Genomic DNA, 60,948 nt, shown 5'->3' on the forward strand with positions numbered 1-60,948 from the left:
GTGTGTGTGTGTGTGTGTGTGTGTGTGTGTGTGTGTGTGTTTGGGAGAAGGTCTTATTTTATAGTCCTGACTGACTTAGAACTCCTTATATAGACCAGGCTGGCATTGAACTCATAGAAATATGTTTGTCTCTGTCTCCTAAGTACTGTGTCTAAAACCACTATATCCAGATAATGGTTTTTAGCTTTAGAGAAGCTGATTGTGTAAGTGTATCCATTTGTCCAAACTCATCAAACTATATGCTTAAAATCGATACATTATTGTATGTTAAGTGTACCAATAAAATGTAATTTCATAAAATTATGAATGTCATGTTTTTCATCAGATATGACAGTGAGATACATACAGTAAGGATATAAAGTGTCCATGAGATGTATAGATAATTTAAAACGTTAACTGTCAGTTTATAATCTTTATTGAAAGTTGGCTTTCTTATTTTCATCTAGCAAAAATGTTCTCCAAGATTACTTAATATTTTAATGTTTATTATGGTTCTTTAATAACGGGCTATATTGCAGTCTTGTCTGAGTAGAGTTCTCATTGCAACTTTTTAGTATCCCCTTTAAATGTATGGTTTTATGCAAATAACAGTTTCTTTAATGTTTATGAAAAGTTTTAGAAGGAGTATTTAGGAATTGTTTCTTTAACTTAGGAAACGTTTGAGAAGAACTTTGAAAGAGAAACACATAAAGTAAATGAACAGAATGATGCTGACAACGTGAGTGTCATGTCCGTGTCCTCCAACTTTGAGCCGTTTGCAACAGACGACCTCGGTAAGCGAGCTCTCTTCTTCACCTAACACATGATTTAGATGCTCTCTTGGCAGAGTTGATCAAATAAGGAAATAACTAGGATGAACTCTCTATAGCTATGCAAATGCTGACAAAGTCAGACTTTATCTAATTTATTGTGTTCTTGGTAAAAACATAGACTTTCATTCTTTTTTATCTTTTTCTTTTTTTTTTTTTTGGTTTTCCGAGACAGGGTTTCTCTGTGTAGTCCTGGCTGGCTGTCCTAGAACTCACTCTGTAGACCAGGCTGGCCTCATGTGTCATTTCACTTACACAGACACATACATACATATAAATAAAAAGAGGTCTTTGGAAAAAGCTAATTTTCTTTCCTCAGAAATCCGCCTACCTCTGCCTCCCAAGTGCTGGGATTAAAGGCGTGTGCCACCACTGCCCAGCATAACATAGACTTTCAAATATGAATAATAATAGGTTTGTTTTTTTTTAAGTTGAACTTTATTTTACCTTAAGGAGAGAGGTCACCTACTTAGTTATTTATTGAAAATTGTTTCTCTAAATATTTTCTTTTTTTTTCTTTTCTTCTTTTTTTCTTTTTTCTTTAAAATTTTATCTATAGGAGTACACTGTCTCTGTCTTCAGACACACCTCAGAAGAGGGTATTAGATCTCATTACAGATGGTTGTGAGCCACCTTGTGGTTTCTGGGAATTGAACTCAGGACCTCTGGAAGGGCAATTAGTCTTCTTAACCACTGAGCTCTGTCTCCAGACCCTTTGAACATATTTTTCAGTAAAATAAGAAAGTAAATAAAATAAAATAAGAAGTTAAAAGTTAGAGGTAAAAACTCAGATTCTGTAATAATCCCTTTACTTAGGTGGTTGTGCAATATGAGGCAAGCTACTTAAGTGCTGTCCTTTGTAGGGTCATTTAAGGATTAAACAAATAACTATGGTAATGTGTCTGATTAGTACAGTAAGTGAAATACTTTAAAATCTAATTCTGGGCTAGAGAGATGGCTCAGCACTTAAGAGCACTTGCTGCTCTTCCAGATGAACCTGGATTTGGTTTCCAGCACCTACATCAGGTGGTTTACTGCTACCTGTAACTCCAGTTCCCAGGGAACCAACATCCTCTCCTGGCCTCAGTGGGCTACCTATACACATGTGTCATTTCACTTACACAGACACATACATAACATAAATAAAAAGAGGTCTTTGGAAAAAGCTAATTTTCTTTCCTTATGTTTATTATTATATTTTTGAGAGTATACAAAAAGATTTGCTTTTAATATGTTCTAGAAATATTTCTGTTCTAAATTCAGGTAACACTGTGATTCACTTGGATCAAGCATTAGCCAGAATGAGAGAATATGAACGCATGAAGACTGAGACAGAAAGTAACTCAAATATGAGATGCACTTGCAGGGTTATTGAGGATGAAGATGGTGCTGCCGCCACTACCACAGTCAGTAATTCAGAAGGTATATTTTTAGTGTGATTAAAAGTAATAATTAGAGTTGCAAATAAAAACTCTAAAGCTAGCTAGCCATAGCTATAATCCCAGAGCTCAGGAGGATGAAGCAGGAGTCTTAGGAGTTTAAACCTAGTTTTGGCTACATTGCAAATTCAGGGCCAATTTGAACTATATACTGTCCACCCTATGCTTAAAAAAAGTTAAGCCCCTTTTAATGCTAGTGGTTTTGTTATTGCTTTCTTTTAATTTGGTTTAAAACTATTCAATTTTTCCTTTATATTATTTTAACATAAAATTATTATAATATTCTATAAAGTCTTATTTAAATATATATATATATATTTATTTATTTATAATGTCATTGGCTTTTGTTGACATATTATTTTTATCTTAAAAAATAGAAACTCCCATTATTGAGAATCAGAGTTCACCACAACCTGTAAGTGACATATCTGCTGTCACCTGTCCTAGAATTGATACTCGGCAACTGGACCGTCAAATTAAAGCAATTATGAAAGAAGTCATTCCTTTTTTGAAGGTAAACAATACAAAAAAGCATATATAATTTCTAATAATGACCATATAAGACTTACTTATAAATAGTGCCATTAAAATTAACAGGGCAAAGAAAAAAAATGGGAAAGTGGAATATGGCTGAGTGTGGTTGTTAATTCTAGTTTTCAGGAGGCATAGACAGATAGATCTCTGAGTTTGAGGCCAACCTCGTATACACAATGAGTTCTAGGTCAGATGAAGAGGTGAATTTACACCTGAAATTACACCCCACGTTTTCATCTAAAATAAGAATTTTAAAGTTGCAATCATCTAAGGAATTTTAAAACTTGGAAATTAAAACATAGTTTGTATTGCATCCAGATATAGAAAACTATAAAAATGTGTTGCAGTCAAGCTCATTTTAATTTTTCCTGTTACTTTTTTTAAATAGGTTTTTCATACAATATATTTATGTTTTCCCCTCCCTCATCTCCTCCTAGATCCTCCCTACCTCCCCACCCATCCAACTCCATGCCTTCTATCAACCAGAGTATCTAAGTAAAAGACCAGTAAAGTTACAAACAAAGCCTAGGCAAAGCAACATGAGATATATCTGTTAGACAAACTTGACCTATAATATCATGTAACTTGATGATGTGTCTTTGGTAAGAGAAGGGTATTGACATCAGATACTGTTGTTCTTGGGCTTAGTCTGCATCTGTACATCTAGTAGAATGCTTTATTAATAGGGTTCACCTGTGTTGGAGATATATCAGTGGCTAAGAGAACCCACATGTTGTTTCACAAATGTCTACAAGTTCAATGCCATTTCCTGGCCACAGACACTGGGAACAAATGTGGTACACATACACACACTCAGTCCCCCCCTCCCCCCCATACCCTTGGTATCATCTGGTTTGGCTACGTCATTGTTAGTGGGGGGAGGGGAATTTGACCTGGAGAAAGGGTGACAGAACCTGCTTAAATGAATTAAATAGTCGAAAAGGAGAACCTTGAGATTGTTTCAAGTCTATTCTAGACTTGACCTTGAGAAGCCAGCCGGGCTCAGGTTTATTTCATAATTCACACACATACACACACAGTTTTGGTATTTTGAGACAAATTTTGGTGGATAGAGCATCTTGGCCTAGAACTTACAAGAGTCCTCCTGTCTTACACTCAAAGTACTAGAATCACAGGCATGCCACGACAGTTGGGTTTCTCAGGGTTCTTATGGTACAGTTAAGAGGCTTGCCTTAAGTGGTATTTGAAAAGAGAAAGACATTTCATAGTATCTAGAGAGACTTTTAATTGTTGGTTTAGGTGAGTGTTGCTGGTAGAATTACTAGGACACCATACCACAACAACTCTTACAAGAAAAAGCATTTAATTGAGGACATGTTTACAGTTTCAGAAAGATAGTCCATCGTCATCATCATAACAGGGAATGTGATGATAGGTACGGAAGACACGGCGGGCATGGTGCTGGAGTAGTCTGAGAGCTTTGATCCATAAGCAGAGAGATACTGGGCCTGGCATGGGCTTTTGAAACCTCAAAGACCCATCCCTAGTACCAGTCTTCTCCAGCAAGGCCATGCTTCCTAAACCATCTAATCCTATCAAAGAGTTTCAGCCCTGGTGACGAAGCATTCAACTGTAGGAGATGCTGGGCCCAGTTTTACTCAAACCACCACAGATATAATAGGAAACCTATTCGGTAGAAGGTGGATAAGATTTTAAGAGTAATTGAGATGAACTGAACTGCATGCAGGAAGATGGTCAGCATGCATAATTCTTCCTACTACAGAAAGGAAATGACGAAGAGTACGGGGACAGGACATTTGTTTTATTGGTCATTTTCTGGTGTATGGGTTAAAATCACCAAACCTTTTAGTGTGTATACTATGAGAGTGGTTATACTTACAAATGAATCTTTCAAATCTTTATCACAAAAATGAGAAACTAAGCAAGAGAAATGAATTTCAAATTGTGTAGACTAATATTTTTTAAATAGATAAGTTTATATCCTAACCTACTAGGATTTTTCTTAGGAGCACATGGATGAAGTATGTTCTTCTCAACTTCTCACTTCAGTAAGACGTATGGTTTTGACTCTTACTCAACAGAATGATGAGAGCAAAGAGTTTGTGAAGTTCTTTCATAAACAACTAGGAAGTATATTGCAGGTAAGAGTTGATTTTTGTATGAGTTACCTATATTCCATTTGGTTAGGGCTCTTACCATTTTCTGACATTATAGAACTGATTGAGTATTCCATACTGATGCTCAGTTTGGATGGCATTTTAATATTATCTCTTTACTTAGTTAAAAATGATAAGAGGACTTTCTATATTTTCATTTAAAATGGCCATCTCCAGGGACTATCCCAACTTCAATAGAATATTATTGGTTTAAAGGGGCTGGAGCAGTGTCTCAGCTGTTCAGAACACTTGCTGCACTTCCAAAGAACCTGGCTTTGGTTTTCAGCACCCATGTCAGGAGGCTCACAACTATCTGTGACTCTAGCTCCGGGGCTTAGATATTAGGCATTCTGTTCTGATTTTTTTTTTAAGTCATCTGTACACACTTGACATACTCACATAGATAGGTACACATATACATGACTAAATATGTTTACATTTACTGGTTTGCTATTCTACCAATAAGAATAGTTCAAGACTGAAATGCTTAGCATGCTCTGATTTAATTTTAAATAATGTGAGAAATTTTAGACATGAGAAAACAGCCTCTTTAATTAGAGAAACTTCTTAGAGCATAACAGTAATGTTTTTAAACTAAGTGTCTTAATAAAATTTGGATAATTGGCATTTCACTCATCACCTTTTTTAGGGGCCTTTAAGCTCTTCTCTTTTAGATATTCATAAAGTAGGTGAGAGTTATCCGTTACTGTGATCTATGGTCATGCCACCATGGCTCACAATGAACCTTCTGTTTACACCTGTTTTCTCACTTCCTTTATTTCTTTCCCTCTTACACTGTCCAGCCTCTAGTAATCAATATTGTTTATACTATAATGCAGTGACGGGTTATCTTTGGTGGGCTCAAGCTAAGGTGTACCCCTGAGAAAGAATGGTCATGCAACAGATCTGATGTAAAAGGAGGTTAATTGAGGGAGGGGAGAGGAGGAGGACCTGGGGGAAGAGAGAGAGAGGCAGACAGTGGACATGTAGACAAGCAGACAGGGAGCAGAGCCATGGAGGGGTGGGGGTTGGGGTGGGACGGGGTGGGGAGCACATGAAGAACAGAGAGAAGGAACATCAGAAATCGAGACAGGAATACAGTTTTCTCTTAATGTGAAGTTCTCTAAGAAATTTTGTTTTGCTTCCTGTTTCAGAGGTTAAATTGTTTTTTCACCAGTCATGACAGTTGTGCTTATAGCCTGTAGGCAGTAATGTGCCTTGTGCTCCCTTCTTTCCAGCAATGTGAGCAGCATGGGCTCCGAGGCTCCATGCTGGGGGCTGACTGGCCTATTTAATAATGCCATGTTATTTGTCTGGTACGGTTGCACTCTGATATCATGCCCATATGCTTTTAGAGCCTCCATGGGTCGGTCTCTTAGGCTGCTCTGAGGGCCCTTGGGTGCCATCTTCAGTCAATCCAAGAACTCTTGTCTTACACCTTTGGAGACTTGAAAAAACCCAACTCTTCGTTAAGAACAATCACTAATCATCACTCACAGGCCCTACAGAACACTGAATAGTCACTTACAGAACACTAAGCCAGTCAGTTCCTTCTAGAACCATTTAAGCACCATGATCCTATTGCTTGGGCCCAGTTGACCCCACAAGCTGTCTCTTTAACTGGTTAAGTGGAGTACTATCACTTTGCCTGTTGGCTAATTTAGAATCTGAGTGAGGTACTAATTTTCTTCATATTAATCTTCTATTTTGTTAGTATTAAGACTAAAGCACAAATTCAATAATAATCTCAAAGTTGTTCTGACTTTTGTTTAGAATGTTGATATATAATTTATAAGGTTTATAATTTATCAATAATCTTGTACTTTGTAGAATAGGATTTATTAGCATGAAATGGAAAGATTATAAATAAGATATTCTTAAGGAAATATCTGAAGTATTAAAAATACTTAAAATAACTTATAGGTAATGAATTTTTATAAGTTTAGCTAGCTTATTCTAAGAGAAAGACATAACTATTTTAGAATATGATCAAAAGAAATTCATAGCTCATTTTAATCACTATTTGTTCAACCCTTCTAAGAAAATTTGACTACTTTTGTTTCTTTCCTGATTTTTATCACATCAGAGTCAAGTATGTTAAGAGCAAAAGCTAATTTAAATTAAATTTTACCTAGACTTTTTTCTCTCTCCCCTTATCTTTCCTCCTCTCTCTCTATCTTTATTTTCTTTCTTTTGTGAGCTTCTAATTTTAAAGTATTGACTTCTCATTTTTTCTTCTGAGATCTTTTCTGACATTTTGTGCTTCGAGTCTCTTAGCTTGCACACTTCTCTTTGTTTGCAGCGCTGGAACTCACTCTGAAGACCACAGTGGCCTCAAACTTGGATACTCCTGCTTTTGCCTCCTGAATACATTCTCTTTCTCTGGTTGTGTAGATAGTGTTTTTGTGTTGTTTTCTTCTGGGGAGTTGGGGCTAGTTTACATCATAGTTACCTTTTCTCTAAGTAACATAGCTCCTAGTTTTTCAAGAAAGAAAAAGGGAAATCCTTTATATAAAATAACACATTTGTTGATTTGACTATGCTGAATGTCAACTTGAATAAAACTAATGCTTACTTGTAAACTTACTTTGAATAAAATTGTCAATGAGAATGACTGATATAAAGAAGAAACAAACAATAACATTGGCACCATGTAGATGAGGAAGACTGTCCTCACTGAATATTAAATGACTTATTGCTATAGTGCATAAATAGTTCCTATATGTACTCTCTGGGAACTTTTGGGAGATCAGTAGTCTGTTTATATTAAGTAACTACTGTATGTATAAATAACTGTATGTTCTTTTCTTCCCCAGTTGTATACTCTAAGTGGGGTTAGGAATATTCCTGCTTTGTAATAAGAATATTTTATAGTAATACTAATCTGTCTTTATAACACCATGGCTATTGATTTCAAGTTTTACAGTACTTAAAAAAAAAGTTAGGAACAAGGACAACCATGGTAGACATGTTAATATGGATATGGGGAACCCCAGGAGATCTTACCCATACGCAGAGAATACCAAGTGTACAAGTAATATTATTATACAGCTTGAACAGGATCTACTTATGTATTTAGGAATATATACATATATGTGTGTGTGCATACACACACATTAATCTGCACATACATATACATTTATATATGTGTCTTATTTAGAGTTTCTGTTAATACAGCGAAACACCATAATCCAAAAGCAAGTTGTGGGGGAAAAGGGTTTATTTGGCTTACACTTTCATTTATTTGTCAACAGCGATGGTAGGAAGGTATTGAAGGAAGTCAGTACAGATACTCAACCAGGGCAGAATCCTGGAAGAAGGAGCTGGTACAGAAGCCATGGAAGGGTGCTGTTTACTGACTTTAAAAAAAAAAAAAAAGATTTATTTATTTATATGACGAATACACTGTCGCTGTCTTCAGACACACCAGAAGAGGGCATCGGATCCTATTACAGATGATTGTGAGTTATCATGTGGTTGCTGGGAATTGAACTCAGGACCACTGGAAGAGCACAGAATGCTCTTACTTGCTGAGGCATCTCTCCAGCCCCTACTTACTGGCTTTTTTCACATGGCTTCCTCAGCCTGCTTTCTTATAGAACCCAGGAACACCAGCCCAAGGATGGCACCACCCATGATGGGCTGGCCCTCCGCCCCTGCTCACTAATTGATAAAACACTTACAGCTGAATCTCATGGAGGCATTTCCTCAACTGAGGTTCCTTCCTCTCTGGTGTCAGGTTGACACACACCACCACCCAGTACAGTATGTGACAATAATTATTTTAAAAAAAGTGAAAGAGCAAGGAAAAGTATGTTTAGAGGGAAGGAAAGGAAGAGAGAAATATAGTAAAATCTCAAAAAGCAAATAATATATCTATATACATGGAAAATATTAGAAATACTGGTTTTCTCTAGGCAACTGTTTTAACCTTTAAAGTTACCTGTATTGTTTTATACACAGTTGAAGTTTACTATATCTTAAAATTATTTGTTTTCACTTTAAACAGGATTCACTAGCAAAATTTGCAGGCAGAAAACTGAAAGACTGTGGAGAAGATCTTCTTGTGGAGATATCTGAAGTGTTGTTTAATGAATTGGCTTTCTTTAAGCTCATGCAAGATCTGGATAATAATAGCATAGCTGTTAAGCAGAGATGCAAGAAGAAAATTGAAGCGGCTGGAGTAATACAGTCTTATGCAAAAGAGGTCAGTTTCACTTTGCCTTTAAGAATAGCTATCATTAGTGTATAAATACAGCTGTTGGCCATTATTAATAAATAAACTCTCATTTAGCCTTAATAAGAACAGTTATTTTTAGTAAAACCAGTTAGTCAAATTGTATATCAGAGTGTGGTCTACATACCAAACCTCGGATTCACAAAGGCAAGTTAAAAGTACAGACAGGAATTAGTGCTCACTGTGAATTGTGAGTTCATTTTAGTATTGCTTATTAAGAGCTCCAAAGAGGGGAGAACTGGGATCTTGTTCCTGGCCAGCTTCCTACCATAGCTGTTGACAAATGCCATAAAGTTTCCAAGAATATGTTCATAAAGAAGGCATTTCCAGTTAACAAATACATGTATTCATTGGCTAGGGTTTTATGGTTTTGTATTTTTTTTTAACTTATTCACTTTACATCCTGCTCACTGTCCACACTCTCTCTGTCACTCCCCTTTCCCTTCTCCTCTGAGAGGGTGGAGGCCTCCCTAAGTATCCCCCAACCTTGGCACATCAAATCTCTGCGAGGCTAGGTACACCCTCTCCCACTGAGGCCAGACAAGGCAGCTGAACTAGAAATATCCCACTTATACGCAACAGCTTTTGGGATAGTCCCTGTTCCAGTTGTTTGGGACCCACATGAAGACCAAGTTGATGTTTTAGTTTTTTATCTCTAGTTTTTCTGCCTTGTGACTGCATGCAAAGTTAGATCAGTTAGTTTTTCTATAATGTAAAGCTTATTAGGCGGCTTTTTCATAGTAGGCACCCTTTTCCTTACCCTCTGATCTTGAAAAGGGGAAGCAGCCTAAGATCCAGAAAGAAAAAGAGAGAGAAACTCTTCTAAGAATCTAAAATAGCCCATCTTTGCCACATTGCTTCTGATTTTATTCTAGATACAGATGCATTTGAAACATTGCCAAGTACTTAGAGAAGATAAAGCAGTAGAATACCATAGTAAGTTCCTGGAAAGAAGTCTTTCAGTCTGTTTTGGGTAGGCAATCTCATGAAGGTCCTCCCAGGTCCTGAAATAGAAGATGACCCTGAAGACAGGAGTCTATCATGAATAAAACTCATCTTAGTGATTGTAAGGCAGGTTCAAACAGTTGAACAAAGTTGGGTCATAAAAGCAAAAGTATACTAAGGAGAATGGTAATGTGAGCTGATGATGAGTGGGAACAGAGGACTTGCCTGGCGTACATGTAGGTCCTGAACCAAGCTAATGAAAGAAAGTGGTGTAGTAAGAGTGTAGGAAGTGAGGTCAAGGGGGTAGTAAAGACCAAGTTACAGTGCTTGAGAAATCTTAATATGGTCATTTTATTCTAAACATTGTGGAAAAGTCTAAAGTAGTATAACATTATTTCATGTAAAGTTTAAAATAACTTTCTAGATATATTTAGTGGGGACTGTCAGAGTAGAAATGGAATTGGGTAGACCAGTTATAAATCATAATTTTCCAGATTAGAAATTGTAGGGAGCTAGTTGACGTTAAGTCTGGTTCTTCCTCCTATCCTAATGCTCCTAGAAATAAGACTCAGACTAAAAATATATTTAAAAATACTTTGGCCATATTGCTAGGCTCTTCTCTCACTTGAATCCTAACTTAAGATAACCTATTTATTTTAATCTTCATTCTGCTACGTGGCTGTTTACCTGAGCTCAGGTGTCATGAGTCAGTCTTGTCACATCTTCCCGGGTGAACTCCTCTGCCTAACTCTATCTCAGAATCCTCTCTGCCGCCCAGATGTCCCACCTTGTAGTCTACTGTTTCTTATAGGCTATATTTTTTTTAATTGACAAGTGATTTATACATATAATACATAAGATATTCTGTCTCTACAATTTAGAGCAGTGGCTTAGAAGTTCAAAATGCTTATTGCTCTTGCATAAGACCTGGGTTCAGCTCCCAGCATACACATGGCTCATAACTTCCTATAACTCCAGTTCTAGAGAATCTTAAGTCCTTCTCTGGCTTCCTTGGGCACCAGCCAGGAATGTGGTACACATATATACATGTAAATAAGCCTTTCATACAGCTGGGTGTGGTGATGCATGCCATTAATCTCAGCACTTGGAAACAGAGGCATGAGGACCTCTGTGAGTTCAAGGCCAGCCTGGTTTACATAGTAATTTCTAGAACGGACAGGGATACATAGAGAGCCACTATCTCAAAAAACAAACAAATAAATGCTTCATACACATAAATAAAAAATTTTTTAAAAGAAAAGTGTTAAGCTGGGCCAGGGAGATGACTCAGTGGTTAAAGAAAAGACTCGGATTAACATGAGAACCCATGTTCAAATCCCTAGAATCCATGTAAAACACAGGCATGGTTGTGCATTCCTGTAACTTCAGTACTTCTATAGCAGGATAGGAGAATCCCTGGAAGCTTGACAGCCAACTTGTCTAGATATATAGTAGGAAACAACCAAATGAGACCGTCTCAAGGTAGAATACAAGGAGCAGTATGTGAGGTTATCTTCTGATTTTCACAGACACGTACAGTGCACATACATTTTTTTAAAGAAACCCAAACGTTAAGAGACGATGATGAGGGGGTGTGATAAAGTATGTCATTTGTGTAAAACTGAGAAATGATAAATTTTTTAACGGAATGATAAGCTAAAGTCTTTAGTGGGTTAGATGTGGATAATGACAGGCAACAAAGACTGATTTATTTATTGAGATTAGAAAAACTAGAATTACAAACATGTTCTTGCTAAAATCTTCTTAATTGATTTGCTATTATATTAGGCCAAAAGGATTCTTGAAGGAGATCACGGCTCACCTGCTGGAGAAATTGATGATGAAGACAAAGTATGTGCTAATTAGTATCTATCAGTAATGCTTTTCGAACAAAACAAAATTTTAACAGTTTTTATCTTTTCTTACAATTAAAGTATGTAGTTAAATCTCTTTTCTTCTGAAAAAACATGTTTTTTCTTTTAAAACAAACTAGAATATCAAAAGCAATCAGTTCACAGTGACTATTGTTACTATGAAAGCTCTCCCACGTATACCTCTTTAAGTACTCTAGGGAGTTATTATCTGCATTGCTTACAGGACAAGGATGAGACTGAAACTGTTAAGCAGACTCAGACTTCAGATGTATATGATGCTAAAGGTCCCAAAAATGTAAGATCTGATGTTTCTGATCAAGAGGAAGATGAAGAAAGTGAACGGTGTCCAGTGTCTATTAGTAAGTTTAAAGGCTTTGAAACATTTATACATACGAGTTCTATAGGTCACTTAAAGTTTGTAGGGCTCAGTGAGTATTGTGCCAAACTCTGGATTTGCATCCCAGCACCATTTTGACTGAATGATCCGTGTGACCTGATTAAATTACCTTGTCATTCAGCACCACAGCTTCTAGTGTGCACTGATTTGAGTACTTCAGATACAGTGTATAAAGTACCTGTGCCATTCAGTGATGCAACAGACAGTAACCCATCTTACAATTGAGTGGGTAGATGTGGTGATGCACAGCAGTAGGAGACCAAAGTAGTGTGGTAATTTAGTCCAGGAGTTGGTACCAATAACACGGGGAGACTCTTGTCTACACCCCATCCCCAATCCTGAAGATTAAGTTGTGAGTTAACTAAAATTTGTATGTAATCAACTTAGATCTATCTAAAGCTGAAAGTCAGGCTTTAACTAATTATGGAAGTGGAGAAGATGAGAATGAGGATGAAGAAATGGAAGACTTTGAAGAGAGTCCCGTAGACGTCCAGACTTCACTTCAGGCTAACACTGAAACGACAGAAGAAAATGAACATGACAGTCAGGTATTTTATTACAAACCAGTCCTATTTCAGCTTCTGAAAACAAGAGCCTTCTGAAAGCTGTTAAAGTGTATACATACTTTTTTCCCATTGTTACTTTCAGGAATAAAAAAATATTTATTTAAAAATTAGTATATGTATTTAGATTTGAGACATGTCAGGCATATGGCATTTGTCTTTAATACCAGCACTCTGGAATCAAAAGTGTGCAGATCTCTCATGAGTTCAAGGCCAAGCAGAGCTATATAAGGAGACCATGTCTCAAAATAAAAATAAAAAAATAAAAAATCTGAAGCATTGGTTTTATTTTATATCTAATACTCTTTAAGGCATTTTATTTTCTTTGTAACAAGTTTTAAAACTATAGGATAACTTTAGAAGATCTGAATTTTTAGTTAAAGTTTCATATTTTTCTCCTAGTCACGAATTAGAATAGGACTTTTCCTGCCTTTACTTTAGCCCAAGAGGCTATACCTGATACAGTTTCTCCTGCTGTAGGTATCTGTCTACTGAACCTTGAGTGTTTAAGATTTATAGAGATACCCTCTATATGTGAGATTACACACTCATAGACATGTTTTGAAACAAATGGCTTAGTTTCCTTGGAGTTTCTCTATAAGACATTTTTTGTAGACAGCTTGTTTTCTGATAGAAAGTCCTAGTTGTTGGTCTGTGTTGGTACTTTCCTTGGAGTGGTTTCTTCAAAAAAGGCTCTCCATTCTCCATGTTGGATAATAGAAGTTTTGTTGCTGGTGTTCTTAAGTTAAATGGATAGAGTAGGTATTCCATCATTTTGTAGACTTACACTAAACCCTTATTTTCAATGTGATTTTTTTTTACCATGTCCTTATTTATGCATTTTTTTTTTAAATTCTACCTCCCTCTACTTCTACCTTTTATGTGAAGCTAATCCAGTCTCTAAAATGTAATCTTCCATGAAAAACTAAAAGTTGATCCTTCCTTAAAAGACTAGAGCTACTATCAGCACCACTCCTTGTGATCATCAAACAATACCGCACCATCATAGTCCTCCCTAGTATCTGGTACTTCTCTTGGGGGGTGAATCTCAGGTTCTGTTTCTCCCTCTGCTATAAGCACGTGTCTTTGTTCATCTTCCTCTCCTTTCTCACTTCTGTGTCTTTCACTTAAAGGTTACAAATATATCCTTTAATATTAAGAGAGGATTCCGAGAAAAATAGTAAAAACTTGTAGGATCTGTTTTAGTCTAGTCATTTAAATTATTTTGTGCTTATTTAAGTAGCATATGGTTTTAGTTACCCATCTTTTAATTGTTAACTAAAGCCTCCTTGAAATACTTTAGATACTGTTACATTTCCTGTTTTATAGCCCTGGGGTTGGATAAAAACCACACGGTATTATTTTATTCTATAGGGAACTTATATTTTAAGGTCTTGCTATTAAAGCATATTTCTCTTTTAGGTTCTGCAACATGATCTTGAAAAAACACCAGAAAGTACAAATGTACCATCAGACCAAGAAGCAACTAGTAAGAGTAAGAAATCTAAAGAACCCTAACTTTGATTCTTTAAAATATCTTTTTTGTCCTTAAACTAAAAAAGTCGTTTTTCTTTTCTTTTTTTTGGGGGGGGGGGGGTTTTGGTTTTTTTTTTTGTTTGTTTGTTTGTTTGTTTGTTTTGAGACAGGGTTTCTCTGTGTAGCCCTGGCTGTCCTGGAACTCACTCTGTAGACCAGGCTGGCCTCAAACTAAGAAATCCACCTGCCTCTGCCTCCCAAGTGCTGGGATTAAAGCCGTGCGCCACCACCGCCCGGCAGTCATTTGTCATTTGTAGCTAATGTAAGTACATGCAAAGGCATTTTGGACTTGGTGTCTATCTTTGTTCTCCTGGTAAATATTTTGCAAAAGAAAAAAATGTAAGATAACAGTGATTGATTGGTTAATTTTTGTTGTTTAATTTAGTATGGTGTTTTGAAACAGGACCTCATGTAGCCCAAGCTGGCCTTGAACTCCATTTTAGAGAGTTTGAAGATAACCTCAGTTGTCCTGCCTCTATCCTCCTGAGTCATCGAATTGCAAGTACATGTACCCATATTGCGCCTCTAACTAGCAATTAGTTTCCATTTTTTGTATTTGTTTGTGTGTGTATTTATTTTGAGGCAGGTCTCTATATAAATCAGACTATCCTCCAACTTGAGAGATCTATCTGCTTGTTTCTGTTTCCTGCATTCTGGGGTTAAAGACATGGGACCCTTGCCTGGTACAATTATTTTCATGTTTGTGTATTCATCTTTTTTAATGTATATGTACCTAAGTATATGTGCATGTATCACATGGATGTAGTGCCCTCAGAGACCAAAAGAGGGCTCTGGGCACTAGATCATCTGGAACAGTGGTGAACTGCCTGTGTGGCTGCTGGGACCTGAACTCCAGTCTTTGTGAGAGCAGCAAGTACTTTTAATTGATAAGCTATCTGCTCAGTACCCCTAACCCTCTTTATGGATGTGTGACAAATATTACCATACAGAAAATTTATCCAGAGTTTTATTGTTTAGATACAAATGAGAAGGATGTGTTTCGTTTCAGTTTGTTTTAAAATGATATTCATTCTAGGGCTTTAGCCTTAAAACAGTTTGCCTTGAAAATTTTCAATTAAAATGTTCTAGGTAAATCTGTTCAGTTAACTTGGGAATCAAGAGTAAGGAAAGGGGATATGGATCTTTTCTTTTGGATCTTAAATGTCATGATTACTCTCATTCATATATTTGGTCCTTCGTGCTACAGACTAAATTGGAACAAATGCTTCATTCCTCTAATGCTAAGACTTTCTTTTAATGGCAGATGATCAAGACAGCTCTCCTGTGAAACCTTGTTATCTCAATATCTTGGAAAATGAACAACATTTAAATAGTGCTATCCATAAGGACTCAGTCACTACTACTGATTCATCTAAACAGCCTGGCCCTGTGCCGTTACCCTTGACTGCAAATGAAACCTTAGTGCCTAGAGTCAAAGAAGTTAAATCTGCTCAGGAAACTCCAGAGAGCTCTCTGGCTGGAAGTCCTGATACCGAATCTCCAGTGTTAGTGAATGACTATGTATGTAATGTTTATGTTTCCACATATTCTTGCTTTTGCATGTCTGTATATTTCATTTTCAAGAGTAACACATTGAATATATAAATCAAACTCCACTTTGTGCTTAGGTTCAGAACATTTATTCTTTAAACTTACTTTGATAGTAAAGAGATGATAATAAGTTAAATGGCCATTTCAAAATCTGAAAGATTTTTATAGTTTTAAAAACCAAAAAATTAGTTTTGGGTGACAGCTTTAAGAGAGTTCATGCTCATATCTGAAATGCTAACGATACATGATAAGTCAGTTACTCTCTTACATTATCCTTTTTTTTTAACTGCTTAGCCATTTAGAGCATTTTAAAATTCTTTGTTATACCCACAGGTTTAAATTTGGAGTATGAAAGAAACCTGTTTGACAGAGTCATTATTTTTATATAGCAAATTGTATAACAATGTACTAAGGAATTACACTTATAATAAAAAGTTCTTTAGTTTTACTCTGAGCCTTGATTTCATTTAAATGTTATAGCAAACAGGTTACTTTGCAGATGTGTGGGTCGTATATTTTTAATATAAAATTTCCTAGCAGAAGTGAAAAGTTTTAGCATATTTTAACCCCAGTGGGTACAGTGTACTCTTCTTTTCTTTTTGTTGTCGTTTGGTTCCTTGAGTTTGTTATATGGATTGAGCCAATCTGGAACTTGATAGGTAGACAGACTAGCCTGGAACTTTAGGTGTTCCTCCTGCCTCTGTGACTTCAGTTCTTTTTTAAAAATTAAAATCAGTTTTGTTCTTAAAGATGTTTTCATAGTTACAGTTTACAGATTGGCCAGAAAGGTAGTGTTTCACAAACATCAGTAGAAACTTAGGCTTTTAAACTGCTTTGTTTTTGTGCTGTATACACTTAAGTATTCAAAGCTCTGAAAATTGCTTGATTTAATCTTTAAAACATTTTTGCAATATTTATTTTATGTGTTTGTGTCTTGAGAATATGCATGTGCACAATGTGTGTTCAAGAGTCCATAGAAGTCAGAAGTGGGCACTGGATTCCCCTGGAATTGGAGTTGCAGATGGCTCTGAGCCACCATGTTGAGAATTGAATCTGAGTCCTTTAGAAGAGCAGCCAGTGAGGTTAAGCACTGAGTCATTTCTCTAGCCCCTTTCAAAAATATTTATTATATTTAAGAATTAGTTGAGAGTGTGCATGAGCAAGCATGTGCTGGATCATGTGTGAAGGTCAGAGTCCTGCAGTTGATGTGGATGTTCTCTCATCCACAGTGTGGGTCTGGGGAGCCAGCTGAGCCATCTCATGGGCCCCCCACCAAACTTACTCTTGTTTGTTTGTCTTTGAGAGATATGATCTCTGTATTCCAACTAGCCTGCAGCAAACTGACCTGAAACCCAGACCTCTGCTTGCCTTGGGCTCCTGAGTGCTAGGATTAAAGTCATGTGCTCCTCCACCCAGCTTGATTTATTCTATCATTTGATGAGTATAAAATTGCCATAGGAGATTTTCTATTGATAATACCCCAAAACTAGATTACAAGGTTTTTTGAGTTTGAATTTTTAGGCAGAGATCTATGCTGAAATTGTTTTCACAAAACACTGAAATGATTAGTGCTATGTTCTCTCTGAAGATTAATGACTGTATGAGATATCTGGGACCTGGACAGATGGCTCAGTGTTTAAGTGTTCCAAATGATCTGGGTTCCATTCCCAGCACCTACATTGCAGCCCACAACTGTCTGTAACTCTAGTTCCAGAGGATCTGACATCCTCAGACAGACATGTGCACATAAGAATTTTTTAAAAATTAAAAAAGATGTTGTCAAAGGGAAGTATGCACCTGAATAGGAGTGTGAGTGGTGATGATGGTGGAGGAGGAAGGAGAACAACCTCAGGTTCCTACTTAGGTTGCTGATACATTAAGACCTTTAAAAATTTCAAGGGATAATTAGGGAGAAAAGAGAATTCATGTTGAAGAAAAAAAATTGAGATGTGAATTACTGTATTCACAAGTAGTGTCTCTATAAGAACCTTAACAAACATGTAAGTTAAAAAGCTTATTAATATTATGTTCTGAGTATAATTCTGATGCATCCTATGAACATAAATTGTAAGGGTTAGTGAAAGACCTTTTGTCTAGCATATGCAAGATCCTGGGTACAATCCCCAGTACTACAAAAAAATAAAAAAATAAAAAAAAGAGGAAGAAGGAGGAAAGAAATAATTGTTGGTTAATTATTTAGCTTCCAGCATTTTAACTACTATTAATTATTCATTCAGCCTTTGTAAACTGATTTTTCAATGGAGAAAAAAAGCTCAACAGTATGTTCATAGTACATATGTACCCTGTTTTGTGAACTATACATTTTATATAAGAATCCACTTTATTTCTTGGTATGAGTGATTTAGATTTACAGAAGTAGGTGTTGCCTTTTTTTTTTTCATTATCTCTAACTTATTTCATAGGAAGCAGAATCTGGTAACATAAGTCAAAAGTCTGATGAAGAAGACTTTGTGAAAGTTGAGGATTTGCCGCTCAAACTGACAGTTTATTCAGAGGTATTGAGCTCTTTTCAACTAAGCTTGCCTTTATAACAAATATTGAGGTGGAAGATTATATTTTTAATTTTTGTTCTAAAGGAAGAGCTGAGGAAGAAAATGATAGAAGAAGAACAGAAAAACCATTTATCTGGTGAAATATGTGAAATGCAGACTGAAGAATTAGCTGGAAATTCTCAGATACTCAAAGAACCTGGTAAAAGTTACCAATTTTAATTTTGTATTGAAAAATCATGATCCTACCAGTTTAGTTTGTTTTTGAAAATATACTGTTACTTCCTAGAAAATCTTAGCCTACTATTGGAAAAAGAGATGTTCTGTTAATTAATTCAGGTGTTTGATTTTTTTCAAATTATGTAAGATTGTGTTTTTTATTTTTAAAATCTTTCATTTAATAAAGTACTAGTTGCAATGCTAACACTAATGCTTTATGATTTTTTTAATGCTTAAAATTCATGTTATGTCTTTTATCTCCCTTGTAAAATGTGTGCATTGAGATCCATTTTCCCCTCCTGTCATTGTTCACATTATTTGGGGGGGTTTTTGTCTTTATTGTTTTAAATATCCTTTAACCCTTTGATGTATAAAGTAAAACCCCCAATTTTTACATTATGAATTTTTATGTGATAAAAATTTTTATGTGATATGTTTATTCAGATAAACACATTGCTTTTTTAATTGTAATAATTATACCTTGTTTCCCAAATATATATATATATACATACATATACATATATATACATATATATACATATATATACACACATACATATGTACATGCATATATGCATATATACATACACACACACTCATATACACACAGACATATATATGTATATATGCTCAGAGTATTCCTTGTATCAAAATCAAAGGATTTTCTTTTTGTTGTTCTCTGTCAGTAGTTAAAAATCATATAAGATTTTTTCCCTTGTTTTTCTGGAAATGGGATGCTGATTAGAAGAACATTTAGATAGACCAGCACTTTACCTTTCAGCTCAGTCTGTCCATTTGAATCCATGGCATCCAGAGCAGTGGCAGCCTGTTCTGTTGGGCTGCAGTGCAGCTCTCTTTTGGTACAGCCTCCTGTACTTAAGTCATTCATGGAAATTGTTGGCATTTCTTCTGTTTTCTTCCAGCCACTTTTCTTTTGTCTGCATTTTATCACTTTTATAGTTACTTTCTTTTTCTTCTAATGGAGAAACAAATCACTGTGTGTTTTGTCAGGGGATTTGAACTAAATTCACATTTTTTTTTTACTGTCATCTTGTATGTAATATAAGAACTTTTATGAAAAAAATTTTAAGAGTAAATATTAGTAAGTAGTATTTTAATTCACTAATTTATAAAACATTGATCATTATTCTTCTTTTCAGAAACAGTGGGAGCCCAGAGTATATGAAATGTCTTCAGAGACTCATCTCTCTTACATAGTCAGCACATTAAAAAAAAAAGACACTAAATAAACATTTGTTTTGATCTGTATAAAATGTAAATTAGTTTGACACTGCATTTTTGATGGGTGTGCTAATTTCTGCCCATGGCAGTTAAAAACATTTAGAATCTGAATCCTGCACAGATTCAAACCTTGACACACTGTGGGATTTTTCTTTTGCTTTTATTATTATTTTTTCTTATGATCTTGCCCCCACCCCTCATTGTGACATTTGGTGTGTTAACTTTAAAATGTAGTTTTAAATAAAGTTTGAAACTTATCTGTAAAGTATGCTTTTGGAAAATTTTTGTTGAATTTTATGCAGCAAATTGTTGTTTTATGTAACAACACTATTCAGAAACAGCAGTGGTCAAGAATTTGAGAAATTCTTACTTCTTCTGATTCTTACTTATTCTAAAGCTCTGCCCTAGACCAGTCTTCCAAATAATGTCAGTGCTGCTGCTGTTGGGTCTGATGTTCTTATAGTTCCTGCTTCTGTGTAAGAATAAAGCAGATTATAAAGGTAACCAGGGATCTGAGTGGTCTTAGAACATGTTAACAACTCAGACTGTGTACAGAGTTTCGACACTGTTAGTAACTAGAACTTAACAAAATTATCTATTAGATTAATATTTTTCAGAATTGAAAATCCTGTTTTATGTTGCCTCATTCTAAATATTTAAAAAAAAAAGCTTTATATGTATTTCTGTACAGGCAAGTATCATTCTAATTAATTTAAAATTAAAAAAACAAGTTAGGATAAACAGAGCTAAATTTATGTAACAAACATTAAGATTTTTAATGCTTATAGACAAACATGCCTTTTGAGATGATAATTTAAAACCAAAGCCTAATAGTTGTTTTTGTGTGTTTTGAGAGAGAAGCAAGTTTAAGTGTTCCATGAGTTGTCCATCATTAAGTAAACCAACTTTTAAAGAGTGCTTTGCCTTCTGATTCTCTGTATACTTACCATCTCTCGTAATATTGCAGAGCCAGTCAACGATGAATATGTCAATCTTGGAGACTTTTACTTGAAAAAGTAGTAGTGTGAAGGACTAATTGTTCATTCCAAGTATTTGCTTAAATTTTTAAGTAGTTGTCTGTAATACTCTATAAGAACTTATTTGATATTCCTTTAAAATTCTCACTTGCAGCTGGGCAGTAGTGACACTTGCCTTTAATCCCAGCACTCCAGAGGCAGAAGCTGGTTGAGCTCTGAGTTTGAGGCCAGCCTGGTCTAGAGATTGAATTCAGCCAATGTTGCATAAAGAAATCAAGTCTCGCAAACCAAAATAAATACTAAGATTATCACTTACTTGATAGCTTAATATAAATGTCCAGTCAGTAAATAACAAATGATGAATTTTTTCTGAGGACTTTTATTGTATTGTTACTTAATTTAAATTAGAACCAGATTTCTCAAACTTCATTAAAATTTATTTGCAAAACTTCTAATCCAGAATTTACCCAGTTGGATAGACTTCAGGGACATTAGACCAGTAATTTATATTATATGTACAAACATGTTGTGTCTTTTCTAGGCTCAAAACAAGAGACTTCATTTTAATCCTCAAGCCAGGCCTTACATACTGCAGCGCGCTCCCCCTCCCTTTCCTGCTCTCTCTGCATGTATCCAGTGGATGGGCTGTATTTAATGTTAGCTACTACCATAGCACCTGTGAGCTCTGTCAAACAAGTTTATCTGACTTATGTTCTACCTGCTGTCTATATCTAGCTCGTTGTTTTCATGTTTTAGTGAGTAATTTAGTTTTAATATACCCAGAGATTGGGAACAAGCAATGTGTGTAACATGTTTGTTCTAGTAAGTATTGTTCAGAAGGAAGTTAAAGTATTTCTGTTTGTATTAATTTTAAGTTAAAACTTTGGTTAGTGATAGAGGGAGAAAAAAAAAATCCCAATAAATAAGATACAACTCTATGTAGATGGAGATAATGCTACCATAATAAACTACCCAGACTGTGGAGGAGGTACTCTGTATTTTGTAACATTCACTTTGGGTAAATGCTTTTTCACTGTTAATAAATATATATCCTACATAAACTCTGAATTGCATTTTTATTTAAATTGACAAGTTCATAGTAGTTTAGAATTTATTCCAAAATTGTGACTTAACATTTTTTAATGTTAAGAAATCAGGACATGAAGAATAACGATACACTGACTATCGAAGGTGTGAATGGAGAGTATTTTTCTTGTGAAGAGCACACACTTCATTATTTCTTAGTTGCATTGCTTTTTAAAAATAAGTATCTTTGATATATACATAAAAGGGATTTTGAGATTGAATCTACCTTCCGTGGTTTGAAAATATCTAAGAGAATATGATGCAGTAAAGTCTGTGTGAATGTGAGAGTAAGCACACTTTTTCAGATTTGTTCTACAAGAGAAGTGTTATTGTAAACTCACCTACCACTGACTGCTAATTACTAACTTCTAGCACAAGGCAGAGTAAAACCACCTTATGTAAGCTCTCCAGAGCAACTGGAACTCCGTTCTACCTCCCTACCTTTGACTTTAACAACTTTGACCCTAAGGTCAGAAGACTCTTATCCTCAGTGTTTTCCTGTCACTGAAGAAACTGGATTGAGTAGGGTACTGCAGAGAGTGGACTGATCAAAAGGGGGCTCAGGAAATAGCCTGTAGTGTTGTTAAAGTAGTAAACCAAAATATCTGCTTGTTTTTAAACGAACATGTACATTCAGTTATTATTTATATATTTGTATATATACATTAAATTGTTAATTTTGTGGAGGGATGCATGTGTACTATGGTGGAACACTGGAGAGGTCAGAGGACAACTTGCAGGAGTCTGTTCTCTACTTGTGGGCCCCAGGGACTGAACTCAGGTCAGGTCCCAAGCAGCTTTACCACAGAGCCATCTCACAGCCCAGTGATTATATTTATAGTTCTCTGTCTTATTTGACATTTCCCAGATTGTTAGTTTCTAGGTTTTTTAAACAGTGGGATAGGACAAAATTGTAATACATGTTTTGTATCAACTTCCTAGTAACATTGTATGGTTTTGCAGCAAGGATTTAATAGGACGTCTGTCATTTGTCAGGCCCTTTAAGTCCATGTTTGTAGGCCAAGCATGGAGGGTGTTTGTTTGTTTGTTTAGTTGGTTGGTTGGGTTTGTGTGTGTGTGTGTGCGTGTGTGTGTGTGTGTGTGTGTGTGAAAACTGCTATGAAATTAGTGAAGAAGCAGGCTGATGAAGGAGAAATTGTGCGATGTCTGGGTAGAGGATTTCAAATCTCTCAGTACTAAGTATACTGTGGAAATTACTTTTTAAATGGGAGCAAGGTTAGAACACATGTAGCAGTTAGGAGTGCCTACTGCTCTTGAATAGGATGGGGCTCAGTTCCCAGCACCCACACTGAAAGCTCACAACTTGTAGCTCTGGTTCCGGCTCCAGGACATTGGATGCTCTCTTCTAGTCTCTGTATCTGCGTGCACCTGGCACACATAAATTCTGGTATACACACACATATCTAGAAGCAAATCTAAAAGGTTAAGACAGAAGAAAGTCACTAGAAAAAGTGAATGGAGTTTTACTAATAATAACCCACAAGCTGTGCCCTTCATGATTTCAGAATAACATTGATTTGCATTTTAAAAGCAGCTGGTTATGGGGGTTGAGTTCTGTCCACTGGCTTTACCACTCTGATCATGACTGGTAACAATGACTGAAAAGAGTAGGCTTAACTGCTAAAGAGGATGAAAGGGTTTGGGCATGTGTCTCAGGAGGAGAGTTCTACCATGAGCAAAGTCCCATGATCATCATCAGCTCTGCAAAAGGAGAGGAGAAGGAAGAGGAAGAGAGTATGAATCCCACATAAATAAAGCTAATTAAAGTTGAAGGAAAAGGGGAAGTTTTTCAAATCAGTCAGGTTGATGTCTGGATACCATGGCCACTTAAGAAAGACCAATATGAAGAATGGAAATAATAGTCCAGGTTTACTCATTTAGCAAAATGAATTTTATTGGATTTATCCCATCTATCTGAGATAGTCTTGACACTACTAAATAACCCACTAATGTGACTCCCAATATATATATTCCAGAAGACCAAAACCTTAAGACCACTGTAATAAAAGGGGTACTAAAAGGTTTTTTAAGAATATAAATCCTTTTGTTTGAGTTTCAAGTTTTTCAAAACTGTTTCTCTGTGTAGCCCTGGATGCCCTGGAACTAGGTCTGTAGACCAGGTTGGCCTCAAACCCAGAGATCCACCTGCTTCTGCCTCCTGAGTTCTGGGATTAAAGGCTCATTGTGCAGCACCACTTTAAATACGTGACAAGATTTTTATTGGGTTCACTCATGTACCTGCATAACACTGTAACAGTCTTGAGCCATGTCAGGTATTGGCTTCTGTTGAACTGTCTGCAAAGTTTAGAAACACTTTAAATCTAGATTCCTAAACCTAAAGGAACTCAGAAAAATCATTGTTGAACATTTATTTTCCAACAGCAAATATGAAACCACAAGACAGTTATTAAGTCAGCCCATTGGTGAAGCAGTCAGAATTCTAACATTTTCCTGTTTGCATGCTCTGCGATGCATGCAAAAATAAGATGTTTATAAAACATGCTGAGGTAAACTGGAGGGGACATAGTAAAAAATTCATTACATTTCCTTTAAATTATGAAATGAATATGAGAAGTATGAAAGGAAATTACATAATGAATATTCAATTTCCAGTCTATCAGCATACTTTATGTCTGAAATTACAACAAGAATTATTACAATTCTTGACCTGAGTCTTATTGACATCTTCAGTTTTCTTTTGTTTTTGAGACTAGGTCGCAATATTCCTCAGGCTGGCCTCAAACTAGCAATGTAGCTGAGAATGCCCTTGAACTCCTGACCTCAAATACTAGGATCATAGATGTGCTATCAAACCTGACATTAATTTTTTTAGGCACTGTGAATAAATTTAGAAGCATAACCAGGTGGTAATTAAAATTATAGTGTGTGTATATACCATGAAGTCAGAGGACAACTTCATGGAATTGTTCTCTTCCTCTACCATATAGGTACCACAGATTGAACTAAAGTTATCAGGCCCTAAGTCACTTAACCATCTAGTGGTATTGGATAGTCATTTTCTTTTAAAAATACCTTCATCTTGTGATGCCAGAGGTCAAATCCTAGGTATGCCTCACACATACTAGCCAAATGCTTTACTGAGTTACACTCCCAACCTATGTGATAAAATATAAGGCAATATTTTACAATCATTCAAGAAATTTTCAAAAGCTAAAAATACATTTGAAAATCAATGGCTTTTCTTTCACTGGTAAATAAAAAACATTTAAATTCTTGTCAATTACTGATAGTTATGCCCTGCTGCAGATGGATTTTTGGAACAGTCTGAACCACCAAATTGGATGCTTCCATGTCAGCTGCAAGGGTTCTAATTGTGGCCTGGGCCAAATCTACCAGGATCTAACGCCTCTGCACCTCTCGTTTCTCAAAAGTGCTGTATGCACAGCGCCATGGTACCTGGAACCTAAACTCTCTTAAATGATCCATAGGGTTCTTGTAGTGGTGACATTTGCAGAAAGCCAGGTCTCAGACACCTGCTTGGTCTTACTCAATCTTTCTAGGGAAGCAACAGCTTCAGGTGTCACTGCTACCAGTAAGATCCATAACCATTACAGCAGGTTGAGGTCCTCAGAAAAAAAGGAGGTAGAGCTGAAAGCTAGATATATTTATGTAGATTTCCACTATATAAAAACCTAGTTGGCTCAGACCCATTTGATCAACAGGGCAAGTGATTTACATCAGTTTACTTAATAATTTCTATGGCAATGTACATCATTCACTTTGACATACTTTCAGATAAGCCTCTGAGGAGGCAGCTGTCCCAAGGGCTTACCTAAATCCTAGCCCAGCAGCTCCAAAGGGCTCAGTGATCAGTATATCAAGGAACATCTGTAGCACAGGTGCAACATGGTTCACAAGAACCATGAAGAGTCTTAAGATCTGACACTGCTTGCAAGCTAATCTTATCTGGCCTGCCACACAGCCTGATGGCTGGCGGCACTCCTGGTCAGAGTTTAGGGCCTCTGGTCATACCAAGAGGCATAGGCTGTTTGCATCTATTCCACTTGCCTTCCAAGTCCCCTAAGAAGGCAATGGATAGGCTACGTGGATGCTGTACTCCACATGCTCTGTACCACAGCTACGGCATTTCAAGCTGAGGACACATACATGAAGAGCTACTGTCTACTAGTCAGTTGGTCTGACTTTTACCCTGGAGAGAGATAAACGTTATTGTTCAAAGCAAATCTTTGTATGGTCTGATTACAGTTTCCACATGGTATGTAGAATTCCCATGGAAAATTGCCCAAGCAAATCAGTCTGCTCTGTGGCGGCAGCTGGCTAGGGAACCTGGTTTTCTCAATCCAAGAGGGAGGACATCTCCCAGAGGCTGCCAGGTTGCTATGTTGATGGCTCAGGGTCAGCCACACCTCACAGTATTAGGTACTCTAGGATTTGCTTGTCACATCCTACATCCACAATTTTAAGATGGTGAATGGAAATAAATTTACACTGATAAGGACTCACATACTCTGTTACTACAGTAACAAGTGCCTGGCCTTTGCAATTCAATGACTTAAGGAATATGAACTTGGTGTTTTAATGCAGTGCTGTGTCAGTCACAGAAAGACTAACATTCTTGAATTCAGAATCACCAAAACTAAGCACATCTGAGTTTATAGAAGTGAAAATCATGTGCCCTCTTAACATATTATCAACAGTTTCTAATCTCAAAAGGTTTCTGATCCCTACAGAAGCCAAAGTGTTTGTGAAGAGCCAGCAGATGGCAAAGCCCAAGTAATGGCACACTCAGCCTGGTGGCTTGGGCCACAGGAGCTCAAGCAGAAGCCTCCTATGGAAGGCCTGCTTGTTGTGCTACTTGTAGTTGTGAAATCCGGTGTCATGATAAAAGCTCAAGAGTTGGACACCTCTGGCTTGAATCCCAGCTCTGATCCCTCCTGTTAACGTAACTGAGCAACTCAACCTTACTTTTCTCCTTGTCAAGTAGGCCTTCAAGCATAACGGGTTTGTTCAGAAAACAAGCTGTTGCATGCAGTGCTGCTTCTGTTACAAAGCCTGGTACTCAGATCTGGGTGTGTTGTACCTGTTACCAAGATGAGCTATCCTAGAGCTCTATTTTATTTCCAGGGAAATACTATTTGTATATATTTTTCTCTGCATATGTGTATGTATGTGTACTACATGAGTGCCTGGTTCTGGTGAAAGCCAGAAGAGGGTGTCGGATCTCCTAAAGTTGGAGTTACAGACAGTTGTAAGCCACTTTTAGGTACTGGGGATTGAACCCAGGGACTGATGAGTACCTGATTAAGTGTGGGACTCCATTTCAAATCATACTCCTAAACCCAGTTTGATGGCTCATACCTGAGGATCAGCACTCTGGAGACTGAGGCAGGAAGATCACAAGTTTGAGCCAGCCAAGGTTTCAAAACAAAACCAAAACATTAGTAAGTAACTTATTTTCTATGTTTTGGGTCCAATCTGAGTCTTAATCTCCTTGACCATTAACCAGCTGTCAACATTTTGGCTACCATCTTTTCTGGTCATCACATTGTAGTCTAGTTGTATGTAGTCTACACCCGTATCATTACGCATGCGTATCAAAGCACTGTATATATAAGCTTGGACTATGTATACTGTCTACAAACTGTTTCACCTATAAACAATGCTACCTAAAGTTTTAATGTCAGTCCAAGTTATTGACTTACTGCTAAGTAGCAATCAGAATGTCAGATGCTATCAAGGCCTATTACATATCATCAAATGGATCAGTTCTACCTCATTTCATTCTTGTGAGAGGGTCAAAATTGGAAGTTTTTTTTTAAATTAGTTGAATCTTATTCTATTTTTATTATTTTGGTTTTTGAAGACTATCTCATGTATCCCAGGCTGGCCTTGAACTTCTGATTCTTCTGCTGACACCTCTCAAATTCAGGTTTTAGTCATGTACCACCTTGCCTACCTTAGTATCTTGCATTAATTCAAAACCTCTCATGAATTCCTGTTCCTTCTCTAAAACAATATTGGTGATGCTGGCCCTGCAGAAGCACCTGTGGGCAGTCTCCAGGGGAAAAGCTGCCTTTGTATACTTGCAAACTGGGTCGACACTACTGGGTTAAGAGGTAAGTATTAGTCATGGCAGATTGTGACTATTTAAGTCATATGTTTAGTAACCTACTTACATAACCCTTGTTGTTTAATCTAGATATTATGTTCAGCTTGTATCTCTTGATAATAACCCCCACCCTCAAACCAACATAAGCACACACCCAGTCAGCATGCATGACTGTTGACATGGCTCACGGTGACTGTTTATTGAACATCACAACACAGCTGAGACTGTCCAAAACTAGTTGGATAGTCTTTCACAAAATACATTTCACTGTCAATTGTGAAGGTTAGAAAAATGAACAAGCTCTGGTCGCATTTTTCATAAATACATTGATTTCTGAAAAATATTGTTAATACTATATTGTATGAAAATCTAAAAAAATATGATTAGAAGGAAAAAATTACATTGATTATACATATAAGAATTTAAAATCATGAGTTTGTGCTAAGTTCTTGAACTCAAGTGTTTGAAGCTAGAAACTTCCTGGAGTTACTGGCAGGCAGAATAATCAGGAAAAAGAGATCACTTATTTTTTTTTTAAATACTGTTTGTATAATAATTATTTTATAATCCTCCAAAATACTGTTTCCAGAGTCAGAGGTCTATTGATTGCCATTAAAATAAGTATCAAATATCCATCTGAGGAACTCTAGCCAAGCACGGTGACATTGCACTGCTGTCACTAACAGCAAAGGTGAATGACATGTTGGTTCTAAGAGAGAACCAGGAAAAAAGAAAACTACTGGTATACAGAAAAACATAAATATGTAGATAAAAAAGAAAAGGTGAATGACTTTGACATTACACACAGGGCACTGGATTAGACATCAGAGAACCTGGACGGGTTCCATAGAGGTCTTGGTTACCCCTTTCCAGTGTCTAAGTGAAATGAACTGGCAGTTTCTACATGGCATCCCTTACAGAGTTTACCTGTGAGTCAAAGTGATGGTGATGATGATCAGAACAAACAAAAAACAAAACAGTCTGTAAACAACAGAAACATGTGAGGACAGTCCTGACTAAAGACAAGAGGCCTTGAGCCTTAGCCTGTGGAAGGAGAGCAGGCACGCCACAGAACACATCTTCAGGTCTCAGGATGTCCTATAGGCTGGCTGATGTGTGCTCACCAGCCTATACAAGGGTCTGGGCAATCTCGAAGGTGACTTTCAAATTGATCTTTGGTAACATCCATCAAGGTTGTGAATACAGTCAGCTGAAAAAAAAAGTTATTTTCATTTTAAAGATATTTTCAAGTCTAAGATTTTCTTGTACATATTAGCAGTTGTGCCCCCTCAAAGAATCTGCTTTAGAATGATATTTAATAGCAATCAGTGAACACTTTAAGATCCATTTAACTCTCTCCAATGTGTAACTGGCAGTCATGTAAAGCCCAAGGGTACACTGTGGAGCAGAACAAGCTTTGGCTATGCTTATCCTCAACCCAGTTCCATTGCAGTAAACAACCCTGTAGGCACACGGTATAAAGCACACACCCAGGCCTCCTGGTCAAGCAGACCTTCCAGTGCACCCCCTGTGACGCCATATGGAAATACTGTGCAAAGCGTGGCAGCCTGACTGAGGTAATGAGGAGAGCAGTCCCTGGCTGGCTGGGAATGCTAAAGGGACTCTGTTGTAGAAGGCAGGGGTAATACAGCCTGTTTATTTTAGGGAGACTCAGGCAAGAACAAAGAAAATGGGCTAGTCAAGGGCAATGTATCCAGCAATGGTCTCTGCACAAAGAATGACTAGAAGCAGTTGGGCTGATTAGATTTCTTGGTTATAGTTCAGGGAAAGATAAAAGAACATAAAGTTATAGAGACGCCCCACCCTGATAAGACATAGGGCTGGCTCTACCTGAAAATGAACCTCACACTCTGTCTAGTCAAGCTTTAGGTGTTAGTTAACAATACAGTGTATAATTTCTGACACACAGAGAAGTCAAACTAGACTCAGTCCAATACCATGCAAGCAAAGCTGAGCCGACACTGGCAGGACTGCCGAGTGAGCAGTGTCCTAACTGCATTCCTAAGGTCGTGGTTTCAGGTACTCGAAATCGTTATTAAAAATCCGGACCTTAAAGCTGAGAGGGATGGTGCCTGTCTGCAATCCCAGCACTCAGGAGGCTAAGGCAGAAGGACTCCACGTCTGAGGCCAGCCTGGGCTACAAAGTGAGTTCAAGGCTTGACTTTGGGATTCAGGGACTCTGTCTCAAAACATGAGTCGATGAATAAACAAATAATAAACCTGAAGTTGGACATAACTAACATGCTCAAAATGATCCAAGGTAAGAGAGAAACACAAAAACATACATGTAAATTCTTTTCTGAAAGCTGTACATGTGTTTGGGTGTGTATATAAATACCTTGTTGAGGACAGGTTTTGTTGATAGGATATCATAGATGGTAGCAAATGAGAGATTCTAAGATAAAAAAACAATTGTGTTCAGTGGGTTAAACACAGACCTTCGGTAGCATTTACACATACAAATGGGTCATTAAAAACTAAAACATCTTTCAGTCTTTCAAAGCCATCTCCCTTGGAGTCACTGCTGGAAACAAAGGCTACAGTTCTAATGTATCATTTTGTTCTCTCTCCTCTGGCTTTGAAATTTATTTAACTTTAAAGAATGGTACCTGACACTAGTGTAAGGAAGGACAATTGCAGCAAAAATCCATTCCTTAAGTTCTCTAGCAAAAGCTCCATAAGGTATCAAGAGATAGTGATAGGTTTCCAGAGTCCTCAAGATCAAATAAAAACACCAAAACCAAGATAATCCTTAATGGGACAGTGTCTTTCTATATATGACAATGCAAATGTACCTTCTGTGTCGTACGATTTAGACACTTCTTTGCTGGTGTTCTGCGGTCATCAAGAAACAAGGTGTTTTTCCACCGGTCATAATTGGTTTGTACCACATACCATCTGCCATGCTTAGGATCAAGTCTAGATACAAAAAGAGAGATTCCCTCTTAGGCTTCACATTTGCCTAGGCTCTTGTTTTTACTTATTTTGCTGTACCAAATATACTTACTCATAGACATCCAAAGCCTCTTTTCTGTCTCGTGTAATCACACAGCCCTCTCCGGACCGGTTGCCTCCCAGGATAAAATATGCTGGGGCCATTATCTTGTTCTTGGTCAGTGTGTTCTTGGCTTCTTCATAACTATATAGAAACGTTTTTAAAAGTAAGCATTTTTATTTGATTTTGGGTGTTGTGTTTTAGTTGTAGGAACTAAAGGGAAACAGGTATTTGAGGCTTCTTATGGAGTTATTTAGCTAAATGTGGACAGAGAGAGAGAGAGAGAGAGAGAGAGAGAGAGAGAGAGAGAGAGAGCAATAGTTAAAAGTTTTCTGAATGTGCAAACTTTCAAAATGTGACCAAAAATTAGTTGTAAATCACATCAATGTGAACTAAATCTGAAGCATTTCTGGGAGTGCTCTCCTGAGTTGCGTGAGTAGCCTCCCTGCTGCCTCTGAATGTGTACTGTGTCCTGCCCTGGACCACACCTCAGCTCACACCCAGGACAGCAGTTGGAATAAGATGCGCTGTTATGAATTACTGTACCTCTTAGGTTATCTGCTCATATGTAAACAATGGCTTAATTATGAAAACCCTTTTAATAACTTTCGACTGTTATTCTTCAATTGGAAGTATAAAACTAGTTTATCCTTCGGTTGAATTTCCTTAGAGATTTTAAAAATACTACAGTGTGTATGTGTATGTGTGTGTGCCTGCATGTGTGTGTGTGTGTGTGTGTGCACATGTGTAACAGCCATGGAAGAAGGCCTAAGGCTCATGGACCTGGAGTTACAGGAGGCTGTAAGCTGCCACATGGGAGGTGGGAACCAGAGCTGGGACCTCTACAAGAACAAGTTCTCTTAACCACTCAGCCATTGCTCCAGCCTCTAGCTTTAAAACTTACTATTTGAGTTGCTGATGAGTTTAATAAAATGTAAAATGAAATTTGGCTAGGGATTATGACAGAACTTCCAAAATGGCATTCTGAACAATGACAATCAATTCTGATGAAGATGCTCTACATCCTGTGGTAACAAATATACAGTCAGGATTTAATTCTTCTTATAAAATAAAAGATCTATTTATGTCATTAGTATGCACATTTGCTTTTGTCTTTAATGAATGGTAAAATACTATGTATAACAGAGAACTGTTTTAAAGTACACTTATTTACAGTAAGTATTTGATATTATATTACAGTAAGTGTGAGATTTATACATATTTTACATACTTATATACTTGGATACAAATAAAGCATTTTTAGATAAAAGGGAGCATCATGGGAAACGCTGAGGAAGAGACAGGCAGTGAACAGTGCTTCTAGGAGGACCAATGAGCTGTATGTGGGAATTTTAGGAGAACCCCTAATCTGAAGGAGATGTCAGGAGTCAGGCTCTAGCTTTCTACCCATGCATTTTATTCAACAACAAAAGAAAGGGAACTATAATTACAGAGCTGGAGAGGGGCTGGGGCAGTAGCTCAGGTGGCAGAATACTTGTCTAGCATGCACAGAACTCTGGGCTCCCTCTATAGTATCACATAAACTAGGCTATGGTGGTGTGTCTGTTAATCCTAGCACTCAGAAAACAGAGGCCTAACGATCAGGAGTTCAAAGTCATCATCGGCTGTATAGTGAGTTTGAGACCAGGTCAGAATAAATTAAATCCTGCCTCAAGAAAACAACAAAAGTGTACACACACACACACACACACATACACACACACACTACAAGACTGGAGAACAGTTTTTGAAACACAGAGAGCAGTAACTTTGAAAATAGGACTATTAAGAACTGGAGTGGATAATCAAGGAAGACAACCAACTTCTATTCCCTGGAAAAGCTAAGAATGCTCATTTAGTCTAAGGATTGTGGACTTAATATGTGCTAAAGACAATCTGGTATTATAAACACATCAACAGACCACAACTTCTAGCTTATTATGTACTACAATTTATATATTACTTTTTCCATGACAAGAAACAATGTATTGCCATCTATATAAAGATTTTACTGAATAGCATTTCCTATGCACATGGTATAAATTTTTTGGAATATATTTTTTAGATATCTTCCTTAGTGTTGATATCTCTAGTACTTCTAAGTAATCCAATTCATTGCTTTGGTAAGAGAGCACAGAGCACACAGAAATCAGGAATAATTTCATGTAAATGTCAAAGACTCACCTAAGAAATGCAAAACAGTACCTCAATGGATGTGAAACTGGGGCTTGGCAAATATTTTTATATTTTAATAAGTTATATAACAGAGATAATTGATAATAAGGCAAGAAATCACTTCACCTTGTACTGTTTTCCAGAACTGATCTAGTGATAAACCCTACCCATTGGGCATTTTTCTTTCCGAACATCCATTCTAGGACACCTGGAAGAGAGGAAATGCAGGCAGTGTCACAGGCCTGAGGAGGTTGGATTACTGCCCTCCCTTACAAAGACTGAGATTCCCATTTGCATTTCCAGACCTTCCACTCACCTAGATAACCACCATTTATACTGAAACGTTCATTAAGTGTAAGACTAAACAGTCCCTGAGAAAAAGACAAAACAATGCAGTCAGAAACGTCAGCGGGCTCTGAAAGGCCCCATCTCTGTAGTATACAACGATCTGAACTGTCTACTGGGGAATGTGATATGAGTTAGGAAGTTAATGGCTACACATTTCATAAAAGCAATGAAATGCAAAATGTCGTGAACTGATTGTGACTGGTCTAAGTGAACATAGACCCAAGCCTGACACCCACTTTCACTTTGAGACCTTGAGAGCCAGTCACATGCTTTTTATCTTCAAATGAGCGCAGACACAAGATCCTTTCTATTTTTCTGTGTCGTGGAGTCTTATAGTTACAAAAGGGACAAGGACAAGGGAATCATGTAGGGCTTCAAACTCTGCTGACACAAGTCTCAGTGTGCAGCCCCAGCTGGTCTGGACATAACTATGTAGACCAGAATGGCCTTGAACTCACTGACATCTCCCTCCAAAGTTTTAGGATTGACGAAGCGTGCCATCATGCCTACCTGCATATTCTTTTATGTCCTCATTTTTTTTTTTTGACTCCCAGAGAGTGAAACCAGGACACAAAACTGTTTATAAAGTTACATATTTCTTACTGGTTTGATTCCTGTCAACATGCCCACATATCCAGCAAAACTTGTAGCCTTGAAAACAGTCTTATTGTTTCTTTGGAAGTCCAAATTCACTGTTAAGGGCTTTAACTGTTCTGTGACAACCCAAGTGTTATTATTTATATTCCACCTAAAAAAGAAAAATGTTGCTGACATTAAAGACAAAGACGAAGGTGAAAGTCCAGCATTACATAGATGCTGTATGTTTGTTACTGAGTCTTGGTACGGAATCTAAGATGGCTTCAAACTTGTAATCCTCCTGCCTCAACCTTCCAAGGGCTGGAATTGCAGGCCTGAGACACTATGTCTAGTTTCCAGGTGCTCTTTCTCCCTGGTCACTTAGGATAGACCTTAACAAGCCCCTGATGAGTGTGCTGTGGTTAGGATTTGAAATGCTACAGGCCCAGTCCTCGGAGCACTGATGCTCAGAGGTAAGGCTCTGGAGTGATTAGAGTAAACCCACTGATGGGTTAATAAGCTGAAGGATGATTAGGAGACAACGCCAACTTAGGGTGGGAAGCAGGGTCCTTTATGTATACCCTTGGAGGCTACACTGTCTTTACTGCATCTCTCATGATGAGGTAAGCAGACTCCTCTGATACCTGCTCCAACCAACATGCTCTAAGGCCTTATTAGCCTTAGAAATAGAAGAGCCAGTTGACCATGGACTGAAACCTATGAATCATAAGCCAGAATAAACTTTTCTTCATCCAAATCAGGGTTGTTCCTTCCTTTTTCCAGGGGGTAAAACTTGATGCTCAGAAAAGCTGATTAACCCTGGTCACATAAATAGTCAGACCAAGATTCAAATGAAGACCTCTAATTAAAAAGCCATCATTTTTTCATTAAGGTCAAGATGACAGACTTCTCTAAAGCAATAACTGAAAATAAGCATCTGTGCCCTTCAAGCATGGTCCGAATTTCTGTTCACTAAGTGCAACTTCTGAGATACACCTCCTAAGGGACTGAGAAGTGTACCCTGTGTGTCTACCTTTCTAACACTAAAGAATCCAGTCATCTTCTGCACGTGAGGGGCACTTACTTTTCATCAAGGTAATACTACAGTCTATGCTTCTTATGAAAGTATGCCAAATTGCTTGCTTACCCAAGAAATATTCCAAAATCCATGTTTCTTCCATGTAGTAAATGACCTATTAAAAAGAAAGCCACACAGACATGCATCCACAGTTAAGATAAAATACAACGGATTCTTAATACAGATGGATACAGGTAAATATGAATATTTACATTCACAACTGTTTTACCAAGCAATGTATAATAATTAAGAAGCCAGGCAGCCAGAAAAAGCCTTAACAAGTTCAAACTGGTATTACTATCACACGTTGGATATCACAGTGTCTAATAACTGAGGTTAGAGGATTCTAGATAAGATATGGAAACAAATCAATGGTTATTCCCTGGGCAACTACACAGCTATTCTACCAGGACATAACCTCAAAATATGACTTACCCAGGTCCTTGACTGCTACTTATAGATGGACATCTCAAGTATTAGGTATAAGTTAATAGTCAGGGTGAACGAAGTCACCTTGTGCCATGTGTCTTGGTGGCCAGCCAGAAGGAAAATATAGGAAAGTGAACCTCTCATACACAGTGCTTGTTGGCAGGGAAATTATGAGACACTGTTTGTTCTGGGTCTCCAGAAAAACATCTGTCACTGCCTGCGGTGGCTTGAATAAGAATGGCCTCCACAGCCCCAAGTATTTGGATGCTTAGTCATCAGGGAGTGGCACTATTTGAGAAGTATTAGGTGTGGCCTTGTTGGAGGAAGTGTGTCACTGGGGATGGGCTATGAGTTTTCAAAGCGCCCACACCAGGGCCAGGTTCTTGTTCATTTTCTCTCTCTTTCTCTCTCTCTCTGTATCTGAAGCTCTCAGCTATTTCTCCAGCACCATGTTTTCCTGCCTGCTGAGCCTGCTGCCAAGCACGATGATGATACTGGACTAAGCTTCTCAAAGTGGAAACAAGTCCCAATTAAATATTTATTTTATAAGAGCTACCTTGGTCATGGCCTCTTCACAGCAATAGAATAGTGACCAAGACACTGCCTCTGCACAGGTAACAAAGGACCCTTGTGAGGACTTCTATTTACTATACAGGTGGGGACAAATGTACTATGGAGAAAACATGAATGTTTCTGTGGGGCTGGAGGGGTGGCTCAGTGGCTCAGAGCACTGTGCCGCTCTTGGTGACAGCACAGGTTTAGTTCCCAGCACCCACATGGCCGTTTATAAGTGTCTGCAACTGCGGTTGTGAGGGCTTCAATGACCTCTGCAGCCTTCGGGAGTTTGCATGTGGTACACATACAACACATTTAAGCAAACACTCATACACTTAAAATGATCTTTGTAAGAAGAATGTTTCGAGTCTAGAACACTTCTTCCACATCTTCCACACGTCTATTTAAAGTTTAATAAGCACTCTTAGTAGTCTTAAAATAAGGCTAATTTTCAATGCACTTTTAAGAATTTACCAGGATATACTAAATGATATACAACAGACACACAAATGAAATAGCAGGCTTAGTTAGCACATGTTATAACTTATTCTAAAAAATATATATTGTATGATGCATTCTACAGATTACCTTTCTCATCTTCAGTTATGATTGATGTACACATGGTAAAAAATTCATAGAAAATGTTGAATGAAATAATCTCTCCTGTGGGGACAAAAACAGGGAAGTGTTTTGCTAATGTCAACAACCATGACATTAAAGGAAAATGCCACTCCCCTTTTAATCTAAAGGTGTGCAGCATGCTTTTCTCTGTCTTGTTAAATGCTAGCATTCTGTGCTTAGCATGCATTTTTACCTCAGCCTAGTTTATTTTCTGTTTACTTATGCTTTGATGAATCTCAGTCTTATCCTGAACTATTAATCTATTTTTCTCTAGAGTTATTTATATTTAGTAATTGTGATAGCTCTGTATATAATAAGACTTTGTTCTCATGTAGATGACAAGTATGTATTTCCAGTATGTTATCTTTTAAAATTGGTTTTCAGTTAGGTTCTGCTGTTGTTTTTTATTTTGTTTTGTTTTTTTGAGACAGGGTTTCTCTGTGTAGCCCTGGCTGCCCTGGAACTAACTTATTCTATAAACCAGGCTAGTTCAAACTCAGAGATCTGCTTCCTCTGCCTCCCAAGTACTGGAACTAAAAGTGTGCACCACCACTACCCAGTAGTTGCAATATTTTGTGTTTATTTAAATGTGCATTTATTCATGTGTGCACATACATGTGTTTGTGTGTGTAAGTTTGCCACTTTGCACGTGTGGTGATGAGAAGGAAAATGTGTGTCCCAGCCAGGAATGTAGAACTCAGTTGTAAGGCTGATGAACACACCCTGTGCTTGGTGATCCATCTTGCTGCCCCTTAAAATACATTGTTTAGTGCAGCAAAACAAACAAACAAAAGCACTAGCCAACTCTGCTGCAAAAAAAACCAGAAAATTTCCATCAGATCTCCTGTGAAAAGCACTGCCGGTTACATAAAATGCTGACTTGATCATTTTGGTTGGTTTTAGATTAGTGAGCAAAACCTTTTCCAATAAATGATACAAACTGAAAAACTGAAAGTCAAAACTGTGAAGAGCTGAGCGAGGTTATGCATGCCTAGAATCCCGCTACCCTTCACGCAGGAGCAGGACCCCAAAACGGAGACCAGCCCCGTTACATAGCAGTGACTTATCAATTAGAAATATATGAAGAAAGCTTGACTAGTGTTTTACCCTTCCCCAAAATTGAAGCATACAGAAAAAGTCAAACTGAAAAAAAAAAATCAGTAACTCATCAGGAAGATGTAGTGTTAATGTGAGAAAATTTAATTTCTCATGCAATGCTGTCAATAATTCTGTTCATTTTAAGAAATTGCCCTGAAGAATTTACAAAGCTGAGTACATTGCTAGCTACCCTGTGACTCAAAAGTGCAGTTCAAGAGAAATTAATGTATGTATCTATTAAAGAAATATGTGCAAGAGTGCAAGAATGCATGCATACACACACACACACACACACACATCAATAACGGCCCGATTGTTAATAAGCAAAGTCTGCAAACCAACCATATAGTCAAGAACCTGGAATGATAGAGAGACCTGGTTAAGAGAGTACTGCAATTCAAATGCTCAGTTTTATTTTTAACATGGGGAAGGCACAAGAGGGTTACTCATGGAGGCACAGTTGTCTGTGAATGGGAAGATGAAGCATTTTGGAGGACTGGAATTTCCTTCACCTTCTATGAGTAGGACACACATGCATGGAGCATGTGTAAACCTTCAATGACCTGTTTATATTTAGTGTTTGTGCATTTCATTATATGTAGTGCATTCGCATCCAACTTCAACACAATTATGTCACAGAGTTTTATTAAATGTTTTAAGCATTGCAAAGTGAACTTTACCTAGAGGAATCCCAGTAACATCTGCAATTCCCCTCATTTCCTCTCCAAAAGGGCCAGGAAGGCTGCCAATCAGACCAGGCTAAAAAGAAAGAAACCAAGGGACACTGTCGATGACTAGAACTCTTTTATGCAGTACGTTATCTTTAAATCATTTACGTCATGTATTCCTAAAAGATTCTATAGAATGCTTGGTGTTGGGACTCCTACAAAACCTGTGATTCTTAGATTTTATTTTCCTCCTGATCTTTGTCCCAGTCCCCAAAGAGAAGGGGACTGGAGTCATTCTACCTGCATGACTTAAGGGGACCCTCTATCAACACAATGAGCAAAGTTTCACTTCTTCAATCTTTAGCTACTGGCAACACTCAGCAACGACTAGTACTGTACCGTTTCACAGAACTGTCTGTCACTGCTAGTGGCTAGCCCAAAGTTGCACATTTCTATTTAATGAGCACACAGCCCATGAGCAAATTCAGTGATGGGCACTGTATCTTTTTCTCAGCCTCAGCTAAGCACAAATGCTGAGAGCACAGTTTATATTCTCCCGCTAAGACAACGTGGTTAAAAAGTCCTCTTCTTACTTTATTTGCTTACATATTTTGTGAATGGGTTATATGCACACACACACACGTCATAAGGTGTGTGGGAGGTTAGAGGACAACCTGCAAGTGCTGCTTTGCTCCTTCCACTATGAAGGTTCTGCTGATGGACCTCAGATCATCTGGCTTGGCACTGAGCTATCTTGGCGCTCCAATACGCTGTTTCACCATCTGCACAAAGTGACCTCACTAAGTGCATTGTCTGTTTCCCTGTGAACTGAAGGCAGTGGGAGTGAAGTGTTTCAGCCAATTTATCAACTACAACTTAGTGACAAATGTTAAGCATGATACTTTACAGACAGTGAGATGCCATAGTCCTCACAGACACCATATGAAATAAATATCATTAGTAAATAGTATCCTTCCAAATGAGAAAACTAAGGTTTCATAGGTACATGGCTGATGCATCCTTAAAATGCAGTGATTTCAAGGCATCAAACCCTGCACCTCAGATTTTAAACCACGGCATCATAAACTGCCCTGCTATGTCCTGACATTTAGAGTAGAGGAGGGTTTTGGACTGGACATGTGAGGACTCACTTCCCTTTACTTCCTACCAACTTGTATTCTGGGTGACTCTGCACGTTTAATGCATTTGATAACTTTGGTAAAGAGGTGAGAATGTAAGCATGACCCAAAAGGCTTGCTGGTTAGGAGGAGGATCTGCTTTGCTTATCCAGTCTTAGAAAAAAAGGTTTTCTACTAGGGCACCACCTATATTTAAAGGTATCAAGAACTGTAGTCTTCCTGCAGGACTGGGGGGTCAGAGAAGGAAATGATTTAGTGATTGCCTAGCTACAAGAAACATTCAACACAATTGAGTTTCAAGGGTCACAGGTACCAATGGACTCCATAGAATACAGAGTTAGTCTTTAGAGAAGTCTCTGAGTTTCCTGAATTATTTGTAACGAGTTAATTTAAGGCCTAAACCTTTTCTTTCTCATGCTGGGATCAAATCTGGGGCTTCCAAGATATTTATGATGGTGCTCTACCATTGAGCTATATTCTTAAGGGAAAGGAAACTAGGTTTTCAGTAGTGAAACTGTATACCAAACTAGAAGAGCTCAGAATGCCACGCTCCTGATGAAATCTGTGTATTTGCCCATGGCTGTGAGGACCTAGTGTAGACCCAGGTAGGCCCTGTGGTTGCTGCTTCAATGTTTTTCCACCCAGGCACAATTTTTTTTTAACTCTCCATGTCCATGTGTTTATATATGTATCCTTAAAATTAACTGAAGGAAACGTCTCTTACCAACTTCTGATCCACGATCTGCATTATTTTTCCACTTGGCACAAATGCATTCACTAAGTTCGTTAGGGAATTCATTAAAATCCTCAACTGAAAAATAAATAAAACACTAAGAATACATAAAGTACTGAGATTTAAGATCCATATTGCCACCATAAGTACAATGTAGATCTGACTTACTCAAAATATGTAACAAAACAGCACAGTCTGAAAGTATTTCAATGAGTTTTTGAACACTATTTTGTCTTTAAAGTAACATTGCTTCTCAATTATTCAGATGAAGGAAGATAGTACAAAGGGAAGGAAAGACAAATTCTATGCCCCAAACTTACAAAAAGGGAAATGACATATTTTTTTCTATCAATTACTATACATAGTGGAAGAGAATCAAATATATACCTTTAACTTTCAGTAGTAAAATTTAAAGAAGATAATTTTTATTTTGTATGAGTATCATGTATATGTACCATGTGCATCAAAGTCCACTGAACTAGGGTTACAGGTGATTGTGAGCCACCCTATGGTGCTGTGAACTGATGCTGGGTGCCCTCAAGTGGTCTCAAGTGACAACCCATCTTTCTATCTCCCTTTGTAGCATTTTTGAGACAGGGTCTCACTATAGCTGAGGCTGCTTTGGGACTCATTATGTAGATCAGGCTGGACCCTAACCTCCAAACACTTGGCCTGCCACAGTCTTCCCAAGTGCTTGGATTATGGGTGTGGCCTTCCATATGTGACTTAAAAAGCAGAATTGTTTTTAAAAAGCAGAATTATATTTCATAAAGTCAGAATAAGAAGAGTTAACACATAACATACCACTGGTGCCTTTTGAGCCAATAATTCATGCCATCTTTTGTAGGGTGGTAAATCAAGATTTATGGTGTACCACGGAACTGGTCCTCTATAGCTGCAATGAGAGGGAGTGCACCATCTTGAAATGAAGAAGTGACTTTTAGGAGGAGGGTTATAGAGCTGAAAGGAGAGATTAGCTACATAGTCGTAGCAACAGTATAGAAGTTGGTTACTCAAAGCAAAATCTGCAAAAAAATTAGAGTTTGCACTCGTGCTCCAGCCCTCTTTTGCACATCCAATTTGAAACAAGACTCAGAAATCACAGAATAGAATTCTACATTCTGAGCCTGCCATAGGAATCCCAGTACTCAAGATGCTGGTCTACACTGTGAGACCCTGGCTCCAACCCCGCCCCCGCCACAAAAACCAAACCAAACAAATGAACAAACAAGAAAACAATGTACCTACTAGGTCTGGAAGGTTAATATGACTTGCTGATATGTGAGTCGACTGTGGCTCAGGGGCTACAACTTAAAATATTGATGACAGAAAATACATACTTTTGTTTTTATCCTAAATATCTGTAACAATTTAGTTTAGGCCCTGAACAGGAGAGCATCTAGACACTAGGACACTTCAGCACTTGGTTTTCTAGTCTGGAGTGCTTTGTCAGTCAGTCTAACACCACTGCCAAATTTTATGGCTTCAGTGAGGACCCCTTGTAAGCCCAGAGTGGTAACAATACAAGCTTCCCATGATGGCCTCTGATTCTCCAAGGCAAATTCATCTTTCCCAATACTCCTGTGCACTCTTGGCTGTCTATTCTGTCATGAACATTCTCAATTTCCTACGCACACACTCAGTAATCTCTGCTATGGGGGTGAAGCAATGTCTACCCATTATTAATGGGGTGGCCACACTTCTGGTGTACAAACTCTACAGCTGCTTCTGTTGCTACAGCAACTTCATTTTTTGGGCCCATTTTGGGAGCTGAGTTTGAGACAAGGCCTCATGTAGCCCAAGTTGGCCTTCATCTTTATGTAGGTCAAGGATAGCCTTGAATTCAGGACCCTCAAATCCTTCCGGCTCTGACCAAGTGCTGGGACCACAGGCATGTGCCACCACACCAGGTCCTTCTCTCATACATTTAAACAAACTGAAATAGGTTTCAGGGGTGTGGCATTCGGTGATTTATCAAATTAAAAACTAAATCGAAAAACATCTATCGCTTGAACCATTTATTACTTTGAGAAAAGTATAGGGTACATACTGGTGTGTGCTGCAGCATTACCTGGCTCTTAACAGATCATCTAAGCTTATATTTATAGCCAGGGATGGGTTATTTCCTGACAGCCATTTTTGGGACACTCTGGATAATTTACTACTGTGATATGTGGTTCTTTAAATAATGTTGCCGAGCTTGGGATCCAGGTGCATGTGTAAGGCTTTATGAAACTGTAAGCCAGCACCCATCTCTGTTATGACTTAGACGCAGAGAGAAATGCACTCAAGTTTGGAAAATACATTTAAACAATCAATCAATTTCATTGTTCTTTTCAAGCTCCTCAGTTCCTTAGAAGCTGATACCTACATGAAGACTATATAGTCTTTGTGGTGAGAGGGGGATCTTGTCGTCATAACAATTCTTCTTGCTCCTCCTCCTTTTTAAAAACTAATCATATTCCTCGTGTAAAATTGTATCCCATAGTTTAGTAATCTGGTACCGCACTTATGGACTGATGGAATTACAGCTTTCCTTCCTCCAAGCTGGGCATTTGGATTGCCACATTAGTTGCAGTAATGAAGTGCTAAGCTCTTGCAGCGATGCGTGTTGGTTACTAGTGCTTTACCTATGAATCCCCACCAGACCCTCCCTTCTCAGTATCTAAGAGAACCCGTGCATCCTGGGCATCTTCCATAAACTCCTGAGTCGGTTTCAGCTGAGTATCGGACAGGTGGAAGCATTTGACAGAGGAAACAGAGAGGTAAGAAGATCATTATCAGAGAGGATCAAACTTTTGTGGGACTAAAAAGACAGGAAACCCTGATAATAAAACCTCCCCTAATCAGAGTTTTTTGAGAACTGGTTAATTTGATTTAAAAAGTTGTTCTAATAATTAAAACTTAATTTAATCTTATATTTTCTCTCACGTAAAATATCTTTTCTAAAAGATTCTTTTATTTAAGAACTGTACCTCCGTCAGGCAGTGGTGGCGCACGCCTTCAATCCCAGAACTTGGGAGGCAGAGGCAGGAGGATTTCTAAGTTCGAGGCCAGCCTGGTCTACAGAGTGAGTTCCAGGATAGCCAGGGCTATACAAAGAAACCCTGTCTCGAGGGAAAAGAAGAAAGAAAAAAAAAAGAATGACATTCATGTACCTTTAATTACTGAGTGCCTTCACAGTCCTATGAGGTCATCCTTTTCAACCAAATCCATGGTTCTTGGTGGCATGCAGCAGCAAATGCGAGGGAGGAAAGAGGCAAGGGACACCTGTTCATCTGGCCTGACCAGTCACATCAATGCAGATGTCCAGGAACTGACAGCAACATCTCCCTGCAGCCACTGGCATCCCATCAAGCATTTCTTCTGCTGCTCATTAGCTGCTTTGCACCTGTTCTCTATTTGTGCACATGCGCATTGTGTCACTTGGACTAGTTTACAAGCCACCTGGAAAGCCAGGAGGGTTCCCATATCATTAGGATTGCAATGGCTGGACTTAGCATATGCCACCACGTCTCAAATTGACATGATAGTTCAGCACTGCTTATGGTAAAGTAGCAAAACCTCTTATGGAAATCTCGATTGCTCACGAATGCTAAGGACTTTCTACATATTTCCTGTAATCTTCTCTACCCGCATAAGGTAGACACCTCTGCCTCCCAAGTGCTGGATCAAAGGTGTGCGCCACCACTGCCCATGAATGTCATTCTTATCTCCCAGGTGTCAAGAGTTGTTGCTGTACAGTTCAGAAGAGAAACAGTTAGGAATAAGGCAGAGGACTTCAGTGTGGAAGAAGGAGATAGTGAAACAGGAAGAAATGACAGTAGAAATAGCAAGCAAAGAGAAAAAACACAGAGCATCTAGGTATGGACATGCGCGTGCGCGCGCGCATGCACACACACACACACACACAGTAACAAACTCTATTATGCTTAGTCAAGGAAGGTTTACAGTTCATAATGAAATATAGTCACATATATACATATATATGTGTGTGTGTGTGTGTGTGTGTGTATATATATAACATTTAAAAGACAATAGGGAAAAATGCCTTTAGTACAGAAAGTACTTATTAAATGTTCAGTGAATTGGGCAGTAAGACCAGCCAGGAGTCACAATCAGGAAATCAGGAAGGCAATGAAGGCCAAGATGACATTCGTAGTGGTGGAGAAGAAGCTCTTCTCCTGAAGTTGGACTCCTCAATCTTCACACAAGGGGAGTGACTAGAGGTAAGTCGGGTAATCACAGTTCCTCTTAACCAACAGCTACTGACACTCCATCAGTGGGAATTGGCAGAGGGTAATTTTCTACTTTACTACAAACAATATCACAGCGTCATCTGAAACTTAGTATTCCCTATGCCCAGACCATTGCAGTGACCATAAGCCTAAGCCTGCACGGCTCCAAGGTGGTTTGCAATCTAATGCAAAGGATGGAACACACACATGAACAAACAACACAACAGACGCAAGCAATCAGTGAGCATCAGGAACGCTTACAGGGATGGAGTGCTTACAGGGATGGACACTTGGTGACACTCCAGTCTCCCAAGGGTACTGGCAGAGGTTACATGTATTCCTAATACACGTATTAAGAAAAAGGCTGGTTAGCCGGGCGATGGTGGCGCACGCCTTTAATCCCAGCACTTGGGAGGCAGAGGCAGGCGGATTTCTGAGTTCAAGGCCAGCCTGGTCTACAGAGTGAGTTCCAGGACAGCCAGGGCTATACAGAGAAACCCTGTCTTGAAAAAACCAAAAAAAAAAAAAACAAAAAAAAAAAAAAAAGAAAAAGGCTGGTTGGAACTTGTAACATTACAAAACTCGAAAGTCTCAGCTGCACTCAGTGTCTTCCGCCCCAGCAGTGTACTTGCAGAAAGAGGGAAGGCCCAGGGCCAAAGACAGCGGTTCCCTGCACCTTTCCTTCCTTCTTCCTGCATGCTGTTCCCTCTGGGCCTCTTGCCTAGAATCGCATATTTCTGAGGCTTACTCCATCACTAAGATTTGGAAAGATGAAAATGTGAACTAAAAATGTTAGACTAAAATAAAACGTAGCTTCAGTCTTGCCTTAGGGTTTTTGATCTTCTTTTGCCTGAAAACTTTATCAAGTCAAGGTTTATTTCATACTCAGGTCCTTTATATTCTCCAATGCAGTCTGAAGGCTTATATCCAGGCTTCACATAGTATCATAGCTCAGTGGGTGTGATACAAGCTGTTTGTCATAGAGCAAAAAATACTCCTTAGGAGACAGAGTAGTTTGGTGATGAGCAGGAATTCTTTGCTTTCCTATTAGTTTCACAGGCAAGAAATAGACATTTTAATCAGATTACCTTCATATCTGCCTTAGTCATATACATAAGACACTCACATAAGGAAACCAAACTTGTCTCCAGGTGGAAGATATGGCTTAGGTTTCTTTTACTACTACTATTATTTCTAGAAGACTATTATAAAGAACACAGGATGTGCACAGGACAATGGCTTGATCATCTGGGTTCACTCACGTTGGTCCAGAAGGAGGATAAGTTGATTTTCTGCAGTCTTCTGTCCACTAAAAAGCAAAGAAAAATAAACATTTCAGAAAATTATAAATGCTTTCCAGTTGAAGAAACCTTTTTTAAAAGTATTACTTATTAAGACAAAACCATCCTTTTAAAACCATTTCACTATTTTTGCTTGAGACAGAGTCTCCCTCCCTATATAGTTCAGGTTGGCTTCAAATTTATTATTATGTATCTCACCCACGCTGAACTCAAAAAATCATAATCCTCCTGCCTGTGTTTATTGAGCACTGAAATTACAGGCATATGTGACAACTGGAATTCAATACCTTTTAAAAAGATTTGTTTACTTTTATTTCATATGTTTTAGCGTTTTGTCTGAATGCGTATGTGTACCTCATGCATGCCTGGTACCTGAGGAGACTAGAAGAGGGCATGGGTATCCCTAAGACCTGGAGCTACAGATGGTTATGAGCCACCATATGGGTGCTGGGAACTGAGCCCAGATCCTCTGTGAGAGAAATACGTACTCTGAGCTCTGTGCCATCTCTCCAGCATCGCATTCAATACCACTTAAGAAAAGTCTCACCTCTCAAATCCCCAAACCATTACTGTTTCAATTCAGTTTACACAAAGGCAAGGTGTTATTTTTTCCCAACTATATTGAGTAAAGAAATGAGAAAGGAGATGGAAAATATTTCTATGTGATAGCACAGCATATCACCCAAAGTCAATGGCTTGATAGGAGGTAGCCTTGCCTTAATCTCTGAGGCAACTCTCTTGCGACTTGACCTGAGACTGGCATCTCAAACCAGATTTGCAAGGCATGGTGCATAAGGCATTTAATAATCTGGCCATAACCTACCATCCTAGTCCTGTTGCAGACACTCCTAATAGCATGGGTATAAGCAAACACTTCCTAATCCTCCCATGCTTCCATCCCATACATATGCTGTGCCCTCTGCCCAGAACTCCCACACTCTGACCTGGTGAACGTCTAAAACCCAATCCAGATCCTTGCTTCCCTCTCCTTCCTCACTGCTCTTTTATGTGAGCACAGTCCTCTCCTCCTATACAGCTCCATATTTACACACATCTTCATTAGAATATCACGTTGTATTATAATTAATTGCCTTTGCCTTCTCAGTGCCACACTGTGTTCCCTGATAGGACAGCAGTCCCCACACTGAGGTCACTGCTGGGGACAATGAATGAATGACGCTGCATCAGGGATAACTGTTCATAGTTAGTGGCAAAATTGAATTTTCTCCTAACACAAAATCATTCAAAAAAGTTCAAGCCAATTTATGACTCTTGTTACTTCTTTCATGTAGCAAGCATGTTTATCTCCTGGCCTCTAGTGCCCTGAGACTGGGAAACTAATGTAAAAAGCCCAGATCTGCAGTAAGAGGAGGTAGAGAGGTGGAGGGAACCACAGGTGGAGTTTAGACTATCTATCTGCTGAACACTGTGTAGCAATGGAAATCTCATGTTGACTTTTGTCAACATGGCAAGTATTTAGAGTCATTTCACTCTTGCCAAAATGGATACGTTTCTTGTCTAAGTATGTTTCCAATGAATTCCTTAAGATACAGTATTAAGAAGTCTGTAGCTAAAAGTCCTTTTTGTTAAATAATACCGATTGTAAAAGTTCTTGCTCAAAAATGTTTCAGCTAGGACCTCAAAAGAAAATGTACAAAACTTTTGTGTGACCCAGATGTCTCTATTCTGTTATACTGAAGAGTCGGGACCTCTGCTTCTGCTTCTAGCAAAAGTTCATAGTCTACAAGGCTGACAATGAAAACTGCAAATAACAACCAATACAGAACAATTTGTTTGAAACAGGAGCCTACTGTGTAGCCTAGATAGCCTGTAACTCACAATGTAGTATACGCTGGCCTCAAACTCATGGACATTCCTTTGTCACTGCCTCTTAAAGGCTGGGATTAAAGGCATGCACCACCACACCAGTGATACACTGCATTTTCTTTTAGGTTTTATAAATTTCCCTAAGAAAATGTTTTTGCTCAGGTTTTTAAAAATTGCTTTTTATGTTTATTTATTGTTAATGTGCATGTTGGGGACATGTAAAATGGCACTGAGAAATAAATGATGCAAATATTAACATAGTGATCACTCCAAAAGGAATTCAGTAGATTTCAGGAAGAATCGATGAAAGATATTGAACTTCAAAAATATAGTGGGGATACAGGGATGACAATGGCAAGGGTTCTTCTAGCCAACAAAGAAAGGAAAGAAGGAGGAGGAGAAGGAAGGAAGGAAGGAAGGGAGGGAGGGAGGGAGGGAGGGAGGGAGGAAGGGAGGAAGGGAGGGAGGGAGGAAGGAAGGAAGGGAGGAAGGAAGGGAGGGAGGAAGGAAGGGAGGGAGGAAGGAAGGAAGGAAGGAAGGGAGGAAGGAAGGGAGGGAGGAAGGAAGGAAGGAAGGAAGGAAGGAAGGAAGGGAGGAAGGAAGGAAGGGAGGAAGCAAGCAAGCAATGATTAACTCCAGGGGACAAGCTTACAAAGGTAAGGCACAAATTATGAGTAAAACTCAGGTGTTGCTGGGGTCATCGAACAGTGGTGCCTGCTTACGTAGCATGCACCAGGCTCTGCATGCAACACCAATGATGCCACAAACTAACAAAGTCACATGATTTTGGACAACTGGTAGAGAACTTCAGAACTGTAGATAAAGAAATGAAATCAGAGTATATGGGGCAATGGCCGATATCAACAAGTAAAGCAGTTTACCATTTCCATTTTTATTGCTTTAAAATGAGAAATAAAGTTTGGGTGGGGATATTATAATTACAATAATCCTGTCAAAATTTACTAAATAAGAGTGAAAACAAAAACAACAATAACAATGAAAGATCTGAAAAAGGAAATAGAAGAACACAGAAGAGACAAGATGTCTGGGTGCCACCCAAGGAAACAGCAACAAAACAAAATATACAGCATCTGAAATAGAAAAGAGGCAATGCAATGCTGTATATGAAAATCCAAAAGAATCTACTGAAAACTTACTAGAAATATTAAGTATAAGACTACAGGACACTAGAGCAATATACCAAATTAACAATCATGTATCTATTTAAAGAAAAGCTAAATTAAAAGAAGACACTCCCACTTACAATAGCATCAGAACAATAGCTACTGAGAAAGTACACACGTACAATCTCATTACTCCTCAGGCTGAGGCAGGAGGCTGATAAGCTCAAGTCTCAAACACAAAAGCAAAATAAAAAGAATATTTAGAAATAAACTTAACCAAGGAAATTCAAAACTTAATATGCCTAAAACTATAGAATATTGTCCAACAAGATTAAAGGCAACATAAGTAAATAAAAGGTGTCATGGTAGTGGGGCGGGAGATTTGATTCTGTTAAAATGACCAGATTCCTAAAATTAAGCCACAGGTTTCAGCATAAAGAATGGTTAAAATCATCTTGGAAAAGAGCAAAGTTAGAGGACGCAGTTTTAAAATTTTTTTTATGAGAAATGGGGCTATGGGAGAGAGGACAGGGTCTAGAGTAGCTGAACAGGAGATGGAAGAGAAAGGAGAAAGGCAGGTATCATGTCTCACTGAACCACACACGCACACACACACACTCACATACACACACAAACATACACTCATACACACACATACTCACACATACACACACACTCACACACATACACATAAACACACACACTCACTCATACATACACTCACACATACACACACATTCACTTAGACACACTTACAAACATATACATACACACACACACATACACACAGGACATGAAAGCAGAAGGGGACTCTTTGAGAGGTGAAAAGGATCAGTGGAAAGGGGGAGGGGAAAGGGGAAGGAGAGGGGGAGGGGAAAGGGAACTGGGACAAGCAAAAGTGCTGGGGTACAAACAGGAGCAGAAGGCATGCTACACATGTATGAAAATTTCATCAAGAAATCTACTATTTTGTGTGATTGGTAAGATATTAATTTAAATGAAGGTAAAATGTGACTACAGTAATAAGTGTAGTAAGTTATGTATGATGATTCTCTGCTTAAATGAGACATGTAAACCGTACGGCAATCATAGTAACAGTAAGTCTTGAACAAACTGGCAAACAGTGGGTGCTACCATGGATATAGATACATAAAGACAATGGAATAGATCCAAGAGTTCAAAAACAAGTCTACGTTTACAAAGTTGCATATTGTATAGCTGACAGTATACACCTACAGTATAATTTTAAAAACTTATAACTTGGTAATAAAAAAGGCAGCTCAACTTTAAATGTGGGTAGAAGATCCAAATAGGCCCTTTTTTTGTTTTTCAGGAGATATGCAAATGGCCATAAGCAAAGGAGAGATGCCCCCAGCCTCACCCCCTACTGTGATGACACACAGAATAGCTGTGTGTTGTTATTACTCATGCTGCCAGCACAAGGGATCACTCAGATGGAACAATCATGCTGCCAGCAAGATACAAAACAGCACCTGCTTTTCAAAACCATCTGGCATCCTCAACAGGTAAACAGTGACATCTAACCCAGCCATCCTGATCCTACGTATATCCCAAGATATAGGATGACATAAACCCCCACAAAAAAACGTGATATTTTCAGGAGTGTTACTCATGCAACAGAAAGTGGGAGAGCCCAAATATCCACCAACTGCAGAATGCATAAACAAAAGGAGGTATGTTTTGTGATGGAATCTTACTTGGCAAGAAGAAGTGACAAACTGATAGAAGCTACAAGAAGGAAGAACCATATAACAGCTACATCAAGCAGAAGATGCCAGTCACAGAGAGCCATACAGATAGTGCCCTCTGAAATAGGCAGACCAGGTTAAGTCTATAGAGAGAGGTTCTGTTAGTGGTTGCTTAAGGATAGGAGCAGGAAAGTAATACGCTCAACTAGATAGCAGTGATGACGGTACAATTCTGTGACAATTGTGTGTGTGTAATACACACATGTACATCTGTGCATATGTGTGTGTGCGCATACACACACACACACACACACGTCCACTGTGAAGGCCAGAGGAGGACACTATATGTCCTATTGTATCACACTCTTTGAGAAAAGGTCCTTTGCAAACCTGGAATGCTGTGTTTTGGCTGAGCTGGCTTGGCCCAGCAATCCTCCTATCTCCGCCTGAGTGGTGGGATTCTTCGTGCACATGGTCACACCTGTCTTTTCACATGGGATCTGGGGATCTGCGTTCTAGTCTTCATGATTTTACAGTGAGTGTTCCTACCCACCAAGCTATTTCCCCAGCCCCATCTTCACTTTCAAAGACTGAGAACTCAGTATGCTGGTTATCTTACCCAATTAGCATTCCCATGGATTTCTGGAGTCTTGAACTCTTGTCCTTAACCACTGCTTAACTCAGTGACATTACCTCAGTCCTCCCAATTGTATACTTTTAATGGTGAGCTGTGTTTCAGGAGGGCTATCTCCACAGAGCAATTAGGAAGACAATGACAGTGGGAAGGGTGTTTAAAGTAAGCTCTTTATCCATCACTGCAGTGAGATAGGCAACACCTGAACCTATTAATTCAGACATTTATAGCATACTACGTCGTCAATATCAAGATAGATAGATAGATAGATAGATAGATAGATAGATAGATAGATAGATAGATGGATGGATAGATGGATAGATAACATTAACTTTTAGTGCCCCATGTATCACAGCCACAATCAATTAAAGAAGCTCAGCTGTAAACAACCACTGTGCTAGGAGATACTGGTGATGAGTGAACTGGTTCTTGAGCATGTAATCATCTATTTCAGTAAGAGCAGAAACAACTGCAGGTAGCTGATGTTGGAGAGGGCACTGGAGAAGGAATGGACTAGGAGCCTGTCCATATGACTCCATTTTCTTTACTTGTGTATACCTAATATATATTTCCAAATATTAATTATTTTGCTTGTATGATTTTACTTCACAATACATGGGGAACTTTCAGAGAATGAGCCTCTGGCATTTTTAAATTTTGAAATTACCATTACCTGAAACGATTTTAAAGCAGTAAGAGCTCCTACAAGCAAGGCAAGATGGTGCACACAGGCACTTCAGCATTTGGGAGGTGTAGGCAGGAAGACCAGAGTTTAAGGTCATCCTCAGAACATGCCAGCTGGCTATGAGCCCCTGTTTGAAGACACAGAAAGAAGGAAGAGGAGCTAGGGGAGACAACTCAGTGAGTGGAAGGACCATCTGGGAACACAGCTGTGAGAACCTGAGGAAGAATTGCCAGAACCCTCATGCGAAGCAGAGCACACAGCACAAGAGGCTGCAAGCCCAGCACTTCTACAGGGAGATGGGAGACAGAAGCAGGAAAATCCCTGGAAGCGTCTGAGGTGCTAGCAGGGATATGCAGTGGAAAGATATCAGAGTAATACGGTCTCAAGATGTAAGGACCAACAACCAAGCTTGTCCTCTGACTTCTGTATGAGTGGTGGCGTACATGTGACACACAAATGCACAGGGGAGGGGGGGGGATGAAAAACCAATGAAAGAGAAAAAAGGAATTTGTTACTACAGTGAAGGATATGTGCTCCAAATTCACTAGTTCTTGTTTAATAAGACTGAGGTTGGTAACTATAAAAGTAGATACTACATTCAAGAAAGTTTTCGACCACAAATCTGGATTTTCAAAACATCATTTAGTGGAGGCTGGAGGGATGGCTCAGAGGTGGAGAGCACCACCTGTTCTTCCAGAGAACCCAGCTTCCCAGCACCCGAATGGCAGCTCACCACCATCTGTAACTCGAGATCCAGGGGATCTGACATACTCTTCTGGCTTCTGTGAGCACTACACACGTGGCACACAAACACATATGCAGACAAACCACCTACCCACATAAAATATCCAAAAATAAAAGCAAGTCAATTAGTAAGGAGAATAATTACTAGCTTTACCAGTGCAATTCTTACTTCTATTAACATGAACAACATAAATTTCTTCTAACTATCCAAACTTGGTTAGGATTACAGTAGGATCTGAGAACTGAGTAACTTGGAAGCATGCACAATGCTTCCCTGAACCCATGTTAGGTGAATCACAACCACCCGTAGCTGAGCCTCCAGTGTATCTAAGACCCTCTTCTAGGCTCTGAGGGCATCCTCACTTATATGGCGTATACACATAAATAAAAATAAATATTAAAAAATATGACTTGCTATACAAACATCCCGGTTCTTTCCTTTTGCTCAGTGTCAAGTTACTGGGAATTGTATGGAAACGTTCAGAATGCTGGGCTGCACTCCATTAGTGATGTACAGAATCAGAGTCCAGGGTTTCACCCACTCACAGATTCCTGTGAGACAACCATAAAAGCTGTGCTTTAGGGACTGGGGAGCCAGCTTAGCGAAAGTGCTTGCGGCTCAAGCTTGAGAGCTGGGTTTGAATCTCCAGCTCACACCAAGAGAACCAGGCATGGTGACACACATCTGTTACCTCAAAGGCAACAGTTCATAGGAAGAGAATATACCTGAGGGCTTCCTGGCCAACACAGCTAAATGGCTCAGGGAAGAGATTGTCTCAAGTATGGTGAAAACAATAGGTGAGGCAGAACATTAACTTTTGGACTCCATATACGAGTGCACACATTGCTTCAGTTTGATCCCTAACACATTAATCTACACAGAGTTCAGATCTTTTCTCAGTAGCCAGACTCAATTAAGTAAATGATATAAAAACTTAATGACGTCTATCGCTTCCTCATTATATTTGCATGGCATAGGATCCAAAGCTAAAATAAAATCAAACCACACACACAACCTCTTACTGAACACCTGTGAGAGAAACTGAAAGTGCTCTGTCGGGCGTTTAGAAAATAAGATGACCTGTCCAAGTGGTAAGAACTGAAAAGCAACCTGGCCATCTTACATGTGGGAGTCACAGCTGAGACTACAGTAATGTGGGCTGCTGGAATCACCATGAAAATAACATACAATCTGACGCCCCAGACAGAGAGCCAAAGATTTATGACTTGAAGAGAAGCTAGAGTATGGCCATAAGAATAAAACGTGAACACAATTTAAAAACCACACAAAAAAACACACACACACACACAAAAGTGAAGGGACCAGCCACAGACCTTGGCCACAGACCTTGGTATCTCAGTCCCTCACAAGGCCCCACCTGGAAGTCATTGAAACCGAAGGCTAGTTCTGGGACTAGGATAAAAAGAGAGGTGCTTCCTCAGCCTCAAGGCAGGCTTCAAGGGCACAGGACTCTTAAGACTTGTGCACAGCACTGACATAGAACTGTAATCATTTCATTCACTGTTTAAGGTCTCTGACTATTCCCAAATTTACTAGGGATGGTTTTAATAACAGACAAGCTTATCAAAGCAGGAAATATTAAATAGATGATTGGCAAGTAGAGTATAGGTAGTCTGTCATTATATTATGCTACCTTGTCACAGGGAGAAAAAAATGAAATTTAGATTCCCAAGCCAGGTGGTGGGTGGCTCATGGCTTTAATACTAGCACCTGGGAGGCAGAGGCAGGTGGATCTCTGAGTTCAAGGCCAACCTTGTCTATAAAGCGAGTTCCTTTTGTTGTTGTTGTTTTGGGTTTGTTTTGTTTTGTTTTGGGGGGTTGTTTTTTTTTTAATTGGATATTTTATTTACATTTCAGATGTTATTGCCTTACTCCATTTCTCCCCACCCAGAAACCCCCATCCCATCCCCCCTCCTCCTGCTTCTATGAGGATGTGACCTAACCCACTTACCCACTCCCACCTACCCACCCTTGAATTCCCCCACACTGGGGTGTCCAGCCTTCACAGGACCAAGGATCTCCTCTCCCACATATGCTCGACAAGGCCATCCTCCCTTACATATACAGCTGGAGCCACAGGTCCCTCCCTATGTGCTCCCAGGCTGGTGGTTTAGACCCATAAAGCGAGTTCTAAGATAGCCAGGGCTATGCAGAGAGACCTTATTTTGGGGGTGATGGGGTGGTGGTGTGGGGATAGAGCTTAATGTATCACTTCTCCCCATCCCCACCTTTTTATGTTGCTATCTAAGGCAAAGAAAAACAATGTTTCAATGTTTTTTAAATTGAGGAAAAAAGAAACGAAAAATGTCCATCAAGAGTCCAGCTGGGCCGGGCGGTGGGGCGGTGGTGGCACAAGCCTTTAATCCCAGCACTTGGGAGGCAGAGGCAGGCGGATTTCTGAGTTCGAGGCCAGCCTGGTCTACAGAGTGAGTTCCAGGACAGCCAGGACTACACAGAGAAACCCTGTCTCGAAAAAAGAAAAAAAAAAAAAAAAAAAAAAAGAGTCCAGCTGGCTCTTGCCTCAGCAAGAGCTTTTGTGCAATTTCTTGCTTCAGCTTAGAAATGGCTTTTCAAGATTTCTTATTTGACAGTAACTTAAATCTAATTAACTTAAATCTAATTAATTAATTAACTTAAATCTAATCGAAATTATCAGTCTTTATTTCCTTCATACTCATTAGGAAACGTTTAGTTACTGAATATAACACACATGTAAAAAAAAAAAAAAAAACATAGCAGGGCTGGAGAGATGGCTCAGTAGTTAATAGTTAAGAACATACTGTTCTTGCAGAGGACCTCCGTTTGATCCCCAGTATCCACAAACAGGCAGCTCTCAGACGCCTGTGACTCCAGTTCTAGGTGATCTGATACCCCTCTGACCTTCTCCTCACACACACATTTAATAATTAAGATTTTTTTAAATGGGTTAAAAAAATACAAATAACATACCAAGTGAAAATTATTTCATGAAGGAATCAGTGAATGTTACTCACTCTTTTTTTTTTTTCTTTTGGTTTTTTGAGACAGGGTTTCTCTGTGTAGTCCTGGCTGTCCTGGAATTCACTCTGTAGACCAGGCTGGCCTCGAACTCTCAAACTCAGAAATCCGCCTGCCTCTGCCTCCCAAGTGCTGGGATTAAAGGTGTGCGCCACCACCGCCCAGCAATGTTACCCCTTCTTAAACAGTAGCAAACGTTGCCCTTTAAATAGTTGAATCCTACAAAAGTAGTGAGAATCTCAGTGAAATGTATGATTCTAATAATTTACACAAAATTTTAAATCCGACGTAGTGTGTGCCTGTAAGCCGAGTACCAGGAAGGCTGTAGAAGAAGGATCTCAAGTTGGAGGCCAGACAGGGCCACATGATGGACACTTACTGAAGATGAGGACATGTTTCTTACAAACACAATCCAGATGAAGATAAGGTTGCTCTCACGTCTTCTGGGCTTTAACTGGATGCACCCTAGTAAGCTATTGATATTTAAATAAATAGGTGAATCAACCACCCAAGAGGGCAGCAGCCTAGTTTATCTTGTTGGCTGACTCAATGCCAGTATTTGGGAAGGACTCTGGCACAGCACTTAGTTAAAAGGACAGATTATGCCTGAGTATTCTTTCCTTTGTAGTTCAGCAACATGGACAAAATCATCTAGGGCTTATGTGATTAAAGGAAGCTTTGTGAAAGTCACTGCTAATGCCAACAATTTCACCACACACATCTGTAGCTGACAATACATCAGCTCACTTGAGCAATTCATTACTCAGTCATATGTTCACAGTCACACTTGTTCTGGGCCTGCTCGGGTCTATCACTGAGAGCGGTCATTTCTCTCGCTGCAGGTCCTTTCCTTCCAATCACCCCTCATCCTGCTGCATTGCCTTTTCTGTCCCTGTACCACCGACGATAAGACAGTAGCTTCCGGTCACCAGCAGAGTGGACACTCCACTCTCAATGGTATATAAAACAAGTATCTGTCTCCTTCCCTTCCTTGCCTGTCCTGCCGCAGGAACTTGTCCATTTGGGCTGCGGCATTAACTTTGCTGGGCTCTTTCCTTGGCACATACATGGGAAATTCACTTAGCTTTCGGCTCCTTCTTATCTCCTCACTGATACTTTTCATAGAAGAGCTTGTCCGCTCCAATGGCTTCAAAGATTCTCATACGTCTAGACTCCCAATAGCCTGGCTCATTCTCTGGACTTTTCTCTACTAGTTGTCTACACAGCATACCTTAATGGACTCTTCATAGATGTAATACTGAAGAGTAACTTAAGATAACCTTCAATTACCTGTACTGAAAAAGGCCTCCAACATAAAACTAAAAAACCCAGTCAATGGTTTAAACCAAATAACTCATTTGTCTTTTGTTGTTTGTTTTTGTTTTTGTTTTTTCAAGACAGGGTTTCTCTGTGTAGTCCTGGCTGTCCTGGAACTCACTCTGTAGACCAGGCTGGCCTCAAACTCAGAAATCCACCTGCCTCTCATTTGTCATTTAAAACTTGTCCTTATCCACACTTATCAAAGGTCACTGTTGAAATAAGTTTGGTTACCACAAAGCTACACATAGTTTAGTTTATGATAGTAAATATAATATACATATAATAGTTCAAGCTAAAAAAATAAATAACCAACCAACCAAACAAACAAACAAACAAGTCAATAACCTCCCCACCCACCCACCCACCCAAATAACTGCCTTCCATTCTGTCAGAGGATAAAGTCACCAGGCTTCCAGGCAGCTCTTAAAGGGCATTTGGAAAACTTGATCCAATATCTTCAAGATCACTTGAAGAAATTTTAACACTGCCTCCACACAAAAAGGGTCTCAACTTTTATTTTGTAAGTGAATATTTTTAAAACAAAATAAATCCCCTCCATGTAACACCTGACTTTGTCATTTTAATGAGAGAAAAGTTCGATGACTATAAAATGGCAATAAAACAAAAATATAAGGAAAGTTACTATTTTTATTTTACTCTTATTTTTTCTCATTTCACTTAAGACCTATGCAAACATTTTTTCCAATCAGATATCAGTAGAGTGACTAGATTCTGATATCCATTGTTCTGAGTAAAAATTATTAAATCAATTGAACGGTTATTAATTTTTCATATTTTGAAAACAATGAAATATTTTGCTTGGGCTAGTGATATAACTCAGTGTTAAGCCTTTGCCCAGTATGTTTAAGGTCCTGTAGCACTGAAAACAACAACAAATAAAGAAACACCAAGATATCTTTGTTTAAAAACAAAGTATTGAGAAATAAAAGCAAACAAGCAAATCAACTCTCACTACATGAAACTGCTCTGAGTTCACAGCTGCACATTAACGCCTATAGGACCTATAGGACCTATAGGACCAGGGATTTGTGTTCTGCTTTTGGACACAAACAGGAATTAAGTTCCTCAGAGACATTAAAATGAGACAAAGCAAGCTTGTATCATGATTTTGTCTACACAATGAAAAAGAGTACTGTGTAACTCAACACACAAGACACCCATCTCCGGCTATGTCAAAGAGCCACTTGTTATCCAGTAATTGCTCCTGCTTCTAAAATTACTCTCCAACAAATCCTGGATTAAGTTCAAATTCCGCAACGAGTCTTTTGTTTTGAATTTGATATTTACCCCATGGTTGAAAAGATGTATATCAGTCTCTCACATCAAACACTAGACCTAATCCACTCCACCATTTTGTATCCTTTTGTAATCTTTGGACAAAAGGCATAGACTATCAAAATATGAAATTCTTCAACAATTCTTACAATCCCAACTTAGTTTGGTAAATCAATTCTCTAGCTACACTAGAGCAAACGCTTTATTTTTCCTTATAATCTTTCAATCTTTTGTACATACTATGTGGGGTTTGGTCACTGAAATGACTCTGTACACTATTCTGCATTCTACTCTGTTTTGGTGTGTTGTGTTTTGAGACAGGGTTTCTCTGTGTATCCATTGCTGTCCTGGAACATCCGCCTACCTCAACCTCCCAAGTGATGGGGTTGAAGGCATGTGCCACCACTGCGCTGCTGTGCATTCTACTTTTATCTACTAACTATTCTAGTGGCTGGATAATATACTGCCTTTAAAAAAAAATCAAAAAGCATTTTTCCTTCTAGGAATAAAATAATTAAAGGAACTCCTACTGCTCGCATTCGCAATGTCTTGCCTCTTTTCGACAGGCTCAGGTAAGGTGCATCCAGGTTCCTAGTTATCAAATCTGGCAACAAAACAGCCTTCAAAGCCGGGCGGTGGTGGCGCACGCCTTTAATCCCAGCACTTGGGAGGCAGAGGCAGGTGGATTTCTGAGTTCGAGGCCAGCCTGGTCTACAGAGTGAGTTCCAGGACAGCCAGGGCTACACAGAGAAACCCTGTCTCGAAAAACCAAAAAAAAAAAAAAAAAAAAACAGCCTTCAACGCTATAGTCTTTACAGAATCGATCTATGAAATGTCGCTGTCAGGCTGTGGCCAAGAGGCTGAACTTAGAAATGTTTCTGTGAACAACGATGTGACCTCTGGCTACATTTTTCACTCCAGGGTTACTTCCTCTTCTACTAAATACAAGAGTCATGTTAGTCCCTCACTGTCTCTTGTGGATAAAGTCTGTGGCCTTGTGACTTAGTCGCGCAGCACTAAGACAGACATTCCATGCCTGGGCGTGAAGGTCACAGCCAGCGCAGCCTTCTTACGGGGGCGGGGTAGGGGAGGTTCACATCATCTGGGCTAACACTGCATGTGACCCATAACTTCCTGCGATTTCTTCAGGAGAAAGCACTAGGTAACCAGGCAGAATATGCCACAGCCACCATGTCAGCTTTTTCTCTGGAGAGTTCCGCCTACAGTAGCTAGTAGTTCAAATATTAACACCAAGACTGGAGAATGAGTGAATCCAACCCAGTCGTTCATGAAAGCTAGAACTTTTCTAAAATGTGTATCCGGTCCATACAGCACCAAAGCGACTTCGCCCGGGGTTCCCAAGGCGCGTTTGCACCTATACTCCGCGGAACCGAACCAGAGTCCCCCGGAAGATGTAGCCCGCAAGCAGGTGTCCCTTGCCCGCCCCGCCACAGCTGCGCCCACCTCCCCCTGAGCCCGCGCCTGCACCTGCACCCCCATCTGTGCCTCGGCTGGAGCTCACCCACCGGTGGCACTTGCTGTGCCTGGGCGCAGGTGACAGCCGCGGCCAGGACCCAGATGAGGAGACTTTGGCCCAACATCTTCCCAGCTGCAAGCGCCGCTCTGAGGGACTCCAGTAGCAGCAGCAGCTGCAGCAGAGACCATCTCCACCCGGAGCAGGCCGCGCCCCGACGCGTGACCAGCGACCCCGGGCCACACCATGCACGGCAGGGGACACCCCAGAGATGGAGTCCCTAGAGCGGAGACGGCGCACAGGGCCAAGAGGGGCTGTGCCCCCAGCACGCCAGGCAGTGGTTTCGTCCAGCCTTAGCCGCACCCCGGGGCGGGGCTTCCAAGCGCCTTCGCTCGCTTGGAGCTTGGGGGCCCCCTGCTTGACGCAGGTGCCGGAGGATTCCTCGGGGCGCACACCCACTGACTCGGGAGAGGCTGGTTCCTAGGGGTCGAGGTTCCTAAGCCCACCAAAAGGACAGAATCTCAGCGCATAATGTCAGACCCACTGTGCCTTCTGGGGAAGGCTGGCCCAAGTGAGTCACCCAATCCATCCATCCTGCCCGAGGGATCACTACCAGAATGGACAAGTGTCAGGGCCAGGACCTGGAAGTTTCATCTCTCCAGTACTCTAGGTACTTAAAATAAAGGACTGCTAAATTCTAGGATTTAGACTTTAATTTCTTGCTGTTATGTCTGGGGTTGGAGAGGTTGAAGGGGTGGGACCTTCATCGATGTATTTGTCGCATTACTCAACTCCTGTTTTTCTTTAGCTCATGAGAAGTCAGGTTGGTCTAGCTGACCTAAACCTAGGACAGGGACTTGGTACCTTCATAGTCTACTTTGAAAAGCAGATAGAAGTGTAATACTTGCTTGGCCTTCACACCATCCTTGGACAAGGCTCTCCATAATAGAATGAGTTACCTGGAATCCAACA

The 60,948-nt window shown here is 39.1% G+C and overlaps 2 protein-coding genes across 8 annotated transcripts in view; one reads left to right on the plus strand and one right to left on the minus strand.

Moving 5' to 3' along the window:
- Positions 1-22,032, plus strand: part of Pcm1 (pericentriolar material 1) — a 95,687-nt gene extending 73,655 nt beyond the window's left edge. For 6 of the 7 annotated variants that reach the window (XM_028768320.1, XM_028768316.1, XM_028768321.1 and 3 more), the window contains 13 exons: positions 653-773; positions 2,073-2,231; positions 2,626-2,762; positions 4,771-4,905; positions 8,930-9,127; positions 11,891-11,953; positions 12,200-12,335; positions 12,761-12,921; positions 14,359-14,431; positions 15,737-15,993; positions 18,447-18,539; positions 18,621-18,735; positions 19,913-22,032. In XM_028768320.1, coding sequence (XP_028624153.1) covers positions 653-773; positions 2,073-2,231; positions 2,626-2,762; positions 4,771-4,905; positions 8,930-9,127; positions 11,891-11,953; positions 12,200-12,335; positions 12,761-12,921; positions 14,359-14,431; positions 15,737-15,993; positions 18,447-18,539; positions 18,621-18,735; positions 19,913-19,938 — 1,674 coding nt within the window. In that variant the 3' untranslated portion in view covers positions 19,939-22,032. The remainder of the gene's footprint in view (positions 1-652; positions 774-2,072; positions 2,232-2,625; positions 2,763-4,770; positions 4,906-8,929; positions 9,128-11,890; positions 11,954-12,199; positions 12,336-12,760; positions 12,922-14,358; positions 14,432-15,736; positions 15,994-18,446; positions 18,540-18,620; positions 18,736-19,912) is intronic. The other variant, XM_028768318.1, reaches the window with a different exon arrangement.
- A 6,305-nt stretch (positions 22,033-28,337) lies between these two features.
- Asah1 (N-acylsphingosine amidohydrolase 1) lies at positions 28,338-60,217 on the minus strand. The gene is made up of 14 exons (XM_028768252.1): positions 60,029-60,217; positions 46,106-46,152; positions 41,410-41,500; positions 40,597-40,683; positions 38,746-38,824; positions 36,935-37,009; positions 35,432-35,477; positions 34,312-34,456; positions 33,677-33,731; positions 33,487-33,568; positions 31,198-31,329; positions 30,986-31,109; positions 30,529-30,585; positions 28,338-29,379 (listed from the first exon to the last, which is right to left on the minus strand). The coding sequence occupies exons 1-14, from the start codon at positions 60,101-60,103 to the stop codon at positions 29,290-29,292; spliced, it is 1,185 nt and encodes a 394-aa protein (XP_028624085.1). The 5' UTR covers positions 60,104-60,217; the 3' UTR covers positions 28,338-29,289.
- Between the last annotated feature and the right edge of the window lie 731 nt (positions 60,218-60,948).

This window comes from Grammomys surdaster, unplaced genomic scaffold, assembly GCF_004785775.1.
Source record: "Grammomys surdaster isolate TR1022 unplaced genomic scaffold, NIH_TR_1.0 185, whole genome shotgun sequence".
Classification (NCBI taxonomy): Eukaryota; Metazoa; Chordata; class Mammalia; order Rodentia; family Muridae; genus Grammomys; species Grammomys surdaster.

Excerpts from the sequence above, each read along its gene's own strand:
- Asah1 (XM_028768252.1), bottom strand. The coding sequence starts at position 60,103 with ATGTTGGGCCAAAGTCTCCTCATCTGGGTCCTGGCCGCGGCTGTCACC. Across the intron at positions 38,825-40,596 it reads AGATCGTGGATCAGAAGTTG|CCTGGTCTGATTGGCAGCCT; the intron begins GTAAGAGACGTT and ends CTTTCTTTTTAG. Across the intron at positions 33,732-34,311 it reads TGTTGACAGGAATCAAACCA|GGACTGTTTAGTCTTACACT; the intron begins GTAAGAAATATG and ends TCTTTTTCTCAG.